Genomic DNA, 69039 nt, shown 5'->3' with positions numbered 1-69039 from the left:
GGCTGACCAGCTGGGGGACAGTATGTGTTGGCTCTGCTCACCCACGTGTAAGCGACACTAAGTGAGCTGGTGTCCGCTATGATTTTGGCGGCGTTAGGCTGCTCCCAGGCCGGTGGAATGAAACTTCTGGGCATTTTTGGTCCCTTAAAGTATGAATTAGGAACAGGCATTCAGGATAAAAAAGCCTTTTCTAGAGAATATTTCTCGCTTCGTCTGCTACCTGGGAAACCACCTGCAATAACTGAATACAGTTTCAAAATGGCCCAGAGGCCGCGTCCTCACCCCTCCGGGTAACTGCGGAATGAATGGGCAGCTTGTTCGTTTGTTGTAACCAATGCAATCGGCAGGGATGAAGTCCAGGGGCGAAGGAACCAGTAAGAGGAGAGAGAGAGGACCCTCCGCAGCAGGCGGGTCCCGGGCCTGTGTGCACCCCGGGAAGAACAGGTCCTCACACGCCGACGCCGTGGCTGCAGCCGGGTGTGCAGGGGAGCCGCGGGGAAGCGTGCAACAGCCGGGCTTGGAAACGCAGGAAAGGGAGCATCAAGTTCCTGGAGGGGCGTCCTCCAAGGAGCCCTTCCGGCGGGAGCGTGCACACAGGTAACACGAACTTCAAACAGAGGGGTCGCAGCCCCCGTTCTGCTCGGCTGACCGTGACCACTAATTGCAGGAAGTCGCCTGTGCCCCGTGCCCGGGGGCAGGACACAGAAATGACCGGGGGCGGCCAACCATCACGAGGCAGAAAGGAGCACCCACACCCTGTCCCCCTCCACGTGACCCGGTACAAAACCCCGCAGGACAATGAGGCCAGTATCTGCCGCTCCCCCCAGAGGTTGGGAGAGAGGAGAGAGGCAGCCACAGAGAACTGGGAGTGGGGTGGGGGGCGGGGAATACGCATGCTCTTACTCTCACATTTCGTATTCTAACTCTCTCTCCTCACCCCCTTTTCTCTACCCCAATTGCTGCAATTCCTCCACGACATCAGGACATTTCTTACATATATACTTTCTTAAATTGATTTCAGAGAGAGAGGGAGAGAGAGAAACATCAATGACGAGAATCATGGATCGGCTGCTTCCTGCACGCCCTACACTGGGGATCGAGCCTGCAACCCCGGCCTGTGCCCGGACCGGGGATCGAACCCTGACCTCCTGGTTCCTAGGTCCACACTCACCCACTGAGCCAGCACTGCTCGCTGCTCTGGGCTTCCCAGGACCTGGTCACAAACCCGGCACCATTCACCCTAGAAACACCGTGACTGTTTGTGCGAACCCACTTGTTGGAGACGAGCGCCCTCTTACCAAGCGTGGCTCACAAAGGCCTTGGAAAGCACTGCCGTTTTACTGGCTTGAGGAACGAACTGATGGGTAAGAGGCTGACCACATGGGCCTTTGGAGCGGGGTAAACTTCCAGGGAGCTGACGAGCGTGGAGCCCGGCTGTCGGCCATAGTCGGGGAGCCATTCGGTCCACGTGGAGACTGGAGTAAGAACCCCGTGCCTCGGGCACCGCGAGGCTGCGCTGAGAAGGAAGTGAGCGCCTGGGCATCAATGCACCCAGCACCTCGGCCGGCAGGCGGGGCTTCCTCTCTGCACCTCAGGCTCCCCGGGGAGCAGAGGGCTAACGGGGTGCCCACCTGCTGGGGTCCTTGAGGGTGAACTGGGGTCCCGCCCAGGAAGCCCGGGCAGGAAGGAAGCAGTTAATAAATGTCGGCCGTTGTCACTGGGGGTCAGGCCCATGCTGCCGCCCCGCCTCCCCCGGCCCCCAGCACCTAGCCGCCTCCAGGCCCCGCTGCAGGCCCTGCTCCCGCCGCCTGGGAGCATGTCCCGGGCACCGACCGGCACAGGCGCCCCTGCCGCCCGGAAAGGCTCTGTCCGTGTGACTCATTGGCTTCAGGGCCCGGATCTCTGGGGAGTGACCCAGAGCCCAGGCGCCCAGGGGCCACTGGAGCCGGGGCGGGGAGCAGCGCCTGCGGGTCGCCATGCTGCCCGGCCCTGCGCGATGGGGACTCCGCCACCGTTTCCGCAGCCTCCCGTCGGTCCTAACCGGCGTGGACGTGTTTCGGGGCCTGGGGACCAATGGCTCTCAGAGGAACACGGCAGCGGATCCAGAGCCCTGAGCTCCGGTCACCAGTGTTTCATGTGACGACAGTTCCCCCGAGGACATGTGCTCGCTCTACAGCCTCCTTAACGGCGCCCCTGAGGCTGACACGGAGGTGGAAGGCATGTCCTGGGGTCCGTGGCGAGGGCTCGCCCGGTTCCCGGCTGCCGACATGACAGGAGGGCGTGGGCAGAGCGAGGCCGCCCCCTCCGCCCCTCCAGGCCTGCGCCCGCCCAGCACCGGACAGGCCTCCCGAGTCATGGTTACAACAGGTTTCCCAGGAGGAGGGGGAGCACATGGGGGCTCAGGGGGGAGAAGGGGAGCAGCTACAGGTGGCAGCGACCCAGGCCTCCCTTCTCCCTCATCAGAGAGGGTTTCCTCCCATTGGATTTCCTTCCTATTAGCTCAGCGCGTACTATGTCTGTTAAGGCATTTAAACTTCACACAGAGCCCAGGCCGGTGTGACCCAGTGGATAGAGCATCCGCCTGCGGACTGAAGGGTCCCAGGTTCGATTCTGGTCAAGGGCACGTACCTCGGTTGCAGGCTCCTCCCCAGCCCCAGTCGGGGCACGTGCAAGAGGCAGCCAATCGATGTGTCTCTCTCACATCGATGTTCCCCTCTCTGTGTCTCTCCCCCTTCCTTCCACTCTCTCTAAAAATCAATGGAAACATATCCCTGGGTGAGGATGAACAACAAATAAATACATTAAATAAACTTCACGCGGGAGCAGCCAACCTGTTCCTTTGGCAGAAACGTCAGGGTCCGTCTGGAAATGCCTCGGAGCGGCAGCCAGCGTGGCCTCCAGCACCTCGGTGCCGAAGCTGGGCCTGCATTCAGAGCCTTGCCCGCCTGCAGCCCACGGAGCAGGAGACTCGTGCTGGGCAGGGTCTCAGCTCCCACGGGTGTGACCGGAGCACAGGGGACTGGCCGGTGCATCCCCAAGGCAGGAGGCTGACACCCCCCGCCCCCGGCCCAGCAAGCCCAGCTGGCGGCTTCTCCTGAGGTTTCCAGGCAGCTGAGCCGTGGCCACAGGGTCTGCATAATCGAGTGAAACTGCCACCGTGTCTCGCATCAACGCCACGAGGTGAGGTCGGCCTGGGAGAGGTGGCCAGACCTGCCCGGGGCAGGGGTCCAGTTCAGACATCCGGGTGACGAATGCTTCCACCTCCAGGCTGCCTTCCCTGCTGAAGAAATGACTGGGCGTGCCCGGCCATGGGGCTCAGTAGTTGAGCATCGACCTATGAACCAGGTCACAGTTCGATCCCAGTCAGGACACATGGCCGGGTTGTGCCTTTGATCTTCCTTGGGGTGCATGTGGGGGGCAACCATTCGATGTGTCTCTCACATCGATGTTTCTCTCTCTCTCTCTCTCTCTCTCTCTCCTCTCCTCTCCTCTCCTCTTCTCTAGAAATCAATAAAAACATACCCTTGGGTGAGGATTAAATTTTTTTTTATCTTCACCCGAAGCTATTTTTCCATTGATTTTTCAAGAGAGTGGAAGAGAGAGGGAAAGACAGAGAGAAGCACCTATATGAGAGAGACACAGCCACTGGTCGCCTCCCCCATGCCCCCCGTCAGGGCCGGGAGCCTGCAACCGAGGTACATGCCCTTGATCAGAATCAAACCCGGGACCCTTCAGTCCGCAGGCGGACACTCTATCCACTGAGCCAACCCAGCCAGGGCTACATCACACTGCACATTTGAGGCTGAGAGGAATGACAACTTTTGGGCAGGTTTTAGTTTAAAAAATAAAAAGCCGTCTCTCTCGATGTCCCCCAGGCTCCCAGGCACCCACACCCACACCTGCAGCGCCCGTCAGCTCCCTGCTCCCCGCGGGGAAGCGCCTGCGCAGCGCCCAGCCTCCCGCGGAGAGGAGATGCTGGAGGGCCCGGGAGAGCAGGGAGGCCTGTGAGGCCGGAGACAATAAGAGAAGCAGCCGCCGGGCCACGGCAATTTGATCAAAATGCTCTCGCTCACCTCTCCTCGCCGGGACACAATAGCCCCATTCGGTCGGAGCCAACTCGTGGCTTTTACTCATTACTTCCCTGTTGAACTCTCTGGTCCGCGGTGCAGATCATTTGCAAATAGAGCCGGGGTCTCAAGAGGGTTGGCGCGCAATCAGCGGGGAACGCAGCCCCCACGGCGGGCCCGCCTCCCACCGCCCTTCGGGACCGGGCTTTTCAATGCCCCTCGTGGTCCTGAAGTTGTTGCTATTCATCTCACTTTAGCGTAGCCAGATCCATCTCCCTAAATTAGAGGCTGCAGCACCCTGCCTGGCGGGGAAGGGAGAGCAGACAGACAGACTGTCTGCGGGAAATAGCTAATCCCGCTGGTGACCCCTCCGAGAAGCGATGTCCACAGCAGATAAGGCGACGGCCCTTCAAATTGCTCTATCAGAGCCGAGATGCTGCTCATTCCAGACAATTGGAAACTGTTCTCTCTCCTCTTCTTAGAAGGCAATTGCCCAACTTGAGGCCTGTTTATGATGGAAGGAGAGGCCACAATAATGTATACAGTGACAGCCTCGATCGAGATCAAATTGTATGTTTTCCAGGTACCGTGCGGCTAAACACCCCGTTTCATCTTTAATGCGCTATCTTTATGCATCCGATCGCGCTGGGGAGCATTGTTATACACGACACTCGGCCAAACTTGCTACCTGTTCCACGTGTGCGGTTTGTCCCTCCGAAGACGAGACTATGAAGTGTGTCCTCCTCCCTCAGAGCTGTCCGCCCCAGGGCCTCGTGGGCCCTTCCTGCTCTAATTAATACGACCACACCGCACTGTCATCAGCCAGGATTTACGGAGCAGCCCCCGAGGCCGGGTCTGCGCGGGGCCTTAATTAAAAGGTCCCGGCTTCCTCCAGGGATCTGAGCGGCAGGGACCCTCCCACAGCCGTGCAGGGGCCGGAGCGCCGGCTGTGGGGCCGTGCGTCCTGCGCTGGGGCAGCACAATGGGCTGGACTAAGCAGATTATTACACAGCCATTAGCGCAGCGGATCGATGTCCATTAGCTGGGATGGAAGAGGCCCATGACATATTAGAGGGACGGGAAATGGGAGCTGGAAGACGTTACTGAGAGAATTACTGATCTCATTTTCGGGGGCGGTTCTCAGTATATGCAGCGCACATGCTAGTGTGTGCATGTGTGTGTGAGAGAGTAGGTGTGCATGCTAGTGTGTGCATGTGTGTGTGTGAGAGTAGGTGTGCATGCTAGTGTGTGCATGTGTGTGAGAGAGTGTAGGTGTGCATGCTAGTGTGTGCATGTGTGTGTGAGAGAGTAGGTGTGCATGCTAGTGTATGCATGAGTGTAAGTGTGCATGCTAATGTGTGTGTGTGTGTGAGAGGGTAGGTGTGCATGCTAGTGTGTGCGTGTGTGTGAGAGAGTAGGTGTGCATGCTAGTGTGTGCATGTGTGTGTGAGAGTGTAGGTGTGCATGCTAGTGTGTGCATGTGTGTGTGAGAGTGTAGGTATGCATGCTAGTGTGTGTGTGAGTGTAGGTGTGCATGCTAGTGTATGCATGTGTGTGGGAGTGTAAGTGTGCATGCTAGTGTGTGTGTGTCTGAGAGTGTAGGTGTACATGCTAGTATGTGTGTGAGAGAGTGTAGGTGTGCATGCTAGTGTGTGTGAGAGTGTAGGTGTGCATACTAGTGTGTGCATGTGTGTGTGAGAGTGTAGGTATGCATGCTAGTGTGTGTGTGTGAGTGTAGGTTTACATGCTAGTGTGTGTGTGTGAGTGTAGGTGTACATGCTAGTGTGTGAGAGTGTAGGTGTGCATGCTAGTGTGTGTGTGAGAGTGTAGGTGTGCATGCTAGTGTGTGTGAGAGTGTAGGTGTGCATACTAGTGTGTGCATGTGTGTGTGAGTGTAGGTATGCATACTAGTGTGTGTGTGAGAGTGTAGGTGTGCATGCTAGTGTGTGCATGTGTGTGGGAGTGTAAGTGTGCATGCTAGTGTGTGTGAGAGTGTAGGTGTGCATGACACTTATATTCACATCTTCAACGTGTGGAATAGTGTGCACCAAACTGTCAATAGTGGCAATAGTGACCCACGGGGCTAGAGCCGAGGGAGACACGCATACCTCGTCCAAACACTTGTGCATTACTTACACTTTCTACAAAGATGTTCCCCTTGTAAAGAAAAACGAAAGCATTTCAAAGGCGCAGTCACTCCATAATCGCATAGCGCAGGCCCCGCGCAGGCGAGCACTGCGCTGGCTTCCACCCCGGGGACAGCAGCAGAGACCCACACACTTCAATAGGCAGAAGACTTGGGCTCCACACACACGCCCAGGGAGCTGGTTCGCGTTGTGGTAAGATGACTTCCATCGACACCAACAAACAGAAACCTGAACCTTGAGATACACGGGCGTTTATTTCTCTAGAACAGGGCACACCTTGGGGTCCCCTGAGCATTAAGGATGAGGCAACTGTCATCACTGAATAATTAAAACAGTGGATGCCCTGCCGGTTGCTCCATGGTTAGAGCGCTGGCCCAGGGCCCGAAGGGTCCCAGGTTCGGTTCCGGTCAAGGGCACGTACCTTGGTTGCAGGCACGGGCAGCAACCAATCACTGTGTCTCACATTGATGTTTCTCTCACTCTGGCTTTCCCACTCCCTCTAAGAAAAAAATCTATATATATAAAAGCCAAGTGACCAGAACGACCAAAACGACCGGTCACTATGATGCGCATAGTGGTGGCCAACCGGCCTATCAAGGCCCCGATCGGCCCCCCTGCAACCACCTGCGGCCCCTCCCCCCAGCTGGCATGCCCCCGATCAGCCCCCCCACCCTGATCAGGGGCGCGGCCGGCAGCCAACCTCCCACGTCCCCTCCCCCCACCACTGGCCTGGCTCCGATTAACCCCCATCGGGGCAGGTGGCCGGACCTCACCCATGCACAAATTCGTGCACCGGGCCTCTAGTTTTCAATAAAAATCAATGAGACAGTGGAGCAGTGACACCTCCCTGTGTCTAGGGGGCGCGCTTATCCCCGATTCTTCATGGAGACAAACTGCAAAGAGGTCTGGGGCTCCAGGAGAGGTGGAGAGGCGAGGACCCCACCAACAGGCAGCGGAGAGGAACCGGAGAAAAGAATAACAACGCAGCGCTCTGCAAGGAGTGGGACTCAGAGCCGGGTCCATCCCAGCGACAGAGCCCAGGACCCACGTGCTCCTGGATAGACTCTGAAAACACTTCTGATGAGACCATAAAAGCCACCAAGTCTCTGAGAACCAACAGCGACTGTGTGGCGTGAAGGGGGAAAGGCAGAAAGCCTGGCGCACGCCCAGCCCAGCGCGCCCTGGAGTATCACACACAGCGTCTAAGTGACAAGGGGGACCCCCAACGCCTGAGGCCACCAGGCCACCCCCCGGGAGAGCGAGAGCAGGGGGATGCAGGCGCTCTCGGCGTTTGGAAAGGAGCAGGTGCAAGACAAAGCCACCTAGAGTCCATGGAGCGATGAGCAGCAAGAGCGAGTCTGCAGGAACCGGCAAGTCTCCTTAGGAGCCTGCGTCAGACCTGACCCCGGGGACGACCACGCCTCCTGGGCGCCCCGAGACCAGGGACAAGCGTAAGGGGGCATCGTCTCTAAGGCCTCACCCATCAGCCTGCGGGCCAAGGAGAGAAGCGCGGCCAGGGCTCCGTGAGGCATTGAGTGAGCCGCTGAGTGTGGGCCTGATCGGCCGGATGCTAGTTGGAAACGAGCCTTTACTGATCGCGCTGGATCCTGCGCGTGGTGTTTCCACATTGATTGCCGCCGGGAACAAGGGGGACATGTGGCTGGGGGGGGAACAGGAGGCAGCCTGCCCCCCCGAACCCACCCCCACCCCCATACACACACCTCTCCCTCCTCTGGACACTGCGTCTCAGTGATGTGCACCCGCGGCTGGAGAGGCCGGTTCGGAAAGGCTCCCCTTCGCAGCTGCACGAAGTCCCCTTTCCTCGGCGAGCGCAGCTCCCTGATGGCTGGTGGCCAGCCGGCCTCTAAGGGGCCCTGAATTGGACCATTTCGCTCTCTGGGACCAGGGCTGCCACGTGCGTCTGGCTGAGCAGCCCGCCCCCCAGGAGGTCGGTGACGCGTGGCACCCACAGCTGTGCCTTCCCTGCGGGTCCTCCCTCCGCTCTCCAGGCAGCAGCTGCAAGGCCTGGGGTTTCTCCAGCCCAACTGGGCTCCGCAGCTGTGGGCTGACATCTGCTCAGCCACCTCCGGGCTCCCAGCCCCGGCCACACACCTCCACGCCCGGGCAGGCACCTCCATGGCCCTCCCTCCTGCACGGCCAGGGCCTGATGCCACCCCCTCCTCCCCCCACTCACTCTCCCCCCAACTCCTGGCAGTCCTCAGGGACCCTCCTCCAGGAGGTTCCCCGCCAGCCACTGCTCCCCACCCCACCGGGGCCCTCCTCCCCTGACCGCGCCCAGGTGGTGTGTCCGCCCAGCGCGGCCTGAGGGCGGGGCTGTGTCTGCTCAGACCTGTGTCCCCACAGTGGCCCTCGGCCACGGAGCGGCCAGGCCTGCTCTGAGACCGGCCGCCTTCCAGCCTGGAGAGGACAATGGCCCTGAAAAGGCGAAGGCGGCAGCGCCCCCCCCCCCCCACGTTCCGCCCCGGAGCCGCAGACAAAGGCCCCCACAAAGGCACCGGCCTCCCAGGAGCCCGGACAAAGGCCGGCGCGTGGGCATCGCGCAGCGTGGGCCGCTCGGCCAGCCCCGCAGGCGGTTGCCATGGCGCGTTTTAATTAAGGGCACGGAGCCTGCGTCTTGATAACAGCGGCGGCTCCTTTTGTTTGTCGCAGCCCCTCGGGGACAGAGGCGGGTGTGGGGCGCAGAGCTGGCTCTCGGGGAGGGGAGGCAGGCCCCTGGGAGGGGCCCTGGGGGGCTGCCGGGACCAGTCTCCCGTACGAGGCGCCTCCTCCACGCTGTCACCCAGGGTGCGCGAGGCGGGTGGGGCCGTGCTGGGCCGGCTGGTCTGCTCCCAGCCCCGAGGCAGCCTCCTCTTCCACCAGGGTCCAGCCAAGGCCGCGGCGGCCCCGACCGGGACGGGAAGTCAGAACGTCAAAGCCCTCTGCCTGCGGACATGGCACCTCCCCCACCAGCCCCACAGGTGCCTTGGGCCTGCCCTGGACACGCCTTGGTACTACGAACCTGCATAACCAGTCCGCCCATCAGCATCTACAGGGTCCGCCCATCAACGCAGGTTCCCTCCCATTAGTGCAGGTTCCCTCCCATTAGTGCAGGTTCCTGCCCATCAGCGCAGGGGCCCGCCCATCAGCAGCTACAGGGTCCGCCCATCAGCCCCAGGGGCCCGCCCATCAGCGCAGGGTCCCGCCCATCAGCATCTACAGGGTCCGCCCATCAACGCAGGTTCCCTCCCATTAGTGCAGGTTCCTGCCCATCAGCGCAGGGGCCCGCCCATCAGCAGCTACAGGGTCCGCCCATCAGCCCAGGGTCCCGCCCATCAGCAGCTACAGGGTCCGCCCATCAGCCCAGGGTCCCGCCCATCAGCCCAGGGTCCCGCCCATCAGCGCAGGGTCCCGCCCATCAGCCCAGGGTCCCGCCCATCAGCACAGGATCTGGCTGCACCTGCATCTCACCTGAACTGAGCAGAGAGAGAGGAGCAGAGAGTGGCACCGCTCCCCTGCCACCCCCCAGATATGGAATCTGCTCACAGAGCCTAGAACTGAGCCGGGACTTAAATCCAGGCTGTCTGACTCGAGACCCTGGAGTCCCTATTCCCCAAGCTGCCTCTACACACTCCCTGGATGCCTACTGTGTGCGAGGCGCGCAGTCAGACATCAGTTCTGAGAAGATGAGGACACCAGTCCCAGGCGCCTGGCAGAGGCAGCCACACACACAGCTTTACATTTTCTAGTGGCCACAACAAAGGGGAGAGGGAAATTAATTCTAACAAAAATGTCTTTAGCACATGATTCAAAATACTATTTCCACACTTGATGAGCTCCTGTACATTCTCGCTTTGGATGAAGTCTTGGAAATCTGGAGAAATCTCAGTTCAGCCACCTCCTCCTGCCGTGGGGGGCCTGAGCCCCTAACCACACCCGCATTCCCATCAGCCCCTTCCCACCCGGGATCCCCCTTCCTCCTCACAGGGAGGCACTGCCAGCCACAGCTGAGGACACGGAGGCCGGGGGAGGGGGTGCCAGCCTCCAGAGGGTCCCAGCGACCCTGGCCCCTGGGTGTGCACCCTGTGTGGTCCCCTCCACAGTGAAGAGGCTGCCCCGTGAAACCACAGTGCACGGCACGAACAGCAGGGACCTCGGGCCGGCTCTGGAGGGCACGCTTCTCACTGTGCTCTCTCTCCTGGGGCTGCCGGCAGCCACGCTGTGAGGATGCTCAAGCCACCCTGTGGAGAGCCCCACCTGGTGAGAACTGAGGCCTCCTGCCAACAGCCAACACTAACCTTGGGGTGCGTGCTGCAGCCCAGCCTCCTGAGACCCTGAGCCAGCCCCACCCAACAGCCCCTCCGGGAGTCCTGCCCCGAAGGATGGGCCAGGGGTGTGGGGTGGTCCTCAGCGGCCTCCCCTCAGATTTCTCGGTACTGGGTAGGTACTCCCTCATCCTCGTACTCCCAGCACCCCCCACGTCCACTGCCAGCCCGAGAGGCAAACCTCTGTGCCCCCCAAGATTAGCAGGCTGGTGGGAGAGAGTGCCCTGAAGACAGGCACCCTTCAGAGATCCCTCACCTCAGGGAGCGTGGACCCGTGTCACAGCCAGGCTGGAAGGACGCCGTCACTAATGGGTCCGTGTAGCCAGCGAGCATTTCCTGGGCCCGGGAGTCAGTGCAGCGCTGGGCTGGCGGTGTGGGCCGGGGAACAGGTCCGGTGCGGCCTCCCTGTCCGTCTGCCCAGGCGCCCTGGCCAGGATGCGCTCCTGGCCTGCAGGCAGGGAGCTAGGCGGGCGTCCCCTGACTGTGCTACTCCAGTTAATGAGTCGGCTCTTTACTGAAGACTGTGCTCAGCTGGGACTTTGGTTTTTTGCCATTTTTCACTGGTTTTGCTCTGGGTCTATTCTCCAGCTGACGCCAGAGCCTAAATTTGGTCAGTGCCTTCCCCGGGGAAGGAGCTCAGAAGGCTCCCTGCTGCTCAGGATGAAGACAAAACCCCAGAACGCAGCCCCACCTCCTACCCCACCATCCGGGTACCAGCCTCACCTCCACCACCCGCCCTTGTTCCTGCCCCAGGGCCTTTGCTCAAGTTCCTCAGGCCGCAGCCTCCCCCAGTGGAGACAAGCCCCTCCCTGCCTGGTTCACTGCAGGGACAGCCGAGCTCTCCGGCGGACCCCGCGGGCCCTCAGCCTGGGGCCCTCATCCTTCCTCCAGGCCGCTTGCCTTCTAGTGGGGTCCCTGCTGCAGAGGGGCCTGGCAGGTCAGGGCTCTGTGTCTTCTGAAATCCAGGACACCACCCCCCACTGCAGCCACCTCCGGGGCCCAATTTGAAGGGTGGGGTATTGATGGCTCAGTGTCCTCACTGAGGACACGGACCCGTTAGTGACGGCGTCCTTCCAGCCTGGCTGTGACACGGGGTCCACGCTCCCTGAGGTGAGGGATCTCTGAAGGGTGCCTGTCTTCAGGGCACTATCTCCCACCACCCTACTAATCTTGGGGGGCACACAGGTTTGCCTCTCGGGCTGGCAGTAGACGTGGGGGGTGCTGGGAGTACGAGGATGAGAGAGTACCTACCCAGTTCCTCCTCCTCCTCCTCCTCCTCCTCCTCCTCCTCCTCCCCATCCTGCTCCCCCTCCTCTTCCTCCACCCCCCTCCATCCCTCCTCCTCTCTCTCTCCCGCCTCCCCCCCTCCTCCTCTTCCATCCCTCCTCCTCCCCCTCCACCTCCCCCTCCTCCTCCTCATCCTCCTCCCCCTCCTGATCCTCTTCCCCCCCTCCTCCCCCCCTCCTCCCCCTCCACTTTTCCCTGCTCAGATGCATCGCTTCGAGCAAAGGCGCCTGTGTGTGTCTGCGAAGGAGGCCATGACCTGTCCGGTGGTTAAAGTTCTGTCGCTAATAACAAGTGTTGGCGAGGATGTAGAGAGATTGAAAATGGGGCAGCCACTGGGACAGCAGTTTGTTGGTTCCTCAAAACTTGAACGCAATTGTCATGTGACCCAGCAATTCCATTCCTAGGTGTACACCCAGGAGAACTGAAAGGGGGGACGCACAGAGGGGTGTCTGGAACCCTGAACCGTCCCACGTCGGCCGGCTCCAGAGCCAGCCTCTGAGGCCCTGGGTGAGAATGTGGGGGGAGCTTTCACCCTGAGCTGCCCATGGGCTTGGGTTTTTGTTGGTTTCTAACTGACCAAGAGCTCTGACCTGGGACAGGGCTCCGTGGGGGTCAGGGAGACACTGGCCTGGCCTTCTCTGCCGCCTCTGGAAGGAGCCCCGCTCTCGGTGGCCCCAGGGAGGGTGGGAAGGTGTGGGTGGGGGACGAAGGCCATCCTAATGCTAGTCCCCGCCTTGGCCTTGGCCGTGGGCTCCGGGATTGACAAGGTGCTCGGGGGCAGGCTCTCGGTGAAGCCCTGAGAACACCTGTGGAGGAGACAGCGGCCGCCGGGTCACAGGGGCAGACGGAGCCCGAGAGGCACAGCTCAGCCCGTGGCCCCAGGAGCCAGAGCCAGCGCCGCCCTCCTCGGGGCCAGCGAAAAGGAAAACGCAGGTCCCTCGTTCAGAAGGCATAAGTTTCAAGATGAAGACGACAAGAGCAAACTCGGGCCTTTCTCAGCGTGGGGACGGGCCTCATGCCACACAGTCAGCCGGGGGAGCCGGGACCGAGCCAGGACTTCTGGGGGATGTTCCAGCCCCAACGCTGCCTCTCCTGACCCTGAGCACAGCTGCCCTCTGCCCAGCCTGCGGCTCCTGAGTGGGGAGGGGCCTCCACAGAGCCGCTCACGGACGCAGCCCCCGGGCTGATCGCATTAGCTCAATTCAATTGTGAGTCTCTGTAATTGCAATCCTTTTCTAGGAAGAAGGGGACCAAACTGAATTAGGAGGGGGAAACAGTCCATACTTTCTTTCAGGGGAAAAAATTGGAAGAAAAGCAAAATTAGATTTCACGCTGTGTCCTGGATTTGGGAGCCGAGGACTCGGGCAGAGTCCTGCCGCTGACCCTTCAACTCAGAGCCGAGCCCTCTCCCAGCCGTGGCTCCCGCCTGGGCAATGGGAAGAAAGGAAGGACTTGGGGAACTCGCACAAAGACTCAACCGGACAGCGCAGTGGCGCCTGACCGCTTGGGAGGAGCGGGAAGAACTGCGCTCTGCTCCGCTTCACGGGGCCTGTGGGCCTAACGTGCAGGCACGGCGTCCCTAGAAGGGCTCCAGGTCAAGCTAAGAACTGCAAACACAGGCACGCAAAGCCTCCGCGCAAGGAAAGTACTTGTTATTATGGCCGGCGTGGCTCAAGGGTTGGGCGTCAATCTATGAACCAGGAGGTCAGGGTTCGATTCCCGGTCAGGGCACACGCCCGGGTTTCGGGCTCGATCCCCAGGAGGGGGCGTGCAGGAGGCAGCCGATCCATGATTCTCTCTCATCATTGATGTTTCTCTCTCTCTACCCCTCTCCCTTCCTCTCTGAGATCAATAAAAATATACTTGTTCTTTTCTGGGATTTCAAACACTGACACACGAATGCACTGAACTGGAAAGGCTTTGTTGAAATTTCCAGCGTTTTTAACAAGTAAGCCGGGAGCCTGGCCTGACTTTCTTCTGCTGCAGCATGAATATTTCATAAATTACACGCAATTATTAACATCAACACTAGCAAATTAATTACTGTCGATTCATATTAATAAAACTGCGTTTTGTAATAAATAAAGTTAGTTTACGGCGCCCCATCCGTCTCCGAGGTATTCACATTTGTCAATTGTCCTCGACTCGAGGCTAAAACAAAAGTAATCAAATAACTAATTATTGCACTAAATGTAGCACCGCTTACCCGTCAATGAAAACTCACATTATTTATAACCCTGTGGACTAAATATTCAAATCTGTGCTGATTCCTACGCTCAGAGGAAGGTCCCAGCCTCTCCCCGTCCCCCTGCCCCTGGCCCCGCCCTGAACCTGGGGGGGGGGGGGCGGGGGGAGGCGCTCCTGCCTGGATGACCCGTCTCAGCAGGTGGCTCAGTGGTTGCCGCGGTGACCAGGAACTCGAGCCAAGTCTACAGAATGTGCTGGCAGCATCCCCGCCGCCGCCGCCGGCCAGTTACTCCGTGTCTCACACTCAGTACCACTCAGGCCCTCCGCCAGCTTCTGTTCTCACCAATAAACCCTTCTCCGCCGGTAAAGGCGCCGGGCTGTTCTGAGAGGACGGCGCTGACTCCGTCCAGGTCCCTTTCAGAGCCTGGGGTCATGGTATCCAAAGCAAAACCCAAACCCAACAACAACACGGCCTGCAGGGCCCACTGCGGAGCCAGACGGCTCGTTCTTGACTCCATCTGATGCTCACTCACATCCAGTGCCTAAGTAGTTCCCCCTTTTGTTTAATACAGCGGTTCTCAACCTTCCTCATGCCGAGACCCTTTCATACAGCTCCTCATGTTGTGGTGACCCCCAATTTCATTGTTACAAATTGAACATAATGAAAGCATAGTGATTAATCACAAAAACAATATGTAATTATATGTGTTTTCTGATGGTCTTAGGCGACCCCTGTGAAAGGGTCGTTCGACCCCCAAAGAGGTCGAGACCCACAGGTTGAGAACCGCTGGTTTAATATGTTTTTATTGATGTCAGAGAGGGAGGGACAGGAAGAGAGAGAGAGACACACATCAATGATGAGAGGGAATCATGGACCGGCTGCCTCCTGCACGCCCCACACTGGGGATGAGCCCGAGACCCGGGCCTGTGCCCTGACGGGGAATCAAACCGTGACCTCCTGGTGTCTAGGTCCACACTCAACCCCTGAGCCACCCGGCTGGGCAATAGTTCCCTTTTTCACAGAATCAGCCAAAACAGCAGTTTCTTAACATGAAAACTGCCGATGGGGAGTGCTTCGTGCAGGCTGCTTCCACGGAGGAAGACTCATCATTTCGGGGAGTGGCCGGGCCCTGAGGCCTGGAGGACAGGCCCACCGCCGGGCTCGGTGCCGATGGGGAGGGTTGTCTTCAGAAGTGCTACTGCTTTCGGCGCACAAACCAGCCCTTCACGCAACCTCAAGGAAAGGGGAAGCCGGGACATCCGTCAGGAGCACAGGGACACGCCACGCAGAAGCAGTGCCAGCCAAGGTCCTGGGGTCACTGGGCTGAGAACCACGTGTCCCGAGGGCCTCGCACTGGGCAGGGCCCTCCGCTTCCCAGGACAGGTGAGCAGGCAGCAGACCAGGTACCATGGGCCCAGCATCGCTCCTGAGGTGGGGGGGGCGGGGGGGGGGGCGGGCAGAGGAGAGCCCCAGGCGCACGGACAGCCACCCACCCCCTCCAGGCTGCTCGGGGGCCAGCCAGCACTGAACCCTCTACTCACTGGCCTGAGACCTGCCCAGTTGGAAACAGCTTGGAGGCCGGCTGCTGGGAGCCATGCACTTTCCAGAGGAGGGGCGTTGCCAAGAGGGTCCCCCTTGAAACTCAAGCCCCAGGCTCCCCAGCCAAGGCTCTTTCTTTCTCCTTCCATTCCCAAGAAATGTTTCTTCTTCAGAAACAAAACCCAGGTAAGCAGAGCCATGCACACACACACACACACACACACACACGTGTGTGTACTGACACATGCACATGGGCTCACACATGCATGCACAGGCATGTTTGCACACACATTCGCATGTATGTGCAGACATGTGCATGCGTGTACAGACACACGTGCACATGCACACACATGCATTCGCGCATGCACACACATGGACTTGTCTTAAAATTGGTGAGGACCACTGACTCCAGGACACCCCGTTCAGCACGACGCCGCCCCTCGTCAGCAACGCTCCTGCTTCTCTCTCCACGTTTGCTTTTGAACAACCATGAGAGTTAAGCAGAGCGACGGCAATACGCCTGCATTTCTTGCCTTTTAATGGTGGGTGTCACCACCTTCATGTGATTCGAATGTAGTTGCTTTGCATCTAATTGAAGCCTCGAACAAAGAAGAGGTAATTGGACATCCAGAGGCGTGGGGGGAGCAGAGGGAAGAGGGGACGTCTTACTTAACTTCGCGACGATAATTACCGGCACAAAGACGCTCGCAAGAACATTCGACGCTGGCTGTCCGCCAGAGAAATTAAAGCCATGTCGCTGCTTCAGTCCCTCTGAATACGCGGAATTGGCAGAAAAACATCTAGTCTACGAATAATGGCCTCTACAGCCCCGAGGACAGCAGTACATGAATTTAAAAAAAAAAAAAATAGAAAAGAAAAAGAAAGAAAGCAAAGAAAAAGAACAAGGATAAACAGTCTCGGGCTTTTTCCAAAACGGTGCTAATGCGCTGCTGAAACTTAATTTCATAATTTGCTGGCAGCCGGGATGGCAGGAAATAAAGTAATTTGCTATATTCTGCACAACAAACCTGCTTTTCCTGGGAAGGGGTAATTATCCCCATGGAGGCAAAAAAAAAAAAGAAAGAAAAAATACGCCATCTCATATTAGGCTAAAGTCTCATCCAGAAGAGAAAAAGTGCCTCATTACGCGTAATTACCAGGGAATTAGAAACATCATTTAACTAAATGAGCGAATAATGCTCAGGATATTGAAGAAACTTGCCTGCACTTCTGCGAAGCACTCTAAGTCCCATTACAAAAATTGCCCCTCTTTAATGGAATAATTTCAGGCCTTGTCTGCCTGGCTTTCAAAATAAAGAGGCTCCGAGCGGCATAAAGGAGTGGAACCGCCGTAAACAACTGTTGAAAGGGCTGAGAGAAGGCGCAGTCCCTGCGAGCGGGGCCTCCAAATGGCCCCTAATCTGCTATAATCAGGAAAATGAAGCCAGGGGACTTGAACAGAGGATCACCCCCTTTTTAATTGTGCTTCCCCAAGGCTCGGGGCGCCCGCGGGCCTGGACAAGGGAGCCGGATGGAAGATTGTGGGGTCCGGGCCACTCCCTGCTCCCACACACAAGCAGGGCGGCCACCATGTTCTCGTACAGAAATCAGAGTGGACACGCCTGCAGGTCTTGCTGCGCGGGCCTCAGGGCAGGTACTTTCTAGCTACTCGTGAGCCACCGGGCTTGGAGGGGGACCCCTCCCCGGCCCCTTCACTTTTAATCTTTGTCAAGAGTCAGTGTCAGATCACCTGCCCCCCTTCCTGCTCTAACCACACAGTCACCTGGCCAGCGCGGAAACTACCCAGTTCTGGTGTCCTTCCGCTCAGCTGCGGGCCTCTGCTGGTTTCTGTGCCTGCCCCACCCAGTGAACTGTAAGCTTCTGAAAGACAAAGATTCACGTGTGAGTTAAGGACAAGTTGTACATCAGTTACTACTCAACTGGTGGCCCAGTGCACAGATTCGTGCACATTGAAAGGGAATTGATTAGAAGAAATACTTTAATATCGCTCTTCGCCCTTTCTCTATAATAGGAGTGTCAACCAAATTCACGATCAACAATGACAGATGGAAACACACACGTGCGACTGGCACCAGCGAGAGCTTTATATGTATTGCGCATGCTCGAGTCAACTTAGCCTTTTATAGACATAGAACAAACTTGCTTAGTTAGACTTGCTTTCTGATTTAGCTAAACTTTTCCAGCCCAGTGAAGCACCCCAACTTCTCTTTCAGGTAATTGTCAGCAACACAGCAGTAAATATCAACACGAAGCCGATTATTATTGTAGATCATGCAGGGAGAACAAAGGGTAAAATATTTAGCTGCAGCAGTGTTTGATTATATTCCGTGCAGTGAGAAAACCTGAAGTCACTTTCAAGGTCCACCATTTCTTACTTCTTTTCAGTTGGGTCAAGCTTCTAAGCTTTTTAAATCTCTGTTTTCCAGCTAGTGAAAAGAAATTAGGATTCCACCGAGTCTCCTATCTGCCTACTCCAGGACTTCTGTGAGGATCAAATGAGATGAGGCACGGGAAAACGCTTCACAGACATTTGGTTAAACTGTGAAATGTTTGCACCTCATGTTCCTGGGCTGAAGAAACTGCAAGGAGGCTAGTCGTCGCTAGGGAGAGGAAGCCGGGCGTTGCTACTTAACATCATTACCTGGCGCCCACAGTGACTGTTTCCCGGCTGGGCTGGGCTGTGGGCTGCATTGGCTGCGATGTGGTGGGGTGTTGCTCCAGGGTGGTGGCCGGGCCTGTGTTCCACTTGGGGGAAGCTGAGTGTTGCTTTGTGAGCACCAGGTCTGCAATACGTTTTCTCTGTGCACATCACAGCAGCTCCTGCATTGAGTGTCTGCCCCCTGGTGGTCAGTGCGCATCATAGCGACCGGTCAGACAGTTGGACACTTAGCATATTAGCCTTTCATATATAGAGATGGTTGGGAAAAAATAACCTCAGCAATGACCATGATGGAGGGGTAATACTATAGCACAGGCTGGTGCTGGCCACACTGCCCCTGCTATCTCATCTAACCCTACAGCTACCCTAAGAAACAGGCATTATCACCACAGAAAGACCGAGGACACGGGCTCAGAAGTTAAATAACAACCCCAAGTTCCACAGTTAGTGAGTTTTGACACCTGCATTTAAACCTGGCAGGTCCGCCACAGAGCCCACCTTCCCGGTCTCCACGCTGTGTCCAAGGCAGGTCACTCAAGAGTGTTAGGATCAGAAGGTGGAGGATGGATGGGTGGGTGGATAGATGGATGAGGGAAGGAGGGAGGGAGGGAGGGAGGGAAAGAGGCAGGGAAAGAGGGAGGAAGAGAGGGATGGATGGATGGATGGATGGATGGATGGAGGGAGGAAGGGAGGGAGGGAGGGAAGGAAGGATGGATGAAGGGAGGGAGGGAGGGAGGGATGGATGGAGGGAGGGAGGGAGGGAGGGATGGATAGATGGATGATGGGAAGGAGGGACAAAGGGAGGGAGGGATGGATGGATGATGGATGGATGATGGATGGGAGGGAGGGATGGTTGGATGGATGGGTAAATGGGTGGATGAGTGAATGGGGGAATGGAAGGAGGGAGAGAGGAAGGAAGGACAAAAATAAACATGCAGTGAGTGTCAGTCCTTTCAGGAGCTTTCACAACCTGGACCTGTCTAGGTAAGCACCTCCCACCTCCACCACAGCAGTGGACCCGAGGGTCGTTGGAGGGTCGTCTTCCTCTGAGAAGGGTGGCTCATTATGCTCCAGAGACCACAGCAACAAGTCCCAAGGGTTTTAGCACCTCCGTCCACCTCTAAGCACTTGCCCTTAACAAGAACCTGAAGAGCAAAAGGCTTTAGGAGAATAAAAGCTCCTTTGAAAAGAGACTTCACACTTGCTTCTAATTCTCTGCTGGTGCCAGGCAGGGTCCAGGCAGGGAACGGAGACACCGCAAGGCCATGGTATAGAGCTTTTTTATAGGAATCCAACCGCCTACAGTCGTGTAAGGAGCTGGGGGAGGGGCATGGAGGACCAGGAGGGGGGCTGGAGGGTCCGCAGTCAATAGGAGAGGACGGCCAGGGGGAGCCGGAGAGGCCTCTGTGCAGCTGCTGCCCGGGGTCTGCAGCCTCGCACCTGGCACCTGCGGGTGGGCCTTGCGCTCGGCTGGCATCAGTGCCCAGAGTCCGGAAGAACTGCTGGGTGCACATCAGCAGGGGGCAGGGACAGGCAGGGGCCTCCGAGCACCTCTTCTGCCATCCACCCCTCCCCTGACGGCCCACAGACCTGAGAGGCCTGGTTCCCCCAGTCCGCCTTCATTCCTCTTGGGTGGACTCCAACCCGGAACCACACAGGCAAGGGGATGCTGGGAAATGTAGTTCGCAGCTTAACCCAGGCAGCCCTGCGTGGCCCACCAGACTCCTCTCATTAAAGACAGAATACTCAACGTTACGGTTCACATCTCTGGGGAGACCGCGCATTGTAACCGTCATTACATGATCAATATTTCATGGTATATCTCTGTCATGTAATTAAAGATAAAAAATGTAATCTCAGAAAGATGCTCAATAATTCAAAGGGCTGAGGATGTGCTGAAAGCCGCGGCCGAGATGGGTCGGAAGGTAACTCAAGGTCTCCCAACATGATCCCCCAAGAAGTGTCGCAACCAGGTGTGTTTCAAAGTGCACTGAAAAGAAAAGGGTCCGAAAGAGGAAAAAGGATCGTATGGCTTTCAATGTGGGGCGAGACCCCAGAGTGTGTCCAGCTACAACGTGGCGAGAAACGCGTCCGCCCGTTATAGAAGCGGCGGCCGCTCCCCTCTGGCCAGCGCTAAGGCAGGGCCTCGGGTCGCTGGCTCATCTGAAAACGCCGCCTTCCTTCTTCTCCAACCCCTTGAGGCTGGGACTGTGCTGTTACTCCTAGAGGCCAGAAAAGCACTTGGGACAGGACCGTGGGTGCCTGGGAAGTGTCTCTTGACACATTCTCACCAAATTCCCTGTGTCCTGCTTCACACGGAGCACGGGGCTCCTGGCCTCCAGTGGCTCGGAGACCAGCGTGAGACTGACCACTGCACACAGTTTACCCTGAAACAGAAACAAAGTGGACTCTGATACATGCCAGAACTGGAGTGTAAGAAAACAGGCTTTGGCCCGGCCCACGTGGCTCAGCTATGAACCAGGTCACTGGTTCGATTCCTGGTCAGGGCACATGCCCGGGTTGTAGGCTCCATCCCCAGTAGGGGGCATGCAGGAGGCAGATGATCTGTGATTCTCTCTCATCATTGATGTTTCTCTCTCCCCCTTCCTCTCTGAAATCAATAAAACATATTATATGTTTTAAAAAAACAACAAGAAACTGCTTTGGGCATCTGGGAAGGCTTCTTCAGGAGGTGGGTGCAGGCTCTGAAGACTTTCCAAGAGGGGCTCAGGGGCCGGGGGTGGAGACACACACATAGAGGGGGAGGGGCACGCCCTGCTCCTGCACCCACTGCCGCCTGCCACCGCCTGGACCACCTGGCACACCGGGGCTCTGAGCACCCTTTTCGAAAATCCACCGATGGCCCTGTTTTCCTGTCAGCGTCTGCGCAAAGGCCTCTTATTATCTGCCCATTGATGAAGCAAGGAAGGGAGGGGAGAGGAAGATGAGAGGGGAGCAGAGGACAAAGAGAAAGAGTGAAGGGCGACCTGAATCACAGGTGGGTGTGATCGGTGACCAACAGTGGCGGGGAGAAGCCAGGGTGCCACGTGACCTTCGGCCAGGCATGGGCTTTTGTCCCTGGGGTTATGAGGCCACGACGTTTCTCCCGGCAAGCGGTCAGTAGTGATGGATGGTCCCATTAGAAACCTCACACTCAACACCAGGCCGGGCTTTAAGTAGCCTTTTAGCCCGGCCTGTGTGGCTCAGTGGTTGAGCATCAACCTATGAACCAGGAGATCAGGGTTTGATTCCCGGTCAGGGCACATGCCCGGGTTATGGGCTCAATCCCTGGATCGGCAGGAGGCAGCAGATTCATGATTCTCTCTCATCATTGATGTTTCTCTCTCTCTCTCTCCCTCTCCCTTCCTCTCTGAAATCAATAAAAATATATTTTTAAAAAACAATGCAGGTGACTATCCAAGTGGTTCCAGGCGGAAGCCTTGTTCAATGTACAGATCAAATATTACTATTACTAACAACATGTTGATGCCTCCCCTCTAACCTCATGGCTCTTTCTCCTAAGTCAATGCAGCAGGCACTGTTCGGGGCGTCCACACGAGTGAGATTTCTACTGTTCCATCGCTTTCCTTTGGAGTAAAAACAGCCCCCTCGGTTATGACTGGCAGCACGAGCACATGATGTTTTGAAATGATAGATCCTTTATAAAAAATATTTTTTTTATTGATTTCAGAGAGGAAGGGAGAGAAACATCAGTGATGAAAGAGAATCACAGATCAGCTGCCTCCTGCACACCCCACACTGGGGATCGAGCCCAAAACCTGGGCCTGTGCCCTGACCTGGAATTGAACCCTGACCTCCTGGTTCATAGGTTGATGCTCAACCTCTGAGGCACGCCGGCCGGGCTGAAATGATAGATCTTAGTGCAAAGCAAGGGTCAAGTTCAGCCCTTCGCAGGATGCGTCTTTGAACATAAGTAAACAGAAAGCCAGGCCACTGTGCTCCGATGGGCAACGCCCGTCCTAGACTTGTGGTGACTGACGCTGACAGTGCCCTGCCCAGCAGCCTCAGGCAGTGTGTTCGGGGCCTAGCTAACGTGCGTGTCCTCCACACCCAGAGCCGCCCCCGTGGGAAGCTGGGCTTCCCCGTCGTAACACCAGCACCTGATGAACGGTGAACCCGCCGGCGCTACTTCCATTCCCAGCGCCTGATGGGGGCGTAATGGCCACCGTTCCAAGCAGGGGTTTCTTCATGGAGAGGCCAGCAGCTGACCGCCACCCTGTGAAAGAGCGAGAAAGGTGACTGATCTTTGTCCGGCACCTGGGCAGGAATGCAGGTCTTACGGCCGAAATGTGGGTAGCAGAGCAGCCAAGACGGACCGCCTGGACTCTGCGCTGGGGCCGCAAAAATGCTCCGGAGCCAAGCACGTGGAGAATCGTAGAGCCCGGTGCGTGGGTTCTGAGTTACCGCCATCGCCTCTGACGGAGTCCTCTAACGGGTGAAAGGGACTCGGTGACCACGTCGGGAATGCAGGTGCGGGGCTGAGGCCGACAGGCGTGGCTCAATAGAGCGAGTGTTTCCTTCTCCATGTCTCTGTTCTGGACAGGTGACGTGGACAGGGGGCGTTGACAGGGGACATGACAGGGGACGTGGACAGCCCCGCCACTAGTGACCGGCTGCATTCAAGGGAAGCAAAAGAGCAAAGTGAAAGTTTTTCATTTAAAATACATTGGGAGCTGGTGGCCCGATGAGTTCCATTAAACGGGGAGTCATGTCGTGCCCCCAATCACAGGTCTCTACAACCTCAGGACACGCTGGTTTTTGTAAAAATATATTTTTATTGACTCCAAAGAAGGGAGAGGGAGATAGAAACATCAACGATGAGAGAGAATCACTGACCAGCTGCCTCCTGCACGCCCCCCACTGGGGATTGAGCCTGCAACCCGGGCCTACGCCCTGACCAGGAATTGAACTGTGACCTCTTGGTTCCTAGGTCAATGCTCAAGCACTGAGCCTCCCAGCCGGGCGGGACACACTAGTTTTTACCTCCGGGCTGCTTCCCATCAGGACAGAACACGGGGTGGGCAGAAGCAGGGCCCAGAAGCACAGCTTATTCTTGTTGCACCAGCCGCAGCAGACCTTCCGTTTGCCACACACCTAGGCCACGCGTACCTTCCCACGTCCAGGCCGCCTGGTTGGAAAGAACAGCTTGTGTGGCGCATACAGTGTGCGCCGTCAGACAGCTTGTCGGAGCGCAGCGCCCGGACTTGGCACTGACGGCTGATCTCAGCCTCGAGGCTCCCCGTGCAGCCTCGGGCTGCTGGCTGTTCCCCGCGGCCGGTCCTGTGCAGCGTCTCTCCTTCCCCATCTTATTAACCACACGTGATGCTGAACAGGGAGTGCCCCCAGGAGAGAAACAGTGACCCATTTACACCCATTCCCTATGCACTATGGGAACCACGGGAGCATAAGGGGTACAACACTGAAGAGCAGTGAATGGGAATGGGGTGAGGGATGGGTACCCGAGGCTTCATGTGTGTGCAAAGTTTTATTGTAAAACGAAGAGATGAAATACGGCAACGTAGTAACATTTAAGATCAAAATGGTGGGTGTGGGTGTGATTCTGGGTTTTCCTAAGATAAACAGACTGCCAAACGCAAGAACGAGGGCCCCACAGGTATCTTCAACCACCAGCCCGAGTCAGCTAATAACTGAGGACAGTTTATTTCACCCAAAGAACAGGTGCTGCTGGTCACCGACTGCCAGGCACGCACCCCTAGACACCCACACGCTCATCTCCAACGCCAGGAGCTGGCATAGCTCCATTTCACAGATGAGGAGACTGAGGCTCAGGAAGGTTTGATTCGCTGCCGGTGATGCAGGGGACGCAGCAGCCACATCGGGGTTCAAGGCCAGGTCCAGAGGCACCACCGTCCTGCCTGACCCAACACACTCGCACGGGCAGCTCCAGGGCAGGGACCGGCCACCCGGGCGAGGGGGCACGGGCTGTCTCGCCAGATCCATTCCTCTGTAAGGCACTACCAGCAGGTTCTCACACAGGGGCTCCCGCCCACGTGGCATTTCTGGGAGCCCAGGCCGGCACAGCACCTGCATTAACCGCTCATGTGGGCTCAGGCTGAAGAGCAGTCGCCAACCTTAACCGTCCCTCCCTCCAACAGGGCTGTGAGCATGAGGACTCAGGTCAGCCAAGTGCCTGAGCACCAGATCTGGTCACACGATGGGGTCCCAGCGCCAGCCACACGCCCTGACCCAGATGGAGGCCCAGTGAGAGGAAGTACTTCACCCAATGAACACGTAAATAGGTGGGACAACAAACCATCTCTCTCTCTCTCTCTCTCACTCACTCTCTCTAAAATAAATAAATAAAGACAAAAAATAAATTGTGGGAGAATTTTCCCACGGCATGAAGTGTGTAAAGCAGGATCCTTCTATATAGGCCAAGCTTCACAAAAGCCTATACACTGCCCTGGCGGACTGGCTCCGTGGATAGAGCAACAGCCTGCAGACAAAGGTCCCGGGTTTGATCCCGGTCAAGGGCATGTAGTTGGTCGCAGGCTCCTCCCTAGCCAGGGTCCTGGTCAGGGCTTGTGCAGGAGGCAACCAAGCAATGTGTTTCTCTCACATCAATGTCTCTCTCTCTCTCTTCCACTCTCTCTAAAAATCAATGGAAAAATATCCTCAGGTGAGGATTAAAAAAATAAAAATAAATAAATAAACCCCATCCACTAGCCAGGCCCCTGCTCTCAGGAGCGCAGGAACCACAGGCAAGCGGGCGCCCGCTGCCTCTCCCAACAGCCCGCCTGTGAGCAGCTTACAAACCGCTGTCAGCGGGACCTGCCCACGTGACCCTGGCGTGCACACTTGAAGTCCACGTCAGGGGCTCCCCGTAACCGTCACAGGATCGCTGGCATCCAGGCTTCAGGTGCTCTAGGGGGTGACCAGTCACCATGACCTCCAACTGCGCCTGGGGCACCCCCCCCCCCCCCCGCAGGGTAAACATCGTAAAGCCACAGGGCTGCACCCTGCGACACCCTCGGAAATACGCATCTCCACACCTTCGCCCAGCGTTTCCACGTGACGTGGGAGCAGGATGCCCGTGTGTAAGGTGGCGCTCCGGCTGTGCGTGGTGGCCACAGGCGACAGCAGAGCTCCAGCGCCTGGAGGAGGCACTCTCCCTGCGGCTGCAGCCAGGCCGGGGCTCGGGGAGAGGGGTCTTACCACTCCTGGCAGGGCTCACCTGTGTCTGAGCAACAGTGACGCCAACAGCAGACCCTCAGACGGAGGGCCCCCAGTGGTTCCAGGGGTTGGTAAAAAGTAAAATGCGGGGGCGGGGGAGGGGGGTTGGCAATGGGACAGAGTGGAGGCTCAGGCTCAGGGTCACAGGATGCGGGGTCAAGCAGCCACAGCACTTCCGTACTGGAGTCCCCAAGCTCCTGACAGGTGACTGCACAGGGTCCCCCACGAGGGAGGAGCCTGCCCTCCTCTGACCAGAACACTCTTCTCCTGAACACAGGCGCAAGCACCAAGCCGATGCCAGAGGCAGGGCCCCGGCAGGGGGGCTTCGGTCCTAACCAGCCTGGATCCCCAGCACCAAGACCTGCTGACACCCTCCGTGTCTACAGTGAGAACAGAGCCAGCTGCCGCCCAGGACAAACCCCCTCCTGCCAGGACTCCTGGAGAAGGCCAGTGCCGCCCCTGGGAGCGCCCGACAGGCAGCAGGGGCCACTAGCAGCTCCCCTTCCTGCGAGTGATGGAAGGGCTGCTGCGGGCAGTGGGGACACCGGGGTCCCAGGCTCAGCGACAGAAAGAGCAGGTGCCTGCAGTCCTGTGTGGTGGGGAGCAGTCTGTTCAAACCAGAGGCGGCAAGGCGTTTGGTATAGTCAGCGCAGGAGGCCGTAACCAACGTTCCTTTAAAAAGAGAGGTAACGCAGCGATGCTGTCAGGCTCCTCCACTGGGCGTCTGTGAGCCTCTGCTCCCGACCAGAGTTCAGGTGTATTTCACATCTCACCCTCGGTCACTGCCGGGAAGATGGAGGGTCTAGGGCGGAGACTGGAGGCGGTCACACTCGGGGACAGGGACGGGGCGTGGGGGGGGGGGGGGGGCAGACGCAGAGGGGACGTCTGAAGCGGTGGGACTGCAGTAAAACAGATAAACCCAAGTGACACTTAAAAACAGAGAAGGAAAATCGGGAAGAGGAAGCCAATGAAAACACCGAGATGTGACATGTGGGTCACTTGGGGACCACCTGGGAGGAGCGGTGACGAGGCCGGCAGGGACACACTCAGGAGACACCGGCTTCGAGACAGGAGGACAGGGGCCCCGCCCCGGAAAGCAGGCCCCCACTGCTCTCCTTCGGCCCCCTCCTCCCATCGGCAGGCATTCTCAGCCATTTCATTCGTGCTCGGTCCGGGGCCGAGTGGCCATGACTCTAAGAGGCTCGCAGTCACATCATTTACATCCCGGGGCTTCGTGGTGACGCAGCGGGTGACGGGTCCCAGACGGCCTGTCATGGGGTTGGACCCGAGAGCTCCGCGCACCAGCACTTCCCGGAGAGGCCTGCGAAGGGCGCCCGCGGTCCCGCAGCGGCTGTGCCACCCTCAGGGCTGCCACTGGCTCAGGGGCCCGCTGATCCAGCAAGAGGGCGCAAGGGAGCCAGGACCCCAGGACGGCGCCTTCCCAGGCCGCCTCTAGCAGCACGGAGGGAGGAGCGTGGCCGAGGCACCAGGTCTGCCCACCAGGCCCGATGCAGGAGCTCACATTCATCACCCCCATTTACCACCATCCAGCACGGGAGGGTCTGCGTCTCGGCTTTATTAGACAGCGGGGCAGGGGCAGGTGATCGGATAAAAAGAGCTCAAGCTGCTCAGGAGAAGCGCCGGGGCCTGTGGAGAGACGGTCCTTCCGACCGACCACTGCCCCCGCCCAGGCCCGAGCGCAGGCGAGCGGCGTCGGACAGAGCACACCCTGGGGGGTGGGGGGGCACACCGCAGTGCACCCCGGGAGGAAAGCCAAGCTTTCCGCAGGGAAGCCGCTCGCGCAGACGGTTAGGTGGACCTGCAATGAGAAAACACGGTTCAAAGGCAGGTTCAGACGCACTGAGTTCTCACTGAAACACGGAAAACCAAACGAGGCCTTTCTCTGCATCAGAACAATGTCTTACACACATCGCGGATCAAACACATTCAGGGAAGGCCCAGGCCCTTTCAGAACCTCCTGCGTATGAGCAAACCAGAGGCAGCCCCAAAGGCCCTGGAAGCACCGAGAACAGGCCGCGCCGAGTGCGTGCCCTGCTGCAGGCATCGCACTGAAATGAATCGCGTTCTCACTACCATTTTTTCTTTTTAACCGTAATCACCAGCGGCTGGGCAACTGAAATGGACATGAGAACTATATAAATGTCAAAAAAATATGTAAACCTCATTAATGTTTCCCAAAACTCATTTAGAGATAGAAACAGGTCCAAATAGATGCCTGTCTAAATGTACTGCAATTACGTTACAATTATTTTTCCAAATACACAGATATGCTCTGTCTTTTCTCAGCTCATTACTGACTCAAACAATTCGCCCTTCTGGGATCAATTGTTTGCTAATAAATAATTGTTTACAGTCACAAAATGATGTTAGGAGGTTTTCTTATTAGTTTTCCTCCTGCACCCTAATAAGATTGAAAACTAGCTGATTCCCCAGAGTCTAACCTTAACCTCGCTTTGTTTAACAGCCCAGGAAATGATGAACCATCTGCTTCAGAAGATAATGGACGGCCAGGAGGAAATACTGTTTAATTGTAGATTAACCTCCTCATGGGCAGTCTGAGCAGCTTGAGAATGAGCAACTGTAACCAGCAGCAGAAAAAAGTGGCTGAAGAGCCTTTCCTCTAGCAGTTAAGGTCCAGAAGAAAATGCAAAGGGATTTATTACCTATATTTCTTTACACACATTTACTGCCACACGGCAACAAAACCAGCAAGGTCAGACTGACTCTCAAAAGCGCAGTCACTGCCTCCAATTTCGTTGGCCCGAATACCTTTAACACAGCAAACCACCAAGCCATCTCATGCACTTAAGAAAAGTGTTTGTTTACAAACAAAATCAATAAAAACCTCTTATCCCTTATTTGTAGGTTCCTATAATATTAAAATTAATGTTTTCTCCGGTTTCTTTGTTAATAGTAATAAATCCACCATTAGAGAGTAGGAACTGTTTTATCATCATCAACATGGCACTTAAGTAAATGAAATCTTGTCAAGTACATGGTGGCCTACAAGTTCAAAAGAGAAAAGAACAGCATGAGATCAGAATGGCCGGCCAGGACGAGAGACGAGAGACGAGAGATGAGAGAGACGAGAGATGAGAGAGACAAGAGATGAGAGATGAGAGAGATGAGAGATGAGAGAGATGAGAGATGAGAGATGAGAGATGGGGGGGGAGGGCAGAGCGCGCACAAATGCAAGCAGAGCCTGGACCACAGACGTCACCTGCAGGCCTCCCTCCAGTCGAGCGTGTACAAGTACAATGTGGCCAATACTCATACTCTGCCCCTCGCAGGGACTCAACCAACTCAGCAAGGGCACGAGGTGCTAGATCTCCATTCGGGAAGAGGGATCCTGAGCACATGCCCAAGGACCTGCAGGGCCTGGTGCCGAGGGACACGGAACAGGACGGGACCCGGGAGGTGGTTCACGGGTTACAAAGGCCTGGGCATCAGCTGCCCCTGAGCCTGTGCAGGTCATTAAGGAAAGCGCTGCCCTGCCGGCACCCCCACGTGAATGGTTCCTCTGTCAACCAAGGGCCAAGGAGATGGACGACGTGTCAGCACGAAGGGACTGTGCTGTCCCAGGCAGGGCCACCTCACTCTGTTTACAATCACCTGAGGCCATTCACTTTGTGTAAACATCACAGAGACAACCTCTGTGGAGGGGAAAGCTCTGGGCAGTTCACGTTTAAATATCTTACATAGAATTTGCTTCAATAAATTATTCTTGAATTCCTCAACTTAATTTTCAAGCAATGAGCTAGTAATAACCCCCGAGACTCCAATAACAGGGCCTATTCAAGAAGAACGAGGGTTTGACATTCTTCCCTACAGAACAACCAGGCACAATTTTATCCATCAGACGTCTATCAACCCACGGATATTGAAAGCTTGGGAGAACAAGATAAAATCAACTCCCACCCCACAGTCGCTGCAATATCAAGCAGGCATCAACAACGCTATTCATGAATTTAGAAAAATTAATAAGCCCTGGGCTGAATGCAAGCAAAGGCTCAAACACAGGTGAAGCGTACTCACTTGGGTTTTGTTTCTGCATCTGTCACCTGGCGAATGAAGATACCATCTTCGGGGTGCTCCGTGTCGTCCATTTCATACATATATGATGATGCTATTGCCAGCGTCGTCCCGTCGTTGCTGAAGGCCAGGGACGCAATGCTGGTGGGGTACCGATGGAACTGGCACAGTCGCTTTTTGTTAAACGGATCCCAAATGTTGACAAATCCATCAGAACCACCTGCAAGTAATTTTGGAAAAGTCAAAATAATCCTTAAAAGCAGGTACAGAAATAACCATTATGGTCACAAAGGTTCTTTTTAAGATCACACAGAGAACGCTTTCCCCAAGAAGCACCGTGCCAGACTGGCCCCTCTCGATGCCAGAGGCAAGCACGACCCTTGAAAAGCTCTGCCTGCGCATCCACCTCTAGTGGTCCCCGCGAGCTCCCGCTCCCTTGGCTGCCGACACAGGTCAGCAGGCGGACTTCACCTGTGGCAAATGTGTTGTGGATGTTGTGGAAGGAAATGGCATTGACCGGGTAGATGTGCTCAATGTTGTTCTCTTTCAGCCGGTGACACTTGAAGGCATACTTCTTCTTCTGCACCTCGGGGCTCGGGTCCAAGTACTCCACCGCCACGCGGCCTTCGATAGAGCTCAGCACATAGCCCTGCCCAGAGGGAACCAGAGGAGCCGAGGTGGTGAGCCCACGTGCAGGCTCGGCACCAGCACCCACACCCACCCTCACCAAGAAAGGTGACTTCAGAAAGGATGGCCAGGTGGTAACCAAGTGCTGAAGCTGGACTAAGAGGTACAACTATTCCAAAATTTCACACTAAGACTTGGTTTTATTAAAAAAATAAGACTACCATCACTTGTTTTTTATGTCAAAGTAAAAGACAAGAAAAATATCAAATCTATTTAATTCTTCAAGGTATAAAAAAGATTTCCTATTGAAAAACTACTTATGGAGACAAGAAAACCAGTCAAATCTTACTTTTAGTTAAACTTCCATTATAAACTGGAGAAATGCGCTGACAAAATTTTAGATATGACGTAAAAATATTTAAAACGCAAGCATATTTTACTCATGTAGTTAAATCTCTAAGTTTGAAGTAACTGCAATTCCTTAATTTCAATGGAAATTGACAGTATTTTGAAGGAAAAAATGTGGCCCCCATTTGCGGCCCTCGCCTTCCAGCTAAAGGAGCAGAGACTCGCTGACATCACTGCCTCAGCCCCACAGCCGCTAAGGACACGAGGACTCCGGACGGGCTGTTTGTAGTGACACTTCCTCCTGCGGACGCCCGGCCGCTGACCACGCCTCCACTGCGAGGGCCTGCGGGGAGAGGGGCTCAACTGCACAGGGCCAGCTCGTTAGCAGGGTGAGGAAAGGCTGACCCGTGCATGGAGTCAGTGTTACAGGGCACTGCCTCTCTAACGCAGGGGCGTGCGTCTAAAACTCCCAGTTCTGCTGCTACACTCGCTGAAGAACTCTGTTACAAAAAAGAGAGAAAACAGCAAATCCCGTAGCCCTTAATTTCCAGATTCAAGTTTGAATTCACTGGCGTGTAAACTGAAATAAGGCTCTCCTTGATTACTCTGTCAAAACTCCTGAACCAGGATCAGCAAGAAATCAGAAGATTCTATCAGACCGCTGGCGAATTACTCGGCCTCCCTGAACATCAAGGTCATCTCTAAAATTGGGTCAACACACTCCCTTTTAACAAAGGATGTCAAAAACATACCTAACACTTTCTAAATCTCTACTCCAAAGAAAGGACAAAGTTTTTAAAAGCCAGTGAGCAAATCATTAGAGAAGATCCTATTATTTACAAATCCCAACACCTGGGCGAGGGGCGAGGGGCGAGGGGCGAGGGGCGGGGCGAGGCCAGCACCTGCTTGTTGGGAAAGGCCCGGATGCAGCGCGTCTGGTACTTGAGGCTGGACTCGCGGCGCTGCTGCACGTAGCCCATGTTGCGCAGGTCCCACACCAGCACCCTGCGGCCCGCCGTGCCCACGATCAGCCTGTCTCCGGAGACCGAGAGGGTGTACACCTTCGGGGAAGACCAAAACTTGTAAAGCTCATCTACTTGCCTAAAAATGACATTTTGCCCCAAAATAAAACCCACCAATCCTAAAACCATAAAAAAGTTAGCTCATCAGGTTCCCACACACAGGTACCAAATTTTAAGTACCACTTTAAATACTATAGTTACACAAACCAACTAATCCATACAAAATAATAACCCCAAGATATTCTTAATATTTAACCAAGTATCATATGATGTACATTCTAATTAATTCCAAAAACACTTTTGAGGAATTCTCATTCCTAAAACAAATTAAATTTTTAAACAACCTTTCCAACCTGTTTCATTTAGTGACAATATCAAAGTATAAAAATACTCAGAAAGGAGACAACAAAGCAGAAACAACTCAAGAGGCCTTTCCAGGGGCTCTGGCCTTTCAGACCATCATTTTCAAGTTGCTTTTCTGTGACCACCTCTGGAACAAGACTTCAGACCTTGACTTCCCAGCTGTCAAACTACAGAACAGGCCTGTCCAGGGAGAGGGAGGAGCCGCCTTCATTGGCTGCTTTGGTGGCACATGAACCAAAACTGAAAGGGAAGAACAGGGATCGGGCACATGACAAAGCAAATCCTTGTGCCCGGACATCAGAGCGAACACTCAAGACAGAGTTCATCTTTAGGAAAAATTTAAAAAGCATTTTCGCCCATCAAAGTATTCTTCCCTCATAATGCCACTTTTCAATATTAAAACAACTTCCACAAAAATTCCTTTGTAATAAATAACAAATATACGCGAGGATTTAAAAGTGTTACTTTCAAATATGTATTTGGAAATGAAGACAGCAAATTCTTGAAAATGGTGGCAAAATGTATTTTCCTGATCATGTTAAATCTTTTTCTAATCTAGACTTCAAATACAAATTGTTTCTCTGATCATTTCTCCCTGTTAATGAGCAGCTCTAAATTTATTTTTTAGCAACTCTAACCTGATGTAATATTTTAACACCTGAAGAATCATTATAAAAAATGATAAGGCCCGTATCATGGTAAGACATCCCTTTAACACATTAAGCCACATGGTTAATCATCACTAATATGTTAACTACATACCAACAGTCAAAAAAAAAAAAACAAGTTAGGGTTAACAATGCAACAACCCAATATCACCACAATCTGGCTTTAAAATTCAACAACTATTTTGACCAAGGAAAAAAATAAGGAATTAAAAAGATTCAAAACAGTAGATTTAATATAGACATACTTAAATAAACCATAGTTTATTCAGAAAACAAAATGTTTGTAGAAAATAGAAATCAACCTAAGTCACATAAAACACCAAACTTAAAAAACACAGTACCAGAAAGAAGTCAATTTATAATAGGGCAATCGGACTGGGAATTTTATCTTAAATCTTCATACAGGTGACACGGGAGTCTCAGTGCTTTCTATCCCCACCGACCATCCATCACGCGAAGCCACTGTCAGGCTACTGACGAGGTCTACACATCTATCAAAGGAAGTATTAAAAAAAACTGACATAATGAACCTTGCCGAACCAATAAGCAGCTTGATTCAGTGTGGCTGTCCATTACATGATATTCTGTCAGCAATTTATCACAGCTCTTAACATGTTACATGCAACCATATATCAAAACTAGAAACAATGCAATTATTTCATTCTGAACAAAGGTCTTGCCAGGTTGTAGATTCGACTCTGAAGTGACAAAACGAATGGCTCTTTGGATGCACGCCAGTATATAACCACGGCGACCAGAAGCTGAGGCTGTTTACGCGGAGGAAATAGACCCCGTGACGGATACCTCTGAACTGCTCCAACAATCCATCTCTAAAATTAACTACCGCCTGGTCACGTCTGATGAGGGTGCAGCAAGAATGCGCGATTCCACGCGCACTGTACAGATTGTCCAGATCAAAGGTTAGAATAAGACACAGAGACTCAGTTTTAAGCAGCTTGGTTCACTAGAGCCTTCCAACCACGCCTGTCGGTATTAAAAATAAATAAATAACTGGTAAAAGCCAGGACAGAGGCCCCGGCTCTCACCACATTTGAAATGCTAACAGTAAACGCCAATGCAGCCTCAGTCCTGAGCGAATGAGTGATGCTCCCACCCGCCCCGCTGTGGCCTGAGCCGGCTTTGCTGCCCGCCTCCTCTGAAACCTCAGGCCTGGGGGAGGAGGCACTAGCACAGCCGACATTCGGCACTCAGGCTACTGTTCTCCAGGACAAACAGAACAGCGGACAGAAAAAAGTTAAGCAAAATAAATTTTCCTCTGCATGAAAACACTTCTATGTATTTGGGTTTATAAAATAAACCGTGCAGCCGCAGCCTCTATAGTCCACATTCATCTCTCCTGCACCAAGTCCCCAGGACCGTAACTGCTGCTATGATCATGAAGAGCCTACCTTTTCAGGCTGAGAGAAGGTGCCAGCATTACAAGGAGTCCTGGGGTCCCACAACTTCACGGTCTGATCCCAGCTCCCAGTAACCATCACGTTGACTTCTGGGCAGTATTCAACACATCTGATAGGGGCATCATGAGTTCCGACGAGGTTTTCTACAGGAAAAACAGAACACACACCAGGTTTACGACGCTGCTACACCGATTCTTCAAGTGAGCAGAGGGAAGCATTCGTTCCGCTGTAAGGAATCCATTTCCACCTACACTCAGGGAATAGCTGCGCACAGAGAGGAGGGTTCCCCGGGGCCACGGAGAGCCGCCACGGCCCTGCTCGCCTTACAGCAGTTTGACCCCCCGCATGGTGCGTCTCAGAGGCTCACCGGAACTTCAGATTGTGTTAAAATGACAGCACATCTCATTGTCCTCACTTGATTCTGGATTCCTTTAAGTAGGGGACCTTGTTTAACTCTGTAGTTATGACTGAATCTAATTCTGATATATGGTAGGTGCTCAAGAAATGCATGCTGAATAAAGACATGAGCAGGTAACTTGTCTTCTGGACCTGAATAAAACTCATCAAATTAAGCCAATGCTTATAAAAAACTTACTAAAGTGGCAACAGATGATCTGAGACCTGGAGATGAAGAAAGCACGGAATCTTATGATTAATTCACTTGGTTTGCACGATGGGTCAAATTTCCAATACAATTTCTTTCCTTTCAATTTCAACTCTTCACTATCTCATTCATTCATCCAATTAGCATCTACTAAATGTCTACTGCGTGCCGGCATCTATGCCAAATGCTCAGGATACAATAAAGAACAGTACGTGGTCTTGATCCTCAAACAGGAAAGCTGCTTGTTTAAAAATATATATCATTTAAAAAAGAAAACAGCTCATCAAGTTGGGCAATGAACTTTGGAAAATAAACAGCTAATTCCCTTAATGATGGTCTCCAGCATCGAAAATGTTTTTAAGTTTGCTTTTCAGTGTTCTTTCCTGCTTTGGAACAAACAGGACCTAAACCTGCAAACTAACTAACTCTGTGGAATAAGCTGCTGGCAAGCAAAACCACGCATGCAGCTGCCAGAGACCATGCAAAGGGGCTTTCCTGCAAAGACCTTTTCTAACTGGGTTACTTTTTTTGACAAAATATTGTGCCCCTCCTCTACCCATCCTCCCACTGCCCAACCACTCATCTAGTCACATCCGTGGCGTGCATCTCCTTCCAATACATCTTTGTCTAACGCATGCGTACACATCAAACCCCAAAAAGCAAAAATAATCAGCTCTGCCTGAGAGCTCTGTGCACTTGGCCCACCACTCTCTGCTCTGCACCAAAGTCACCCTAAACATGTGGGTAAGTCACTTCCGACCTGGCCCCTACGCAACAATTAACTAAGAGATAATGTGCCAGCCTGCTGTCAGTCAATAAATGCACCTGAAGCCCGTTCTCTGCTAAGTAATGACCCGAGTAGGATTAACAGTCCCTGGACAAGGTGGCTGTTTCTTTTCAGAACATTAGACTTTTTAAAACCTACCCTCCCTCCATCTAAATTAAACTGGCTTCTGAAAGGAGAACTGAAACATCAGTCCATCCTGGAAGCTGCCAGCCCACCTCTGAGGACCAGGTCAAAGGCAAAGACCTACGTGCCCTCATGTAAGCAGTGGGGGTGGGGGTGGGGTTGGGATCACGGACAGGGATTGGGATCGGGGACCGGGATGGAGGTGGGGAGGGGGAGGGGGATGGGCCTCACTGAAGAAACACACACACACACAGTGTCGTGATCAGTAACTTACTGGTCCAATCATTTGAACAGAAAGTCCTAAATGTAAGCATCTGTGCCAGTACCTCACCCACTGAGAATCAGGCAGTTCCACACCCCTCTCCCCAGGAAGCACCCGCACCCTAGCACACCAGCCGCCAAACAAGCTGACGAAAGGCCAGGTTACCTTGATCAGTGTTCAGGTCGTGCATTTTCAACTGATTATCTAATCCCCCGCTCCAGGCATGTGTTGGGTCCTACAAAATAAAGTTTCGGGTCATTTAAAACGTACAGGGCTTTAGAGACGGTTTGCAAATCCCAGCCAGCTGCTCAGTGTGTGCTCAGGGTGACGTCCACGGGCCTTAACTCTCAGCAAAACACACAGCTCACAAAGGCAAGCCCCTAAGCGCCCCGGACACTGCCGTCGGGGAGTCAGCGGCAACAGCCCTTCCTGCACGGGTCCAACACCACGGTCCCGGGTCCAACACGACGGTCCCGGGCCGGGGCAGTTCGCAGGGCTGCTCACTCCACCTTTCAGGGGGGGCGGGGTTCCCGACGTCTGCACGTCCCCCCGCCCCCGCCCGGGCAGGCGTCGGGGAACAGCCCAGGGCGGCCCGGGGACCCCCGCGGCGGGGGCGGACACGTACGTAGAAGGCGCAGTCCAGGACGGCGCCCGAGTGCTGGTACTTGAGCCGCAGCGAGTTGGCCGGCACGTCGTAGAGCCGCACCGACGTGTCCCAGGACGACACCAGCAGGAACTGCGACGTGTTGGGGCTGAACTTCACCGACGAGATGCCGTCCTCGGGCGGCTGGTTCAGCTTGAACTCGTTCGAGCCGGTCATCTAGGAACAGGCGCCGGTCAGAGGCCCGGGCGGGCAGGGGGGGAGGCCGGGGACGGGGCGGGCCGGGCTCGGGGGACCGCGCAGGCAAAGGACCCCGAGAACGTCCGGGACTGGGCCCCCGCGCCTGCGCAGAGCGCGCGCCCACCGCGCACGGACTCTCCATCCCCCACCCACTCCGCCCACGGTCGGACTCCCCTACCCCCGCCGCCCCAGTTCCCCGGCCAGCTCCTCCGCACCCCGACTCCAGCCCCGCGGGGCCCCCGCGCCCTCCCCCGCCGCGGGCTCCGCACCTCGGCCCCTCCCCCTGGGGCTAAAAACCCCGAAAATGAAAGGAAAGGGATGGAAGCGAAGCGGGCTCCCTGCGGGCGGCCCCACCAGCCCCGCGCCCGGGGAGCCCGCTGGGGCGCCCCGCCGCCCTGCCCGCTACCTTGACTTCCCCGCAGAATCAACTGGGCCGCCACTCCCGCCGCCTCGCCGCGCTCCGAGCTCTCGCGGGCTGGGCCAACTGGGCGGGGAGGAATCTCCAGTGTTCGTCTGCCATTGGCTGATTTCAAACGCCAACGTCTCAGTCTAGGCAGACGATTGGTCCGCTCGGGCGTCGGTCAATCCAGTCATCCTCTTCCGGCTCAAAGGCAAACCGCGGCTTTTCCGATCACGTGGTCTCGCAGTGCCGCGGAACTGAGGCACCCCCGGGTAGTGCTGACCGCGTGAAAACTACAATTCCCAAGGAGCATCGCGCCAAGACTGGGTTTACGCCTTCTCGGACACGTGCGCGGCACGCTGGGAGATGTAGTCTCCCTGGGACAGACGTCCTTCCAGTCCTCTAAATACTGACTAGGAGGGAAAGATGCTCTTTGGGGTTCAAAGCGTAGCTCTCTCCCCATCTGAGTTAATTTCGAAGACACAAGAACCCCATTTTGGTCAATATTTCTATAAAGCTAAGTTATTCTCCCTTTCACTGGACATACATATACTCATGAAGTTCATCAAAAATTGGAATAGAGAAGGAAATATTTAATGAATTGCATTCTTTTGCCCTGAGTTTTTTTCTCATTTTCCTGGAGTTTCCACCTATGAACCAGGGTCTCTCATTTCCAATGGATCTAATAGAAACTCATATATATTTATACTATGCTCTATCTCTCTATTGCATCTTTCCACAAACATTTGAGTGCCTACTGTGTGCCAGGCCTGGTGAGCGCCTGGGAAGATGCATTAATCAGACCAGTCCTTGCACCGGAGGAACTCCCTGTCCAGCCGGGTGGACAGACTGGTGATCAAATAATTTGCAATGTGTTAAAGTTCAAAAGCTTCTTTTAGACATACGTTAAAATAGGGTCTTAAAATGCCAGCTACAAGCTTCTCCCTATCCACCTCCCCAGCCCAACAACTCCCCAGAATTTTGAGCTCAGTTTGCTCCATTTTCAGTTTCTAGAATCCTCCACAAACAGAATAACCAAGAAGGTTGCCTCTGTAATAAGAAATAATTTGATCTCCATGAAAGAAAAGCAATGCCTAATTTGTAACTAGAATGCTGTGACTCGGTTACTCTTAAACATCAAAAACACTGAAATTTTTCAAGGTAATCCATGCTATAACCTCTTTTTCACTGCCTTTTGTGAAAGAAAAAAAAACCCTTATGTTATTATGTAACTTAGTGTAAAGTGAGAGGAAATTGTTGAGGTTAAAGTGCATTACTTCTAAGGTGCATTGAATAGAGGGGAAAAGATTGGTCTTAGGCATTCACACACGCTGACTCCGGTGCACATCTTTTTCGGATTCTTGACACAATAAATGCGCACACCACCACTCTTCTCCCCACTGTGTGGTAATACCGCTGCTAAAAGGTCAGATTCTTGCCCTCCCTCCTCACCAGGCCTCACACTGGGCGCGCTCTCTCTCTCTCTCTCTCTCTCTCCTCTTTCAACAAGTTAATGGCTAGGTTAAGAGTTTTAAAATACAGTGCCTCGCCTCCATGCTAACTTTAGCTAAATAATTTTATACCCAAATAATTTTATTTAGTTCCTTCTCCCCATCGCTTATTCAATTATATTAGTGCTTCGAGATTCTGAGCATGAATTATCCACTAATAAAATCTAAGTGTATTTCATTATCCACTGGTGTATGATCCAGGTCCCTCTGGGCATGCAGTTGCAACCAGACTCCATTTGAGTTTTAAGAAACGTCAATCTTTTAAATCCAGTTTAGACCCTGAAAGGAGGCGGATGATTTGGCTGATTATTCAAATGAATTGATGGTCATGAGATAGGAAATCTGGCCAAGATGGAGTCTTGAACATTTTAAATCCAAATGCAAAGGGGTGTGTGTGTGTGTGTGTGTGTGTGTGTGGTAATGCCTGTAAGAGAGAGGAATTCCTAGAAACTGATGACACTGTTGGGCCAGTTGTCTGCTGACTTCCCGACTGGTAAAAGAGTGATGCCCCCTGTATGACAAACTGTAAAGGGGTCTCAGCCCTAAAATCCCAAGGGCGAGGTTTTGCCATTCAGTGAGTACCGTGGCCAGAGGAAACCACTTCCTGTAAGAGAAACCCAAGGAGGATACAGCGACCTAACACTTTTTAAACCATCATCTCGAGAAAAACAAGGTGTTGCCGTGCAGACAACGATGGTATGGATGGGATATTCCTGTGCAAGTAGTGCCTGGAAGGCCATTTGGCTATTTCTGCATGAAATATTCAAATAGCAACTTCAGAGGAAAGGAAGAATTGAAAGTGGGCCATCTGGGAAGAGAGAAGGTCCTTGAAATAAAATAGGTGTACCAGCCCTGGCCGGGCAGCTCAGCTGGTCAGAGCATCTTCCTCATACACCAGAGATCCCGGTTCAATCTCTGGTCAGGGCACATTCAAGCATCAACCAATGAACCCATCAGTAAGTGGAACAACAAATCCACGTCTCTCCCTGCCCCCCTCTCTCTCCCTCCCTCTCTTCTTCTCTCTCTCCCTCCCTCTCTTCTTCTCTCTCTCCCTCCCTCTCTCCTCTCTCTCCCTCCCTCTCTCCTTCTCTCTCCCTCTCCCTCCCTCCCTCTCCCTTCTTCTCCCTCCCTCTCTCAAATCAATCAGTAAATAAAAACATGCACCAAACAAATCAGAAGGGAATGGATCCAGTGCCACCTTCTCTCTCCGAATATCCCATACTTAGCACAGTTTTCAGCAAGCAGTAGGGCCCAGTAGCTGTATGTTGAATTGGACTCAATTGAAATGAAATAGATGAACTGAACGGACTTGGGATGGCAGAGGTGTTCCTGGTACCATCCTTCCGGTGTCACCTCGAAATAAATCGTGGTTTTTATGAAATCTCACGTGAGAAGAAAAAATAGGGCCTCAGCCTGGACAAGAGGCAGATTGTGGCGGGTCACGGGGGGGCGGGGGGGGGGGGAGGGTGGGTGCAGGTGTTCCGTGGACTTGCACAGCGCACGCGCGCATGCTGCCCTTCTAGAGATGAGACCCAACTCCCGGCGCCTTTGCACCCGCTAAGGGGTCCCCCCGCCCCCACCCCGTCGGAGGCAGGAGCCTCGGAGCTGGAGCTCATCTCACGTGACACGGAACCACCGGCCGCCCCTAAACTCAGGCTTCCTCTTCCGACGTTTACGAGGAACAGGTGCTGGATCTGCCCTGGGAGACTGGAGATTTGCCTGCCGCCCCGCTGTTCCCCCCGCGCCGCGCCCTCCCCGCGGGCGCGAACCGCAGGTGCTGGGGCCGGACGTCCGCGGGCGCCCGGGCCTCGCCTGGCTTTCATTCCACGCGGGCAGCCACGCGCTGGCCCGCCACCCGTTATTCAGTCGCATAACTGCAAACACCAACAACAACAAACTGCGCGGGAGAGGAGCCTTCGTCCCCCACCCCCGCGCCTTCTCCCCCGGAGTCCAGCCGCAGAGCCCTCCTCCGCCGAAGCGCCACTCCCCGCGCGCGCGCCGCACCGAACGCACAGCTGCGCCACCCGCCCGGGAACTGGGCTCGGCTGCAGGCCTGTCGCCCAGCTGGGGGCGGGCCACGGGGCTCCTTACCGGTCCCGGCAGCGCCGCCCCCGCTGCCTGCGCCCTGGAGAGGAGCTCAGGCCGATGGCTCACCGGGCGCTCGCCCGCCTCCCGGCCTGTGTCCCTCTCGGCGCGGGTTCCGAACTGGATTCGGGAGTGGAACGGGGTGTCATCCAGCTCACTTGCCGCCCGTTAGCGTCCTGACCTTTAACCCCTGACCCCGGCCCCTCCCTCCACGCGGGGCGAGTCCGCCTTCTAACACCCCCCAAGCCCCGCCACCGCAAAGCGAGAAACCCTTCCACGTGATAGCGCGCCAGGCACGCACCACAGCTAGCAAGGATGCTTAAAATGGTTTATTCTTTTTCTTTAAAAATATTTACAGATCTGAAACCTCACCCTTTCGCCCCACCCATCCTCGGGACGAGGGAAACGAAAAAGAGGCTTTGAGATCATTGTCCGAAGCCCCAGGGGCTGGCGTGCGGGCTGCGTGCGCAGGAACATGTATGCAGACGTGTGGAGGGGAGCAGGGTGCCGGTGTTGGTGGTGTTTTCCTGTTTGTTTGGTTGGTTTTTCCTACCGATCATCGCCGGTCTGGCCGGAACTCCCTTGCCCGCCATCCCAGGAGTCCCGACACCCCTGCCACCTGGGTGTCCGGAGCATCCTGGTTGGTTTGGGGCAGAAAGCAGGTCTGGCCTGAGGCGTGCCGATAAGTCCCCAAAACAGTCAACACGAAAGAGGAGGGTGAGGCCATAAATAAGAGAGAATGAATACACACGGTGTATTTCTTAATATTTCTGGCAACACGCCGCCTGCTCCGGAGCCGGGGAGCAGCCCTGGGAGCGGACGGCGCGCGCCAGGCTCGCGCGCACCTGGGGGCCGGGGGCCCGGGGGCGGCGGGGGCGGCGCGGGCGCGGGCGCGGGGCGCGGGGTCAGTAGTCGAGCTTGTTGTAGAGGTTGTAGAGCGGCAAGGCCGAGAGGTTGCCGCCGGGGTAGTAGAGCGGCGCCGGGAAGGCGAGCGAGCGCGGCACGGGCACGCGCAGCAGCGAGCTGTCCCGGAACACCAGCGGCAGCCCCACCAGAGTCTGCGCCGACGCGTGGGCCATGTTGGCCGCCTCCAGCTCGGCCGAGAGCTGCCGCTTCCACTTGTTGCGCCGGTTCTGGAACCAAGTCTTGACCTGCGTCTCGGTGAGCTGCAGGCTGGAGGCCAGGCAGGCGCGCTCCGAGCTGCTCAGGTAGCGCTTCATGTCGAAGGTGGATTCGAGCTGGTACACCTGGCTGCGCGAGAAGACCGTGCGCGTCTTCTTCTTGGCGGCGCCCGCCGGCCGCTCGGCGCCGCTGTCCCGCGGCCGCTCGGGGCCCGGCGACGGCGAGCCCGCGGGCAGGAGCCTCTCCTTCTCTTCCTTAAAGTCCGGGTGCGAAGGAGAAAGGAAAGGCAGGTGTGGCGAGCTCGCCGGCCCCGCGCCGCCGCTGCCCTTGGGGGCACCTGGGGAGGGAGAACAGACAAGGAGACCTTGGGCATGGGGACGTCAGACACCCCCGGCGCCGGCCCAGACGCAGCCTCGTCCCAGCCCCTCCCTCTCGCTGGCGCCCACAGCCCGGCGCCCAGCCTTTGAAAAGCGCCGGGAGAGACCCAGCTGCGGCCAGCCCGGGGTCCCTGCGCGCCCCGCTCCGAGAGAGGACGAGCCGCGACGCGGGGAGGTGGGCGGGAGGGAGCGTGAGCGCCGTTCTTAAAGGCGGGTTTGCCTGGGAAGAACGCGGCCGGAAGGGCTCCCCGAGCTTTATGGGGCGGCACCATTTCACAGGCCATTTGTTCGGAAATCACGCCGAGGACTAGCGGGGCCCCCCCCCCCGTCAGCTGCCGGGAGAAGGAAGCGTCCCTGAAAGGCGCCCTTGTCAATCATCTCGCGGGGCTCCTGGTCCCGGCAGGGCGGAGAGGGAGAGACAGAGGCCGTGAGAGAAGGAGGGAGGGACAGAGACCGCGGGAGACGAGCGGGCCGGACGCGCGCTCAGACCTCGTGCTGGCAAAGTGTCCGACGCGCTTGGGGCTATTGAGGGCAGAGCGGTGCGCGCGGCTCGGCGCCCTGCCCGCTGCGGCTCCCTCTCCCGCAACCCAGCCCTCCCGCGACCACACCGCGCACGGTCTGTGCCCCGGTCTCCTCCCCAGCGCCCGCGGGGCCCACGAGGCAGCACCCCGCGAGCGTCTCCTGCCCTCGGACCCGGGACCCGGGCGGCCACGGCTCTGGCCAGCGGGGCCCGACGCGAGAGCACCGTTTCCCTCCCCGAGAGCTCGCTGGCGGCCGGCGGGGCGGCCGCGGTCCTTACCCAGGCAAGGGAAAGGGATGGGGGGGTGGTGCTGGGGGCCGGGCTCCTGGGGGCCGTGCGAGTCGGGGCAGCAGCAGGCGGGCGCCTTCCAGCCGTCGTCCGGCTCCTCCTCCTCCGAGGACACGGACAGGCTGCGCTTCCTGGCGGGCCAGCCGGCGGGCTCCCGCGGTGCCTCGGAGGGGCCCGCGCCCAGGATGGACTGAATGGTGAAGCTGGAGACGCCGCCGGCCGCCGGACACCTCTTGCCCGCATCTTCCTTGCTGCCCATCCTGGGTTCATAAGAAATCGGAGGAAACCAACAACTCCCTTTAGAGACGGTCGGAGGGGAAGGTGGTGCGGGAAGGCAGGCGGGGGGAGGGGCGGGGAGGGAGGCAGGGGGAGGGGGCGGCGAAGCTGGCGAGACGACCCCTCCGCGCGGGGGACGCGCGGGCTCCGGACGGCTGCGCCGGGGTCCCTGCCCGCCGGGCTCTGGGTGCGCCCGCCCGGCCCCAGCGCGGACGCCCCTGCTCTGCCCGCCGGCTCCCCGGTCCCCGGCGGCGCGGCGGCGGCGCGGCCTCATTTGCATAGAGGTTACCGGGACGCGGCCAATCGCAGCGCCGCCGAGCGGCCCCGGAAATTTTCAAAAAGCCGAGGCCGGGCCAGCGGCGCCCGTGCTCCCTGTAGCGCGCCGACAGCCGGGCGGGCATCGGCGGTGTCCAACCCGGGGCAGCCGGGCCCCAGCGCAGCATCGCTTCCAGCCCAGGTTCCCGGCCTCCGTGCGGCTGGGACCGCGCGGGCCCGCGCTTCCTCGAGGGGCAGGGACTGCGCGGAAGTCCGGGCGGGCGTGGCCCGACTCCTCCCGCGGGCGACGGGTCCGCACTCCCTGAAGAGCCAGCACGGGCTGTTCCACGACCCTCCCCCAGCCTCCACCTCTCCTCTTCCGCGAGCGAGCAGGGCTGGGAGCCCCCAGACCCACGCGCCCCTCCGGCGAGAGGGGGGAGGGGGCGGAGCATGCGCCTTGGAGCTGAGGCTGCTCCCGGGAGCTCAGCTGCGAAGCCAGGAGCAGACCCCACCCCTGTCCCAGGCCCCCCGGGCACTGCAGGATCCTCAAGGTCGGTGGGGCCTGGCAGGGGCGGAACCCTAGATCTAGTTTCAAGGGATCCTAGTTCCAGTCCCCGCACCGCTGTCGGCAGTTGGCGCTGCGAGAACTTGGACAATCCAGTCCCAACCAGAGATTCGTTGCCTCAGCCGTTAAATGAACTTCTCTTTAGCGCCCTTCCCCTCTTGTTTCGGGGATCACCGCAAATAGGAATGGAAATGCCCTCGGAAGCGCCTGGAGCGCACAGTAGGAGCTCTGCTAGAAGCACCTGGAGCGCACAGTAGGAGCTCTGCAGACCTTTGCTGACTGGGCCACACCCATCCTGGTCCATTTTGCTATGGTTGTTTCCTCCCCCTCTTTGGCAAATATCGGAGAAGGCGGAACTGCTGCAGAAACAGAGCGCTTGGCTCCAGGGAAGGAGAGGGGAGGGCAGGGACGTGGTGTTAGAATTGGGCAAAGTCTTTTCACATCTGGCCTGGGCGATTTTGAACAGGACACTTAAACTTCCTGAGCCTCTGTCTCCTCTTCTTAACGTGGGGGAAGCCATGCCTACCTCGAGGAAGCCCTGGGAGGCCGAAGCGCCCCACTCCTCCCCGGGCACACGGCAGGCACTCCATCAACCTGGCTCCTCACAGCCCCTGAGCCCTGGCTCTCGCCTCTTTAATCCCCAGGTCAGCTACTCCCGGATCTAGGCCCAGCCGGGCTGAGGCAGAAGCGGCCTGGGCCGGCAGTTGTTTGCAGAAGCTTCGAAGGTGAGGCGAGGCCCCCAGGTGCTCAGGCAACCCCACCTCCCGGGTCTGCGGCCTCGCCTCTGACCGATCCAGCGAAAGACCGACCCCGGAAGCCCTGCCCCTAGGTCCCCAAATGCAGCCCAGGGTGACAGGAGGCTCTGGATCAGTGCCCACCCGTGTCCGTGTCCAGAACTGCGCCATGACGGTGCAGTTCCCGCTGAGCCCACGTCTGGGAGTCGATCATGGTATCATTAGCAGCTGGGGGTAGCGACTGCAGCCGGCCGGTGGCAGGCCCTCTTGCTCCTCCACTCCTCCGAGGGCTCGTTAATGGGCTAATTGATTAGGAGTTGGCTGCGCAGCCGGGGCGCGGGCCGGCAAGGGGGCGGGGAGGCCAAGGCTGTGCGCCACGGCCCAGGAGGCCGGCGAGGGGCAGGTGCCGGCCTCCGTCACCGCATTAACCTCTTCGGGGCTCGGCGGCGGGTCGAGACACATTACAAATGGTCGGCTTTCACCACGCTGTCAGCTCATTAACCCGGAAGGACCCGGCGCTGGAATACAATTTGCGCGGCCTCCTAGGCTCGGCCACAGCGCGCAGGCTCCAGGGCCACGGTGCAGGACCTCACCCGCTCCCACCTGCTGGGGGGCCAGCGGGGAGGAGCACCCGACTTTCTCACCCGCCTGCGGCCTCTCCGCCTGCCGCGGGCACCCTCACTGGGCGCCGCCCCGCACTGGGGAAGAGAGAAGTGGAGAGGGGAGAGGTTGGCTGAGCCCTCTGCGCAGGTGGAAACGGTCCCGGCCACCAGGAGCACGGGGGTGGGGGTGGAAGGGACATCCTCTCCTTTGGCACTTTAACCCTCACAGCAAACCTGTGCTGCGGGTCCTTGCCCCCAATGTAAAGGCGGGAAACTGAGGCTCAAAACAGTGCCCAGGCCAAGCAGAGGGAGCAGGACTGAAGTTCAAGGTGGTTCCGCTGTGAATACCAGGCCCTGGGCACCGGGCTTAGGGAATGGCTGCGAAGAAAACGGAAGAGCCTCCCCTCGCAGGACGTGGGGGTGGATCTGTGTGTGGGGTCAAGGGATGGTTGGGGGGGGGGGTGGCCAGGCCTTTGGGGTGGGCCTGGGAGAAGCAGCCCCCAAGGCGGGGCGCGGGAGGCACTAGGCCACAGAGGACTCTACCTGGGAAACAACCAGCCTCGCGACCCGACCTCTCACTCACACACAGGCCCGCCCGCAGGTTTCAAAGGCGAAAGGAGCCATCTGGCCTCCTACTCCGCCCGCGGCCACGCCCACTCGCGGGGACTGTCTGGTCTACCCCGAGGTGCGCTCCCGCCGCCCACACAGCCTCCTCCACCCACAGCCCACACCCCACACCCCACACCTCGTCAGAGGCTCCCGCTTTGAGCAGCAGGCACGCACTTGCAGAACCGCTTACACGCGCACACGCGCACACGCACACGCGCACACGCCTCCACACTAAACAGGGAAGTGATGGGGGTGCAGGGTGGAGCCGGGGAGGCCGGCGGAGGCTGCAGAGACCTCTGGCTCCAAACCCCTGGCCTCTGCTCTGCTCCCCTCAACTGGTCCCCTGGGGGCCTCCCGCCCTGTGCACCCACCGCAGTCACACGCAGGCGCTGAGGGCCAGGACACGCTGTTCCGCCCTCCCTTGGGGCGTCCAAGGGTCCCCCAGGCTCCGCCGAGAGCGCAGAGGCCCAGACGCGCTCTCAGGGGCCCAGCACAGCTGCAAAACACACTCCCAGGAACCCTCCCTCCGCTCCAGGATCATCTGTCAATGATGTCAATAAATTTTCTACGTATCAACCACCGCCCACAGGTACCGGGTCTCTACCCTGCGTGCGCACTGCTTCACCTCAGCGCCAACTTCGCCCCACCCTCCTGGTCTCTGGGGAGCAGGCCCCTCCCAGCTCCACTCCGTTCACAGCCGCTACCCTGGAGCATGGCCCCCCCTCATGAAGGGGGCCGGGTGGACCCCCTCCCCCGAGGAATGAGGCATAACGGGTTCCAAGGAATGACAAACTTTCCCAGAATGAAAGGACGCTTAAAGTTTAGGTCTGGAGATTATGCCGCTGCGCAGTGTTACAGCGGCCCAGAGCAAACTCGCGGAGGAGGCTAATAAAAATTGATCCTCTGCGCTCGGGCAGAGGGGCCACGGGCTGGCTGAGCCGGTAATAGTGGAAGAAGGCTCCCGGGAAATGACAGATGAAGTCATAAACAAGTTTGATCTTGGAATCAAGCTTCGATAAATATTAAACACAGTCTGACCCCCCCCCCTACGCCAGTGGATTATGATATATGGCGCGTCCAAACTTTAAAATAAGGAAATACCAGAGAAAATGATCTCAATAAATTTTCTAAGTATAAACGTTGATTATGTTTCGATTTTCATTCAAGGGCCTCTGCTGTTCGTTCTTTGGTGCAAATGACATCTCGCAATGGGCTTTGTGGGGGGGGGGGCTCCCCCTTTGAAAAAGAGAGCCCAGAGGTGGACAATTTATGTAATCTGCGGCTGGAAAATGAATTCTGTAATTTATTGGAAAACAGAAAGTCCTGAAGATTGGATCAGGAGAGCTGAGTCCCGACACCCCACCCCCACCCCCCATCCATCAAGTTCCAATTAACAGGCTAACCAGAGAGCTTTAATGGGTTTCCAATCTAGTGGCCCTGATAGACTCATCAATTCCTCTGGGAGAAATTAAGAAAATCGACCGCCCCTTGGCGACGCAGTGTCATTCCTTTCTGCAACTATATGTCAAATTAAAAACACAATTAAAATTTAAACTGTTTCAATCAAAGGGTGCCCTGCAACCTATGTTTCACTTAATAGAACTTTGATGAAAATCTGATGCGTGCACTCCGTCACCCAGGGGGCGGGGGGGGGGGGGCGCAGGAGGAAAGGGGATTCTTTCTGTTTCTTTAAGACATTGGCGCTGGGGCGAGGCACGCCAGGTGAGTACACCTCCGGCTTCTGGCGAGGTGATGGGCACAGGCGCTCTGGGCGCGCTCCCACTCGCCGGCTGGACACCTCTCCCCCCGCCCCCCATCCCCCACCCCCGCTTTCTCTTTTCCATCCGTCCACCGCAACCGGAAGGGATCCTTTGGGAACCCGGGCCACGCAGATTTGGGGCAGTTTCACCCCCGAGATGCATCGCCTATAGCAGCAGCCGGAGGAGGGCAGTGCAGCCTGTGCACCGCTGGGGACCTCGGAGGAGGCGCGCGGCCTGCCTATCCTCGCCTCACGTCGGGGAAAACCGCCCCGACGCCTAATGAGCTCATCCGGCATCTGGAGGCAGAGGGTGGGAGGAACCCAGGCGGCGACCGGAGCCCCAGTGGCTGTGGCTTCCCAGCGCATAAGCCTCGGCTGCTTCCGCGGGAGAGGCGCGCCCGGGGCCAGTGCAGCGGCCTAGTTTCCACCGGCCCGTTCCTTCCTTCCTTCCTTCCTTCTGCCGCCCGCGCCTCACTGCTGGCGGGGAGGGCGCATCCGCCCGCTCACCCAGAGGGGCGCGCGCTCACACGGGCGCGCTCACACAGGCGCGCGCACCCCAGAGGCGCGTGCACAGACCCCCCCCCCCCCCCCCCCCCCGCGCCGGGAGGGTCTGCGGGCCGCGCAGGGCGGCGGGCGCGGAGCGGTGAGGAGGGGCGTGCGGGTCGCCTCGGTCGGGCCTTGCGTAGCAGAGCCCGGCCCCGCGGGGCCCCCAGGGCTGCCCGGCTGCGATTTGGACCCCAAACGGGGATTTCTGTGGGGCTCACGGGTCTTGCACTCTGACCCCGTCGGGGTGACCCAGTGAAAGAGGTCTTTCCTAGCGGCGCTGCAGAGTCCGTGTTTGGGGCGCTAAGGAGAACCGGACCCCAGGACAGGTCGCCGGGCCGCGGGGCGTGACCACCGCGAGAGGCGCAGCAACAGGAAGCCTTCGAGGCGGACCGGACGGGCGCAGTCGGCGGCCCTCCAGGGCCTCTCGCGGAAGCTCAGGCGCCCAGGGCGCACCAAGGGGCGGCAGCAGGAGCGCGTGCCCGGGCCCAGGCAGCCGCCGCGGGAGGCCTCTCCAGGGCCCCGCAGCCCTCTGGGCCCCATTGTTCCGACTCCCGCCCCTCGCCAGGCCCTCGGCGGCCAGCACGCACCCGCAGAAGAGAGAGCAAACCCCACCGACCTTCCGGCCTCCTCGGTCCCCAGCTGTGCCCTCCAGCGCGCTGGGAGCGAGGAGAGGAGGGCGCTGCGGGCTCGCGCGTGGCCACCGGCTCTGGCAGCCGTGCCGGGAGCGGGCCGAGGGGACGTCCTGGCTCAGAGTGAGCGCCCGTGGCGGGGCCCGTGTATATCTGTCTCGCTGCTGTTTGCTGTGCACACACGTGCTCTATTTACTACCAAATAAAAGAAATACATCTGTGTTGCCAACAGAAACACTCGAGCGCTGGCTCCGCGGTCTCCCAGGGCCCAGAGGCGCTCTCGGGCGCGCAGAGCCGCGGTGGGGACCCGGCTCCGAGCGAGGCCCTGGCCCGAAGGAGGATGGGGCTCCCTCTGGGCTGTGGGCAGCTCCGGTGTGTGCCAGGTGGCTTGGGCGAGGGAGCAGAGGCGGCCTGCGGAAGGAGTTCAGGCTCAGAGCAGCGCCTTGCTCCTCGCCCTGTCCTCCCGGTAGGATTTCCCCGGCCGCCTGAGTAACCTGGAAAGGCGCGCCTGCCGGGGTTGGCTGGCTGAAGCTAAGCACACGTGGGGGGCGGGCTGGGAGCCTGAGCGGGTCTGTCAGGAGGTCTAGGTGTGTGTTGCGGTGAGTGTGCCTGCATGTTGTCTGTATACGTCTGTGTGGTGCAGGACCCATTTGGCTGGGAAGCGGTGTCACTTGCACTGACTTGAAGATTAAGTGGGTGCCGAAGGGTAGGACTTGGAGCTGGGGCTGGAGGAGAGGAGGCTGGGCCCCACCTCCGAGGGGAGGGGAGACAAAAGGATAAATGGGGAATGTGGTTCATTGTCGGGGCGGGGGGTACTGACCCTCTGGCTTCCCTCCACGGACCGCTTGGAGCTGTTGGGTGGGGGCACCTCACTCCGCCACAGCCCCCTCTAGTGAGCGGCTCCTGCATCCCCACAATCCCCGGCAGAGGCAGCCGGGAGGGGGCGGGAGGGGACCCCAGCCAGCTGCCCAGATATGACAGCCCCACCAGGCTTTCTGCGCCTCTCCTGATACCAACACCTCCGAAAGACCAGCAGCCCAGCCCAGGATGGTTGGAGCGTGGGGTGGCTGGGCTGCTCTGAGACCCCACCCTGGCTCAGCCCCTTCTCTTGCTCCATGAGAAATGCCACGACCCCACCTGACCAGAGGGGAGGGGAGGTTTTCGCCGCCAGGGCAGGTTTCTAGGCTCTGGCAGCCGTCAGCCCAGGAGGCGGGGCGCCACCCCCCTCCCCGAGGGCGCGCAGGGCTCCTGGGAGGGACGCCCACCAGGCCTGGGCGCAGGCCTCCTGTTCAGGAGGGAAGGGGAGGCCCCGGGGAGCGGGGCAGAGGATAAACGGAGCGTGTGAAGAACCAGTTATTTCTCGACTTTGTAAAGACTGGGTCAGTCAAGAACCGTTTTCTAGAATCCAAACACAAATAAAGTCTTTTCTTGGCGCCGGATAGCATCGTGTCCGGGCGGTAAAGCCGAAGGCGTGTTTGCTGTTGCAACATTGTTTTTAATGAGCTGCGATCGCCCGGCCCGCAGTTAGTATTGCCAACAGTCAACGGCATCACTGTGTTTGCAGGTAACACACGGAACAACATATTTTGACCCCGAATGTCTGTTTACTTTTCATTTACGACACATGACCTCGTTTTTATTCCAAACCAGAGGGAAATAAAGGGAGAGCTACCTTCGCCGAGGTCCAGGCTGAAATCTGGCCATAAATACGCCCATGTATGGGGGGCAGTTTCCCATCAGCGGGAAACGAGGCCGGAGCTTCCGCCGCGGTCGGATCGTCGTGCGCGTTGCGTGCGAGGACCCGCGCGCTCCCCAGCGGCTGCGCCCCGCGCGAGCTCTCCGCAGTCTTGGTCTCTCCGGGTCCCTCATCCCCCTGCTGGTTCCCCGGCTTCAAGGACACCCTGCGGGGAGCGGGGCTGGCCGGCCCTGGCTCTAAGGCGGGGAGCCGCGGGGGCGAGGGGCGCCCGAGAGCCTGCCTCTGCCGCAGACCCGCGCTTCCCCGCGGCCGGCGCGTGGGGACAGCAGCGGTGCGGTGCGCTCCAGGGAGGCGGCGGGGCCGGGGGCCGGGGGCGTGGAGAGGCCGCCGTTGGGGTGCGGGGCGCCGTGGGCAGAAGCCCGGCTGGGAGGAAAGGGTCTCTGTCCCCTGGCACCTGCCGCACCTGGACCGCGCCCACCCCGAGCCGCCCAGGAGCCACGTCCCTCAAGGCCTGCGGAGGCCGCCCTGTCCCCGGGCCTCCCCGGCTGCCCTCTCGCCGCCGGGCCTCTCCCAGCCAGACTTCGCGACCCGCCTGCGGCCGCAGCTACACTGGAAATTCACTTCCGTCCTCTCCCCACACCCGGAGCCCGCCCGCCCCAGGCCCGCCGCCCCGGGCCCAGGGGTGTCCGGCCCAGAACCTCGCGGCTCCCGAAGGAGCCACGTCCCGGAGCGGATGCGAGGCCGCCGTCCTGCGTTCGGAGAGACCGGCCGCCTCCGAGCTCGCGGCCGCCGCCTCGCCCCATCCCGCAGCCTCGGGAAGCCGGGTCCTCGCCCTCCGCCCCTCATCCTCCTCCTGCTCCCCCGGCGGTCAGAGCCGCAGAGGTGCCGCGGAGGGAGCGAACACAGCCGCCTTTGTCCCCGCCGCCCGGACGCAGAGGCGGCGGCCCCGCGGGGCAGCAGAGCCGGTCCGAGACACCTGCTCCGGGGCCGCCGGCACAGTTAGTCACACGCGGGCAACACGAGACGCTTCGCTTTGCTTTTTAATGAATTCCGTTTCACCACAACATGAAGTGTAACAATGTTTTGTGTCTTTTTCTCTTTTTCTTAAAAAGGGACTGAACCCAGACAGAGGTGGGAAGACGGTGGGGGGAGGCGTGGGGGCAAACGACCGCCGAACAACAGGTGTAGCCGAGGGGAAGAAAACAGATGGGGCGGCAGGGCAAGGAGCCCTGCGGAGTCCAGGGTGAACTTTACAAGAAATCTGTACATTTATCAAATAAGTTAAAATTCTCCTAAATTGATTGTCCTTCACTTAAAGCGCTCCAGTCTCCTGTCTGACTCCTCTGAGCATCGCTACCTGTCTGCCCTTCTTCCCGCCCCCCCCACTTTCTCCTTCTTAATTTCCTCTTCCTGAAGCAACGACCAGGATTATACAGTGGAAATGTCTGCCTTGCTCGCCCGAGGAGGAGCCAGGCGCTCGGGAAATTTTGTACAATATTGCACAGGTCAGAAGTACAGCAGTCACTGCGGAACAAAAAGGGCAGGGGAGAGGGTACAGGCCACAGGTTGTTGCTTTTCATATTGAAATCACTCTCTGAGAGGGGATAAAATGATAAGAGCAACATTAAGAATAATTTACCAACAAGTGAAATTCCAAAAATAAATGCCACTAATAAATAAGACCGCGCACAGGGGGGCCGGATGCGGAGCCCTTCCGTCACCAGGAGACTGATTTGGGGGCTGTCTTTTCCCTTTAGACACTTAGATAATCCTTCGGTCACAAAGCGGAGAGAGGAGGAAGAACCGAGACAGACCTCGGGAGAGAGAGAGGGGCGGCCTCAGTCGGGGTTCTTACAAGAGGCTGCTCAGGTTTTGAGAACTGGGGAGGATACGGGTTTGGGAGGGGGGTGGTGGAGAGGCAGAACCACACCCAGAAATCTAGAAATAAAAATACTACAATGCGAATTCTCTCTCTTTCTGCCCCCCTCTCTCCCCCTGAATATAGTTCTAAAGAAACGAATAAATTAGAGGGGCCCCGCTTTTGGCGTTTATTTTTCCTTCGATAAAAATAAAACCAAAAAAGCCACAGCGCGCGATGCAAATTTGGTGGGAGGGTTGCTCCTATTCCCGAAGCTTCCAGCCGAAATATGTTGACCCAGGCATGGGATCTGTTTCCTGTTCTCTGAATAGAAGCCAAGAACCAAAAGGAAGAGGGGAAGCGCCTCAAATCCACGTGGGGTGAATTGCACGAAAATGCATTGCAAATACTTACAAAACGCTACCGATTGGGGGAGGGGAGGCCGAGCCGCGCCGGCGCCGGCTCCCGAAGGCCGCTGGACGACTCGGCGCCCTGGGCCCGGCCCAGTCTCCTCCGGGGTCTGGGGAGGGGGCCGGGCGCTCCCTCCGCCTCCCCTCTCGGGCCTCAGACGGGCCGGAGCAGCGGCACCGACGAGACCACCGGGTGCGAGTAGTAGACCGGGTGCGGGAAGGTGAGCAGCGGCTGGCTGACCGGCACCGGCGCCCCCGCGGCCGCGGCCGCCGCGCCCTCGGCCGCCGAGTTCTCGTGGTAGAGGATGGGCACGCGCACGATGCGCTGCGCCGCCGCGTGGCTCAGGTTGGCCGCCTCCAGCTCGGCCGCCAGCTGCCGCTTCCACTTGTTGCGCCGGTTCTGGAACCAGATCTTGACCTGCGTCTCGGTGAGGTGCAGCGACGCGGCCAGGCCGGCGCGCTCCGAGCTGCTCAGGTAGCGCTTCATGTCGAAGGTGGACTCGAGCTGGAAGACCTGGCTGCGCGAGAAGACCGTGCGCGTCTTCTTCTTGCGGCACGCGGGCTTCTTCTCGGGGCTCTCGGCGCCCTTCTTCCAGTCCTCGGGGCCCGGGGGCGCCGCCGCCGCGCCCGCGCTCGCCCCGGCCGCCCCGGCCGCCGCCTCGCCCTCCTTCTTGCCTTCCTCCGAGTCGCTCTCCTCCAGGACGATCTCGTCCGGGCTCCGGGAGTCCAGCTCCTTGGGGTCGGGGTCGGCCTTGAGCAGCGGCTCCGGGGAGTCGCGGTCGGTGCCCGAGGCGGGGGAGGAGTCTCGCAGGAGGGCTTTCTCCGACGCTGCGGAGAGACAGACAGACAGGTGGATGCACGCGCGCACTCAGCGGCCAGCGAGGCCCGGGCGGACCGGCGCCACCTCCCGATCGCGGGCCCAAGGCCTCCTCCTTCTCGCCGGCCGCCTGCGGCCTGGCTGAGCCAGAATAGGGGCGCGGCGCCCTGGGGCCCCCGTCCCCCCGGACAGGCGACAGGGCCCCTGATGGTGGCAGGGCGACGGCGTCCTCTTACCCCTGCACCGCCCCCCACCCGGGGGCCCACAGAGAGATTCGCCTCTGTCCTGGGACCGCCCGAGCCGCTCCCTCCATCCAGGCCAAGTCCCCAGTCCCTGCCTCCGAGGCCTCCCCACTCCTGCCGGAGGCCACTGTCCCCGCGAAGCGCTGCGCCCCGGCTCCAGGTCCACTCCTCTCGCCAAGTGGGATTGGATTCCCGGGCAGTGAAGCCGCGGGGGCGACCCGACCCGGAGGAGACCTGGGGTCGGAAGAAGTTGGCAAACACCGGGGTGGCAGGTGCGGGAGGCCCCGGGGCTGCAGCGGGACGAAGCGCGGGGCAGGGGTGGGACGGGCGCGCGGGGAGGACAAGGAAAGTTCAAAGAGCGGTCGGTACCTTCAGGTCGCGGGAGGTGGCCACCGGCGGGGGTCAGGGTGTAGGGGTACCACCAGGCCGGGGAGCGCTCCAGGTAGTGCGCGGGCAGGGCAAACCGCTGCGCCGGGATCTCAAAGCGGGGAAAAGCCAGGTCGCCCACCTGCGAGAGCGCGAAGCCCGCGGCGCCCTCCAGGGCCCCCTTGGCCGCGGCGGCGGCGGCGGCAGCGGCGGCAGCAGCGGCGGCCGAGGCCGGAGCGAAGAGCGTCCGTGGGGGCGGCTGAGGCTTAGGGGGCGCTCGGTGGTGGTCTCCGTTGAGCAGGTTCTTGATGGAGAACGGGGACTCCTTGGCCGCGGGAGGCGGGGGCGGCGGTGGCGGCGGCTGCGCGCTCGCGGTGCCGGGGGCGTCCGGCCCGGGCTCCGGCATGGTCCCCTGTCCTCCGGGTCCCCGCGAGGGAGGGACGGGCGGGTGGCCGGGCAGGCTGGCGGGTGGCCGGAAATCAGACCATAAACGGAACTCAACTACGGGGCGCAAAGTCGAGGGCCGCCCGGGGCGTAAAGCCAGCGGCGGGAGGGCGGGGTGAGGACCGGCCGGGGCGGGCTCACATGGGGAGGGGTGTCGAGGGGCGGGGAGCGGCCCTGCCGCGGCACCGAGGGAGCGAGGCGGCTCGGCGGCAGCTCCGGCTCCCGGGGAGGAGGCGGCGAGAGCAGTTCCCGGTTTGGGGCTGCGTCAATCCGGCGCCGGATGCTAATGATGAAATCAAAATGTCATCCAAGTTAAATGCGGGGAGTATACGGCGATTGGGCGCGCACAATGGCAAATGGGATTAGGCGGCGAAGGCACAGCCGAGCCGGCCCGCAGCCGCCTCCGCCGCCCCCTCCTCGCCTTCCCCAGGATTTGGGCGCTTTGGCTTCGGGCTGTAAGAGCCCGCCTGTTATTGGCTTTATATAGTCCAATTAGGCAGCAAATGAGGACAAGCCTATTAGCACAAAAGGATATTGGCTCCCGCTAAAGAGGCACTCGGAGCGCTCCGGCGTGCGCAGGGGCGAGCGAGGGACTCGGAGCCCGCGGCGCCCGGGGCCGGAGCGCACTGACAGCCGCGGCGCCCGAGCCCGAGCCTGTCTCCCCGATCCTCCCCCACCCCCCGCAGCTCGGGGACCAGCTCCCAGCCGCCCCGCTTGCGGGAGGGGGAAGGGGGCGGGCCCGGCCCGCCCGGGTCACCTCGGGGTTATCCTCCGTCGCAGCTGCCGCTCCCCCGCCTCCAGGGGCCTGGCACGGGCCGCCGCCCCCACGCAGCTGGAGAGCAATTCAGCACCGGCCCAGCGGGCAGGACGCGACCTCAGGCCCCATCGAACTCAGCGCTTTCCCACCCTTGGCGGTCTGGCGGCCTCGGCATTTTACCCAACGCCTGCCAGGGGCGCGGCCACCGAGAAGACTTGGGTTCCCAGCCCACCGTCTAGTCCACGGGAAGGGGATGGGGTGTAGGTCCCAGCACCGTGTCAGCGGGCCCAGCAGTCCTCTGGCCTTGGCCTCTGGCCCCGGAAACCGAAGACTGCGCGCGAGAACCGCGGACGCCCGGGCGCCACGGGGGTGGGGGTGTGTGTGTGTGGGGGGGGGGGGTGCGACGGGGTCCTGGCACAGACGGCTGCGCGAGAAAGGGCGCTCCTCTCCTCTGGCCACGAGGGCCCACAGCCTGGCGGTCAGCGGAGGCCCCGCGACCCCGAAAACAGCACTTCCTCCCGGAAGTCTCTCCGGCTGACGTTTGGAGGTGCCTGACTCTAATAGGGGCCACGCGAACCAGGCACAGCGCTCACCGTCCGGGGCTGTGGCACGACGGGGGCCCCTGCAGAAGGGTCCCCGCGGCCTCCGGGTGCCCGGGGAACCCCGCTGGACCTGAGGGACAGCCGGGCAGACACGGACTCTACTCCGTCTGCTTTCAAAGCAACTCCCAGGCCGCACAGTAGCTTTGTCAGGCAGGCGGCTCAGGCTCTAGGTTTAATCATCAGATTTGCTTGCGGGGTCCCCTCCTTAGAAACAGCTCCCTCGTCAGAGAAAGGGGGTGCACTGGCCGCCACTCCTCACCCCCACTGTGAGCTCCCATACACCCCAGGTCTTTTGTGGGCCCTTCACTTACACATGGCCTTTTAAAAATATATATATTTTTTATTGATTTCAGAGAGGAAGGGAGAGAGAGAAACATCAAGGATGGGGATCATGGACCGGCTGCCTCCTGCGCGCCCCCCACTGGGGACGGAGCCCACAACCCAGGCCTGTGCCCCGAAGGGGAATGGAGCCCTGTGGTCCCGGTTAGTAGGTCCTCGCTCCACCACGCTGGCCGGGCCATGGCCTTCTGTTCCTTGAGCTGGAGCCTCTCGCCTCCTCGGGGCCGCCCTGCGTGGGCAGAGGCCACCGCTCTGGCTCCCCAGTTGGGAAATGGGTGTTTTATTTTCCCATCGGGGCTTCGGACCCCGCCCCCCTCAAATCCCGATGGGCGCCTTTAATGCGTCTCTCAGCAAACACGGTCAGGAGTGAACCCCGTGTTTGCTTTGGGGCCTCGGAGCCTGCAGACGGTGCTTCCGTAAACAATTGTTCTCGTTACTGTTACTCTCCAGTTGCCCGGCTTCGCCAGGAGCAAAGCGCTGTCCGGTGACCCGAGTTGGAGCCAATCACAGCCGGGGGGCCAGCAGGGCGGGTCTCCCGCGCGGGTTTACAGATGGCAACGGGCTCCTGGGCGGGGGAGACCGGACCAAGGCCACCGGCCGCCGCTGGCCCCCCAGAAGCGACGTTCTCCCCAGCTCCGTGCGCAGGGCCCGCACCGCCAGCCACGCTGCGGAGCGCCCCTCCCCCCCGCCCCGCAAGAGTGCGCGCGTGTTGCGTGAGCTCTGGGTCCGAGGGGGGTACGTGCAAAATCTCCCCGAAGTTCTGACGCATGGACGCGGCCTTTAGAGAGAGACGAGCAGAGAAGCTCCTCACGGGAGAGGTGGGCGCTTGGCTGCTGGAAACAAACCTGGGGCTGGCAGGGCGCAGGCCGGCGGGAGAGGGTGCGGGACAGCCGGGGCCTCAGTCTCCCCCAGCGTTCCCGGGCCTGGTGTGTGTGTGTGTGTGTGTGTGTGTGTGTGTGTGTGTGTTGGGGGGGGGCGCTGGCGGCGTCGGCGCGCGCCTTCCGACCGGAGAGGAGCTGCGGGGGGAGCGGTCGGTGCCCACAGCGTACCCCCGAGTCTCAGGGATGCTGGGCTCCGACAGCAGGTGCAGGGGACGCACCCGCCTTGCTCTTCCGCGGGGACAAAGTTTGCGGGGTGGGTCCCGCTCCGTCGCCGCCCTTCACCCGCCCTCCGGCGAGGGGTGTAGCCTCGGCCTCCTGGCGCCCACTCCACCCAAAGCCAGGCAGACGGCGCCCTCTAAGGGGCGCCCTCGGAACCGCACCTGCGGGCTCGGCCGGCCACGAGCAGGTAGGAGCCGCCGGGCTCACCCTCCCGGCCTGGGCGGGCGGGCGCTGGCGACTCTGTTCCGTGGGTCCGGGGAGCAGCGGGGAGCCGACCGCCTGCAGCCGCCGAGCTGTCCCCGCCGCCAGCGCAAGGGGCCTCGCCCGCCTCCCTGCCCCCTCTCCTCCCGCCCCTGTTCCAGGGCCCTGGACAGTCCGCTGGAGCCTGGTCCCGAGGGCCCCTCCTGAGTGCGGGCTGCATGTGGGCGCTGGGAGGGCGGTGGGCGGTGGGCGGTGGGCTGCCTCCTTCGTCTCCCCAGGACGCAGGGCGCCCGGATCCGTGTGCAGGCCGGAGGGAGTGAGTAGTGAGTGAAGTCACAGTTCCCGCTGCGGGGCGTTGGCCTCGGTAGCAGCCTGATCAGACCCCAAAGCAGTGTGTGTGCGTGTGTGTGTGTGTGTGTGTGTGTTCAAAGTTAAATGAGCCCGGCCGGCGTGGCTCAGTGGTTAAGCATCGACCTAAGAACCAGGAGGTCATGGTTTGATGCCGGGTCAGGGCCCATCCCTGGGTTGTGGGCTGGATCCCCAGTGTGGGTGTGCAGGAGGCAGCCGACCAAAGGTTCTCTCCCATCAGTGATGTTTCTCTCTCTCCTTCCCTCTCCCTTCCTCTCTGAGATCAGTAAAAAAATATATATATTTTAAAATGAAAATATAGGCAAACTAATCGTTGGCCAGGAGAGCGGTTGTCCTTATTGAGGGAGAGGAAAAGGAAGTGACCAGGGATGAGAAGGATGCCTGGGATTCCGGATGCTCTGTCTCCCGCATCGGCATCCGCATCCGGGTGCTGGTTCTCTGCACATTCCCTCGTGAAAAACCCTTGGTGGTTTAGGCCCTCATTAACCACCCCAACGAGCGGCTCGTAGGTCGATGCTTAACCACTGAGCCATGCTGGCCCGGCTATATTTTGCTTTAAAAAATTTTTTATTGACTGATTATAGAGAAAGGAAGGAGGGGAGAGAGAGAGACATCGGTTTCGATGTGTTGCTCCACGCGTTGATGCATTCATTAGTGGATTCTTGTCTGCACCGACCAGGGGTGGAACCCTCCCCGTCGGCGGATCCGGACGGTGCTCCAACCCACTGAGCACCTGGCCAGGCCTCCGTGTGCATGTGCTGCAGGTGGGACCAGCCGTGTGCTCGCCTAGGTGCCTGGCTTCTCTTATTAAACATGTTTATGCGATTTACCCACTTTGTTTCACGCAGTTGTAGTTTTTCCCTTTCATTGCCCTTTAGTGTTGCACTGGGCGAAGACGACAACATTTATGGATCCGTTTGCTGCTGATGGACACAAGCGGTTTCCTCTGTTTGGGACAGCTCAGCATGGAGCTGCTGTCAACACGCCTTTTTTTTTTTTTTTTTAAATTGTGTCTTAATTGATTTCAGAGAGGAAGGGAGAGGGAGAGAGACAGACGACAGTGCTGAGAGAGAATCATTGATCGGTTGCCTCTTGCACGCCCCACACTGGGGATAGAGCCTACAACCCGGGCCTGTGTCCTGACCAGGATCAAACCATGACCTCCTGGCTCATAGGTCGACGCTCCACCCCTGAGCCAGGCCGGCCGGGCTCCACACGCCTGCTGATGGTCACGCCTGTGTGTGTCCGTGGGGCAATCCCAGGAGTGGACTGTGGGCATCGCCCTCTGCTCACAGGAGGCCAGTGACAGAGGTTCCTGGACAGAAGGGCCCGAGTTCTGCTCCAAATGCCACCACGCTGGGCCCTCGGGCAGCGACCTCCGAATTGGGTGGGACACAAACGCGTGTGCTTGCACAGGCCGCGCTCAGAGCCTGGGTCCGGCCGGCCCTGGTGTCACTGGCTCCTGTGGGCGGGGCCCAGGCATTTGGTCTCCAGAGCTCAGTGGTCCTGTGTCCTCGTCCGTCCGTCAGGAGAAGGGTGGACAGTCCCGCTCTGAGGCGCTGTGGTTGTGGGTGGCCTCCCCACCTCCCGGACACGCCTGTGGGTGAGGCAGAGCTGAGAGAGGAGCGTCCGGGCCGAGGAGCATCCCCGGCCTTCAGGGGCCACTCTCCCGGGGGCGCTGCCAGAGGCCATGCCTCCAGGACCTGCGTTTGCCCCAGTTTTCTCTCTGAACGGAGGCCCAGAGCCCCTGTGGCCCTGTCGCTGTCTCTCTGAAGATGTGAGCCCTGAAAGGGCGCTCACGGCGGACCAGACACACCAGGTGCCCGAGGTCGCAGGATCCTGGGCTCCGGGTGCTTTGCCCACGGACGCTCCCTGGTGTGCCTGCTGTTTTTCTGGAACATGGAGCAACTAGGGTGCTGAGAATGGAATCTGATTGGTCAAATGCATATTGAGTACCTACTATGTGTCACCCCCCCCTTAAAGGGGCACGAGGTTGATGGGGCGGGGCAGGGCGGGCATCTGGTGGGGGCCCCAGCCCTGACCTAGTTAGTGGGAGAAGCAGGACCTCCTTGATTGCTCCTGGATTTAAGTTCCCGCCGAAACAGGCCCCTCCATCCCTACACCCCGGGGTCTGCAGGGCAGCCCATCCTGGGGTCCTGGCCCTCTGGGGGCTGCCAGCTGGCTGCCCCCCATTTTAGTGGCAACATTACAACCAGGGAGGCCACCCGCACCCTGAAAACCAGCAGAAAGGCCTCTCCTCCAGGTGTGCCCGTCTTTGGGAATTTGCAGCAACCATTTCGGTGTAAACAGAGGACGATTAAACGGCCAGGAGCTCCGTTGCTGGATTAATTGCGCGGTGGAACGGGATCGATGGTGTAACTGGATCATTTACGTGGCAAGTCCGCCGTGATTTAGACGTCCGGCTCGCTCCCTCCCGTCTCCGTCCTGAAAACAGGCCTGGCCTGTGGGCCGGGGCCACGCAAACAGCCTCGATCAGGTCTGAGTCCAGAGTCTTACGTGGCCCAAACAGACGGGTTGGGGCGGGTGATGCGGGGCTGATTGTGGGAAAATTGGAGCAATTTGCCAAAATGAGCCAAGTTCCTCCTCTTATTCTCGTGTCTCTGCAGGAAATGACTCCTCAGAAACGGAGTGGAGGTTAAACACCCTTAACTGACACTTCAGGCCCCGCCCATGTCACCCCCACCCTCGTCGGACACCACGTTCCCGAAAGAGGAGCCCCCAGACACCCAACATTCCCAGGACTGTCCCAGCGGAGCCCCTCCTGCCCCGCCCACGGCCGGAGCAGTTCAAGTCAATGCCACTGTCCACAGTTCTCCTCCGAGGGAGGGAGGCCGACCGGCTTCAAACATTTTCATCCACTTGCTGCTCTTTGTCGGGCACCCGCGTGTGTTCCTGCCAGTCCCTCCCCTGACCCTCCAGGCTGGGGAGCCCTGTCCCCCCACGGGGCTCACTCATCTCTCGTGGCGCCGCACACCCACGGCTGTCCCCAGTGTCCAGGGCCTGCAGGGCACCCGGCGCCCAGAACTCTCACACCTGTTTGCAGAATGTCACCCAGTCTCCGGGCTACCACCACCCCAGGGGGTCCCCTTCTCTGAGATAAAACCCCAGGCACTGGGCTTTCTCTAGTCCCTTCCTTCCTTCCTTTCTCCCCTCCCTCCCTCCCTCCCTCCCTCCCTCCTTCCTTCCTTCCTTCCTTCTTTCCTTCCTTCCTTCCTTCCTTCCTTCCTTCCTTCCTTCCTTCCTTCCTTCCTTCCTTCCTTCTTTCCTTCCTTCCTTCCCTCTCTCCCTCCTCCCCTCCCTCCATGCCTCCCCCACTCTGCACAGGCTCGGTGCAGCCCGCAGTCATAAATTCATGCTGTGGGAAGTGAGTTGACTTGAGCTCCTGATCTCCACAGGTGGGGGCAGGAGGGTGGGCCCTGGGGCGGGGGGGGGGGGGGTCATGCAGAAGCCAAGACACCCCTGGGTGGGGAGGGCTGGAGTGCAGAGGTGACACCTGGAACATGGATGGTCCCAGAAGCCTCGGCCTTGAGGGAAACCAGGTGGAAGGGGGCAGCTCTGCAGCCAGTGCCTCGTGTTTGTCAGGAATTTGTTGCCTAATTGATGTTTTATTGCTCCCCGTGACACGCGTGATGGAAGTGGAGCGGGCGCGCGGAGGGAGGGACACGTGCTCCTGCGTGTGCTAATGGGGGTAACACGTCAATTAAACAATGACGACAGCCGGTCTCTGACGTATGGCGGCAGGAAGGACTATCGCTCACGAAAATGTTATTTTACAAGTTACAGTAATGGAGCGCCCGGCGATCAGGGGAGGCACCGCTCACACGGTTCCCATTATTTAAAAGCAGCAGGAAACGGATCACCAAGAAGTCATCCGCGGAAACCTGAGGCCCGTGCCAGGCGGGCTCTGTGGCGGCCCAGCTAGGGCACCGGGGCGGGCAGGGGGCGGGGGCAGAGGTAGGGGGAGGTCCCTCTTCCCCTGACCTTGAATGTGAGACAGACAAGGAACTCGGGGAGGCAGATGCATAGTCAGGGAACCCCTGGTGCCAGGCTCCGTCCGTACTGAACTTGACCTTGAGCCTAAACCTCGAAGTGACCCCGCTTTGACCCAAGGCTCCGAGGCATCGGCAGGGGCCACACAGCAAACGTGCAGCAAACGGTCCTCCTGCTGCGAGTTCTTTTTTAAAATGTATTTTCATGATTCCAGAGAGGAAGGGAGAGGAAGAGACATCACCGATGAGAGAGAATCATGGACCAGCGGCCTCCTGGGTGCTCCTGACTGGGGATTGCGCCTGCACCCCGGCACGTGCCCTGACCTCTTGGTTCACAGGTCGAGGGTCCTCGCCCTCTCTTCTGTCAGCAGATATGTCACAGGCACGGAGGAAAGAAAAGCGATTGCTCCTTCAAAACGGGGAAGGCAGGGTACAGCTGGGGAGAAGGGTTCGTGTCTGTGGGAACGACGGGGAAGGAGTTTAGGGATGGGAGAGGGAGGACGGGAACCAAGGAAGCACGCGGAACGTTCTGGAAAAAGGCGTTATGTACGCAGCGAAGTTCCGTGCCTCGCGTTAAGATTGCCTTTAGTTCGGAAGTCAGTTTACGAAGAAGAAACACGGTCGAGTGAGCCTGTACTGCTCCATGAGAGAGGCAGGTTCCGTATCAAGTCCAGAAAACTCCTTGACTTTTCCTAACAAACTGGAACTTGATTCCTTTTCAGAAGAGACCTGGCTTCCACACGCAGCCACAAGGTGCCTCTGAACATAGAAAAGTAACCAGGAAAAGCCCTTGTTATAAAGACGATAGAGTTCAGTCTTAGTGCTGAGAAAATGTTCATATGTCATTCATTGCAAAGACGTTTCACGGGCCTAGAAATTAGGCAAAGAATGTAATGCTATTTTAGCAAATCACACACATAATGACAGGTCATCTCGATCAATCAGTTCAATGCAAATTAAATATTGATGAAATATCTCTCAGTTATTGAATACGCAAAACCACGGGGAAAGATAATCCTTCGCTCTCACTGTGGAGAAGCCGCGAGGAGAGAGGTGCTGGCGTCACGGTTAGGGATGGACGTCAGCGTCGGTTTGTCAGAAAGCAATTTGCCAATATGATCCAGAGCTTCTTAAAAGTTTAAGCAGACAGGTTCCCTTTAAAAGACACCCCAGAGAAACACCACAGAACACGCACCCGCAACCCCGAGACGCACGTTCCACGGTCACCAGCAATGCCACCCGACCCGCGTGCACGCAACGCCGACTAACCGGCCGTGGGCTATGAGTGCAGAACATGAACAGTGGGGCCTTGACTTACGAGTGTCCCGACTAACGAGTTTTTCGAGATAGGAGCCGTCTCTCGGCCGATTTTTTGCTTTGAGTTTCGAGCTAAAATTCGGGTTATGAGCCAGCTTCAGATACCCCACCGCTAGTTGGCACAGCGAATGTCACAGTGAACGCCACAACATCAGCCAGCATCACGTGTCTCACTCGTTCACTTTAAGATTTGACATACGAGTAATTTGAGTTACGAGCTCCGTCACGGAACGAATTAAACTCGTAAATCAAGGCCCCACTGTATCACTATTTTGATGGCGTGGTGGTTCCCCGCTAAGCACATGCACAGTGGGGTTTGGGATTGGTCTCATTTTAAAACTGGTGACCTAATGGGCTTTTTAAAAAATTTATTATTTACCTGTTTGTTTTTCAATATCATTTTTTTTTTATCTTCACTTGAGGGTATTTTCCATTGATTTTTAGAGAGAGTGGAAGAGAGAGGGAAAGACAGAAAGAAACATTGATTGGTTGCCTCCTGCACGTGCCCTGGAGCCTGCAACCGAGGTACATGCCCTTGACCGGGATCAATCCCAGGACCCTTCAGTCCACAGGCTGATGCTCTATCCACTGAGCCAAACCGGCTAGGGCCTAATGGTATTTTTAAACGTAAGTTAAAGTGAGCCCAGATAGTGTGGCTCAGTGGTTGAGCATCGACCTATGAACCAGGGGGTCACGGTTTGATCCCGGTCAGGGCACAGGCCTGGGTTGCGGGCTCCATCCCCTGTGTGGGGCGTGCAGGAGGCAGCCGATCCATGATTCTCTCTTATCATTGATGTTTCTCTCGCCCTTCCTCTCTGAAATCAATAAAAATATATATATTTTAAAAACAAAAAATGTCTTGTTTCTATGCCCAACTTGAATGTAACTCTAGGATTTCGAGTTTTGTCCCCTCAGTGCCAACCAACTCTTCTGTGGTCAAGCCCTGCCCCCCAAGCCGGAGGGAAGCTGGTGCTGAGCTGGCGGTTGGGAGAGGATACGCCCGCCTCCCAGGGGGCAGGTGACTGAGCACAGACACCACACCTAAGGCTGAGGGAGGGACTCCCCAGGTTGTGGCACCTCTCATCTGACCTCTGCCTCTGCTGCCTACAAGGGCTTCTCACTCTCCTGCTGATTCTCAGCCTGTCCACCCACCTCCACCCACCTCCACCCACCTCCACCCTACCTCCACCCACCTCCACCCACCTCCATCCACCTCCATCCACCTCCACCCACCTCCACCCACCACCACTCACCTCCACCCACCTCCACTCACCTCCACCCTACCTCCACCCACCTCCACCCACCTCCACCCTACCTCCACCCACCTCCACTCACCTCCACTCACCTCCACCCTACCTCCACCCACCTCCACCCTACCTCCACTCACCTCCACTCACCTCCACCATACCTCCATCCACCTCCACCCACCTCCACCCACCACCACTCACCTCCATCCACCTCCACCCACCTCCATCCTACCTCCACCCACCTCCACCCACCTCCACTCACCTCCACCCTACCTCCACCCACCTCCACCCTGCCTCCACCCTGCCTCCACCCTGCCTCCATCCTGCCTCCACCCTGCCTCCACCCGCCTCCACCCTGCCTCCACCCTGCCTCCACCCTCCTCCACCCTCCTCCATCCTACCTCCACCCACCTCCACCCTACCTCCATCCTACCTCCATCCACCTCCACTCACCTCCACTCACCTCCATCCACCTCCACCCACCTCCATCCTACCTCCACCCACTTCCACCCACCTCCACCCACCTCCACCCACCTCCACCCACCTCCACCCACCTCCATCCTACCTCCATCCACCTCCATCCACCTCCACCCACCTCCACCCACCTCCACCCACCTCCATCCACCTCCACCCACCTCCACCCACCTCTACCCACCTCCATCCACCTCCATCCACCTCCACCCACCTCCACCCACCTCCACCCACCTCCATCCACCTCCATCTACCTCCACCCACCTCCACCCACCTCCATCCACCTCCATCTACCTCCACCCACCTCCATCCACCTCCACCCACCTCCATCCTACCTCCATCCACCTCTACCCACCTCCATCCAACCTCTACCCACCTCCACCCACCTCCACCCACCTCCACCCACCTCCATCCAAACCTCCATCCAAACCTCCATCCACCTCTATCCAACCTCATCCACCCTCCATCTACCTCTATCCACCTTCCATTTATCTCCATCCAACTTCTATCCACCTCCATCCACCTTCCATCCACCCTCCTGGTTGAGGGCACGTACCTGAGTTGTGGGTTCAGGGTGCAAGCGGGAGGCAATCAATTGATGTCTTTCTCACATCAATGTTTCTCTCCCCCTCTCTCCCCCTCAGGTGAAGATTAACAACAAAAGGTCAATGTGTGTCCTCTGTGCACTAAGATGACCACATTGTCCCGTCTATGACCCTAATAGCCTCTCACAAGATGAAACATGCGTGCTGCACAGCTGTCTGTCAAGAGCCGTGCATGTGAGCGGGGGAAACAGCGGGAGGGCAGGCCTCTCTCTCCCGGGGTCGCAGAGAAGAAACCACCCCGAGGTGCTGCCCCCGCTCCCGGCTCGCTGTTCACGGCCTGTCTGGCGGCGCCTCCGCCGGTCCCGGCCCGCTCCACGGGGTCTGCATGGAGCTCAGGAGCCTGGAAAGATTCCTTCTGAAAGAACGCGGCCCTCGCCCCCCGCCTCCGGCGCCCTAGGGCGGTGAATCTCTCCCTCCTCGAACTCACATTTTAATTAAGAAAGTCACCCTTTGGTGAAATTGCAAAATCCTTGTACTTAAGAATCAATAAAATGTGCAGCGTCTAAAATGAGATTAATAATGGCCCACTGTCTATTTGGGGCGCAATTATTTATTCATCGAAGGAAACCAGCTGCTGAGCCGCCGTCCGTCATGAGCGGAGACACTTCCCTCAATTCTGTTGTTAAAAGCCCTCATCGCTCCGCCTGGTGTTAAATATAAGGAGCAGGAGGTTCATTCTCCACCTGCATACATTTTAAATAAGAACTTCAACATTATCTTGTCCATTTAAAATAATTGTATGGAAATGGGAAGAAATATGATCCCTGGAAGCCGCAGTCTGCCGCGCCCGAGCCGAGCCGCTGCTGTTTAAAATTCATGGAGGCCGAGCAAGATGGATCGAGAGAAGCTCCTTCCCAGGACTGTACGGAGCCTCCAGGCGGGGCTGAGGCTGGCCGGGGGCTCAGCCAAGACCTCGGATCCAGCAAGAATCCGAGGGCATCACTGCCTTGGCCTGGACAGGGCCTGGGCAGGGACAGAGTCTAGGCAGGGACAGGGTAGGAATGGGGCAGGGCAGGGTTGGGGCAGGGTAGGGACATGTGCCACGCTCAGCACGGCCATGGGTGAGCCTGAGGGGGGGCGGTGAAGGATGGAGAAGACAGACAAGAGAAGGAAGCTGGGGCTGGGTGGGACGCTGCTCTCTGATGGAGACAGCACCACGGCCTGTGAGCCGAGTCTTCATTTTATAGCAGATCCCACGCGGCAAAGTAAGGGCGTGGTCAAGATGTTTACAACGTTCTCGTGGTTTCGAATCCACTCAGTTACAGGCACCTGATCGAGCTTTGTTTACTTGCTGCCCCTCCCGCAGCCACATCACCCAGCCACGTGGGCCCACAGGTGCGGACCATCAGGTTAAGCTCACCGCCACAGCCTTTGGCTGTAACTGTGCTGGGACTTGCACGTGGCTTTGCCAGGAGCGGACCGTGCCCTCTCATTAGTCCCAGCTTGAACCTGTCCAAACGCTGTAGCCGCTGTCCACAGGGGCAGGGGCAGAGCCTGGGAAGGGTTAGGGTAGGGACAGGGACAGGGCCTGGGCAGGGCAGGGCCTGGGCAGCGTTGATCCCCTGGACCTTGCACTGCATGGACCCAGGAGGCCTGGCCGGGAAGGAGACCAATGTCCCGGTTCAGGGTTTGGGCTGGACACATCCCTGAGCCTAGGAATCTGCATTCAAACAAGCCCCTCAGGGGTCTCCTAAATGACCACGGGGACCACAGCTCTGACCACGGGGCCAGCTGCATGAGAACGGGGCTGAGTGCACTTTTGTTCGACCTCCCACCTTCCACCCCGGCCACCGGGAGGGAGCCTTCTCCTCGGGGTTGGGCTAAGGGTGGACGTTCACAACCTTACCCGGCCTCAGTGTGGCCAGGGCTGCGTGTCCCCAGGTCCCACCAGGAACGAAGGCCCCGACGGGCAAAGAGCTCCTGGAGGAAGGCGTTCCCACACGGGCGCAGACCGAGAGGGGCCGGGACGCTCGTGTTTCTCCCCGCAGATGGGTCGGCACCTGTGTCCCACCTGCCCCGGCTGCCGGAGCTCCCGGCCCGCCCTCCCCTTCACACTGTGGTGTGTGCAGCCTGTTAACTGTTAACCTTGACCTGTGTGACCGCCCGACGGTGAAGTGCTGGCAGCATTTAAGGCTGGGGCACTCCAGCCTCACCTTCTGAGTTTGCGGGGGGTGGGGGGGGCACTTTCTCCTAAATCAGTCATTTTGAATATCAGTCAGAGACGCTGCCCGCGGAGACTATTTTTGGCTCCACAAAGCGAGCGGATCCATAATAAATGAGGCCGCGCCGCTCCTGCCTCCAGCCTCCCCTGGGAGCCGAGTCCTCCCCCCGCCCCCCCCCGGGCCCTGGGGTGGGACAGTCTGTGTGAGTCACACCACCATCTACGGACCACCTGCCGCGGCCACGCACATGCACGAGGGCAAACCCGCAAAGACCCTGCTGAGCCGGCCCGCGTGGCTCAGGGGTTGAGCGTCAACTGAGGAACCAGGAGGTCAGGGTTCGATTCCCAGTCAAGGGCACAGGCCCGGGGTTGCAGGCTTGACCCCCAGTAGGGGGCGTGCAGGAGGCAGCCGATCCATGATTCTCATCATGGACGTTTCTCTCTCTCCCTTTCTCTCTGAAATCAATAAAAATATATTTAAAAAAGAAAGAAAAAGAAGAGGCCTGGTGGGTCGCCAGGCCTGGGAGGCAGTCCCTTAGACCAGTGGTCGGCAAACTGCGGCTCTCGAGCCACGTGTGGCTCTTTTGCCCCTTAAGTGTGGCTCTTCCACAAAACACCGACTTCTGTGCACGGGCCACGAAGTTTCAATCGCACTGTACATGCGCGCCCGCACGTGGTATTTTGTGGAAGAGCCACACTCAAGGAGCCGCATGTGGCTTGCGAGCCGCAGTTTGCCGACCACTGTCCTAGGCCCAGGAGGGGCCACGCCCAGGTTCAGGGGCAGGGGATTGTGTTCTGTGGAGAGAAATGCCACCCAGAACCTGGGCCACCAGGTGGCATGGACCCAGGGCAGGCTCTGGAGTAGCCAGGGTGGCCCGTCAGTCACCTTCCTGGGTGAGGGGGACCCTGCGTATCCCCGGCGCCTGTGAGCTCTCCACGCTTTGTGAATGAATGAATGAATGAATGATGGGATCCCCGCTGTTATTGAGGAGCAGCACTAGCTGGGCTGCTGGGTGGCCGTGAAGGGGCCCCCTAACCCACTGTCCCCTTCCCACCTGGAACCCCAAAGCTCGGAAGCAGCGTGTCACTGGCCAGGTGAGTGACCCGCCGCACGGGAGGCGGGCCAGGGGCCTGGGCTGACCCACGTAGGGTGTCGTCAGGACCCCTGGGATCGAGCCCACAACCAGG

At 58.2% G+C, this 69039-nt stretch overlaps 3 protein-coding genes across 3 annotated transcripts; all 3 read right to left on the bottom strand.

Annotated features, from left to right (window-relative positions):
* Positions 1 to 27006: 27006 nt before the first annotated feature.
* On the bottom strand, positions 27007 to 37065 carry BUB3 (BUB3 mitotic checkpoint protein). The gene is made up of 8 exons (XM_070432048.1): positions 36968 to 37065; positions 36346 to 36540; positions 35886 to 35955; positions 33936 to 34087; positions 31376 to 31534; positions 29970 to 30147; positions 29502 to 29718; positions 27007 to 27264 (listed from the first exon to the last, which is right to left on the bottom strand). Exons 2-8 carry the CDS (start codon positions 36538 to 36540, stop codon positions 27255 to 27257), a joined length of 981 nt encoding a protein of 326 aa, XP_070288149.1. The 5' UTR covers positions 36968 to 37065; the 3' UTR covers positions 27007 to 27254.
* A 3806-nt stretch (positions 37066 to 40871) lies between these two features.
* HMX2 (H6 family homeobox 2) lies at positions 40872 to 44048 on the bottom strand. The gene is made up of 3 exons (XM_070433261.1): positions 44016 to 44048; positions 42856 to 43124; positions 40872 to 42016 (listed from the first exon to the last, which is right to left on the bottom strand). The coding sequence occupies exons 2-3, from the start codon at positions 43121 to 43123 to the stop codon at positions 41463 to 41465; spliced, it is 822 nt and encodes a 273-aa protein (XP_070289362.1). The 5' UTR covers position 43124; positions 44016 to 44048; the 3' UTR covers positions 40872 to 41462.
* Positions 44049 to 52957: 8909 nt separating this feature from the next.
* On the bottom strand, positions 52958 to 54634 carry HMX3 (H6 family homeobox 3). Its single transcript, XM_070433260.1, has 2 exons — positions 54232 to 54634; positions 52958 to 53631 (listed from the first exon to the last, which is right to left on the bottom strand). Exons 1-2 carry the CDS (start codon positions 54632 to 54634, stop codon positions 52958 to 52960), a joined length of 1077 nt encoding a protein of 358 aa, XP_070289361.1.
* Positions 54635 to 69039: the final 14405 nt, after the last annotated feature.

Source organism: Myotis yumanensis, unplaced genomic scaffold (assembly GCF_028538775.1).
Source record: "Myotis yumanensis isolate MYYU_CA2020_CCGP unplaced genomic scaffold, mMyoYum1.0.hap1 SCAF_13, whole genome shotgun sequence".
Taxonomy (NCBI): Eukaryota; Metazoa; Chordata; class Mammalia; order Chiroptera; family Vespertilionidae; genus Myotis; species Myotis yumanensis.
This window is presented reverse-complemented; position numbering and strand designations above follow the sequence as displayed.

Bases quoted from the DNA above. Each gene is read 5' to 3' on its own strand.
- BUB3 (XM_070432048.1), bottom strand. From the start codon at position 36,540: ATGACCGGCTCGAACGAGTTCAAGCTGAACCAGCCGCCCGAGGACGGC. The intron at 35,956-36,345 runs GTACGTGTCCGC...TTTATTTTGTAG, and splicing joins TCCTGGACTGCGCCTTCTAC to GACCCAACACATGCCTGGAG. The intron at 31,535-33,935 runs GTAGGCTCTTCA...TCTTCCCCGAAG, and splicing joins CCTTCTCTCAGCCTGAAAAG to GTGTACACCCTCTCGGTCTC.
- HMX2 (XM_070433261.1), bottom strand. From the start codon at position 43,123: ATGGGCAGCAAGGAAGATGCGGGCAAGAGGTGTCCGGCGGCCGGCGGC. The intron at 42,017-42,855 runs GTAAGGACCGCG...CTCCCTCCCCAG, and splicing joins CATCCCTTTCCCTTGCCTGG to GTGCCCCCAAGGGCAGCGGC.
- HMX3 (XM_070433260.1), bottom strand. From the start codon at position 54,634: ATGCCGGAGCCCGGGCCGGACGCCCCCGGCACCGCGAGCGCGCAGCCG. The intron at 53,632-54,231 runs GTACCGACCGCT...GTCTCTCCGCAG, and splicing joins CCACCTCCCGCGACCTGAAG to CGTCGGAGAAAGCCCTCCTG.